Raw genomic sequence first — 70,313 nt, 5'->3', positions numbered from 1 at the left:
AGCATTCGTCCGCATGACATCACAAGAAACTCATAATAAACATGTTGAGTCCTGAACGTAGTCTTAAGAACATCATTATTTTTTATCTTCAGCTGGTCGCAACCAAACTTCAAGTCAATCTCGAAGAAAGCTCGGGTTCCACAGAGTTAGCCGAAGAAATCAATTCAAGACATGGGTCAAAGGTTTTTAATCATCACCCAAATGAATTGCTGGTAAACAATGTAGAATTTTAAGGTTTAGTATTTACTCTTCATGAATGGAAACAGAGGTCTCCACGGTGAAAGTTCAAGGAAAATAGGTGTTATACCTGGACGTAGATCAATGGTACCTCACACATCTCAATCTAGTGGTTTCACAAGCAGATATTGAGGAATGACATCAATAATTTAGTTTGACTGGGTTCACAATTCTCAGTTGTACCAGATTATCGTGTTCCTCTACAACACGTGTTAACAAGCTCTCAGAACTTTTCTTAATAAATGTTTCGCCTTTATAGCGGGGATTAATTTGTGCTTCAGTTTCTGATGTTTGCTAGTAGAGCTAACCATAGGAATGACAAGTCGTTGAAAAATGACTACTTTCAGTTGATGCCTCACCAAAAGAATAGTAATAATGCAGTAGATCCATCTCTTGGATTACGTGGAATTCCATGATATCCTACAAAATAAGATTAATTGGCATTACCAGATTGGTAATGGAAACGGTGCAACCACTACACTCACATTGGCATATCAAACTTACATTGTGGCATAGGAATTGTCGAGACATACCCGACTAAGGTACCATGTGATTGAAGTATTTGAACAAATAAGGATAAAATGATTGACTGGTGGTTAATGTCATTGTCATGACTATGTGTTTACTATTCTCCTACAAGGCTTGTTCCTAAGTTTCCACGATTTTAATTTCTTCGGCTCAGGTAGTCACTATTAATCAGTCTATCAGTTGTGCCACTAATTAACGCATTTATGATATTTTGATATTATTCATTAACCTAAAACTGTGAAACGACGTTCTGGCACAAAGGAATCACTCCTAGATACTAGCATTTGTCCAGTATCAGAAATCATACTGCCTGAATACTGGTTTACAGTTCCAAGGTATCAAACATCAACATCAATAAGTGGCGCTGCCGTAGGCTAATTACAGGTTAGAGCCCCTTCGGGTGGATGGTTTTGGACGATTAGTTAGAAATTGGTCATATGGGGTGGTTTCATAATTCTAGGGAAAAAACTTACTACTTTGACGATTTCTACTAATCGTAGGTATAACAACTCGTACTTCGATGCCTATACTCATCAAAATGATGAGTACAACACCAAAAGAAATTTTGGGAACTAGTATTGGTTGGAGTGTTCTAAAGTCGAAAAAATGAATTAGCTAATAACCTACTTCAGGACAGGTTTAATGAGATTCGATCTTCCTCCTGAAGATCCGGAATCATATATGCTATGTTTGAAAGATTAACATTGTCAGGGACCAAATGTGAATGCTCTTCTGTTAAATGTAACCACTTCTAACACTAACATAATCATTCGAGACATTTTTGAAACTTCGAGGTGAAGCAAAACCTCGATGAAATTATGGGAGGTGGCATAATAAATAAAGACTGCCAAGGATGAAAGCACTTGTGATTTCCTAACAAAGAAGGGTTGGTAACGATGGTTGGATCGTAGTTGTGATTGGTTGGTAAATTTCCAGTAGCACACAATTATCGATATGTCTACCCTGCTTCAGGGTTAACAAAACGTCTCCATTTCGGGTATTTCTTTGGCAAGGAGGTTCTTCACGTAAACTCTAGTGGTGGTCGCCAAAGTGTTCTTCTAGAAGGTTGGTAAGTCATAGAAGAGTGTCAGAGCATAGATAAATTGCAGTAAAAGAAGGTTAATGACATTTATACCGAAAGGAGAAGTCTCCTACATAGCAACTTTTACCAACAATCCTCGTCATCACGAAACCTCTGCCACTAAAGTCCTGGAGGGGCGAAAACAAGGGTAAGTGGGCTTGAAAATAAAGTTTCGTAAAACCTTTTCGAAAAGTGTAACCCGTCGCTGTAAAACAATTACATGGTTTCCTAAAAATAATATAATACTAGTATGTAATACGGTGCCCTGCAGCAAAGGTGAGTGAAAATATGTAGGGTACACCATCAAGATATCTCAACATGAAATCACAAATCGATATCACAAGAAAACAATGCTCATTAATTTATGTAGGCACACAAGTCCATTATAAAGATAATCAGACAATGGAACAGGTTAGGTGTAGGTTTTACATTTTGGTACCACATCACATGAGTTGTGCTAGTCGCATCACATACGAGCCCAAAACATCACACAAAATGACAACCTAGCACTTAACTCTGGATCCAAAGCGAATGTAAACAGTGCTTGTGAACTACACATGAAGCTAGTCCTTGGCCCAAGACAATCCAAATAACTAAGAGACACCGTGCAAATATGTAATAATGAGCAGATAAAGATAAAAATGCAAGGATGTCATGCGACAAGTTTACACTCATAAATAATTTAAAAACATAAAATGTATGAAAAGTCTATTTGTAAAGCTAAACATGGAATGTCCCGTGGGGTATCCTGCCAAACTCCCCTTTCGTCCCGCAAACCTTTTATGTAATCATTGTTTTCCTATCAAAGCTCTGTTATGGAAGATTCATCATAAGAGTAAAGATGGAAAAAACACAAATTTGTATTTGAGAACAATAATTATTTAGTTTAATGTGCAAATGAAAGTCACATGTCAAATGATGGTTGGGAAGGCACAAAAATGAAGGTAAATGGAGAGGAAGTATTTTTGCTTACCACCATTTAATGTGGTGTATGCTCACCACTCTATTTATCACCATTAGATGAGTTTGAATTTTGATATTTGTGAGCAAAAATGCACTCAAATGGAGAAGGTAACTAGAATTCTTCCTTGTATAATATGTTGGAAATTGTTATACCAAAAACAAAGGGGTGTGATATCCACACCCTATTTTACTTTTCACACATTTTTTAATTTTCGACCGTTGGATTGGATGAATTGAACATGATCAACGGACATAAATTATCAAGGAGTGTGTGAGAAGTAAGTGGATAGCACACCCCAAAACAAAAAGGTGGAGATTGGAAGTTTATTTCGAATGGATAGCTGAACTACCCGGAAATTACACCAAAAAGTTTTGGAGTGTCAAGTTTTGTATTTTGATATCCACTGGTAATTTAAATATTATGAATCGCAAAATAAGTAAATGTTGTGTAGCCGTTCTCATTTCTTTTCTATTTTTAATCAATGAAGAATCTCCATTTATCTGATTTGGAAGTGATTCTTACTAATATTTTTGTAAAGAAAATTCTAAAGAGACTTTCTCAAAGTGGGATTCTTCATATATTATTTTTCACCTCACAGTTTAACATCAATTTCTATGTCAACATTATAAAATATTGTGTCCAATTAAACATGAAATGATAGAGAATCCACGAAGAGTCCAACTTTTGAGAATCTCCTTAGCATTCTTCTTATGTAAATTAAATATCCAAAACTCTTGATATTTTCATTGGAATTTGGAACCAAAACTTTCAAAGCATATATATGGAAGCATAATTGCTTAATCCTCCGGAGAGTTGAAGAGAATATCATGAAATCGGAGTAGGATTTTCTCCCCTAGTATTCTCATTTCCTTCCCTCTCCTACTCTCATACTTTGTTTTTTTTGTCTTTTTGTCTCTATAAGAAATTCAATATAAGATGTTGATGTTGCTTAATCATAAATGTTCAAATAAGAAACAAAGGAAGGAAAGAGAAGATTAGGAGAAAAGAGAATCCTTATCCCATAAAATATTGTACGAGTGATGAAACCAAGGGAAACTGATCAAAGCTTGGAAGAGGAGATTAACAACCAGACAAAAATGATTAGCGATTGAAAAGTATATTTAATTAATTTAAACAAAACTTAGACTAATTTGTTGAATTATTTATTATTATTGATGAGTTGTCATGGTATTTGTACTCTTAAAATATTATTCCTGAGTTATTTTCCTTCCATAAAGTCTAATACCAATAATTTGAGGTCACCAATACAATACTTACTGCTCCAATGGTCAAAAAATTAAATTTTAGATTTAACCTTACATTATGAAAGCGTAATCTCACTAAAAGTACGATTAACAAATACTTTTTTTAAGGGAGCTGAAAAGGGGTTCACCTAACTTTAATTTAACTAAAAACCATCATAAACTATTATTTAATTAAAAAAAGCTTAAAATTTAATTATAAAGACATAACTATTCATGTATCAGGCCCTACAAATATAATTCAGGAACTACACTAAATGTCCAAACCAACAATAAATATTTTTTCCAAACTTGCCCCTGAGGGAATCCAACCAAGCCCGTTATCCTATTCAAAACCAATTGTGATCGAAAATTAAATTCCATTTGTTTTTACCATGACAAAGCATTAATGTCTACCTTGATTTTTACACCCTCTCTTTCTCTCTTTTTCTGGGTTTTTTTCTCCAACCCTCTCTTCTTCTCCATGAATCTGCATAAACTTGTCACCAATTTGTTTTTTTTTTTTTTTGTGAAAATTATTAGAAAGATTTGGAGCAATTTTGTTTTTCATGCCCAACAATCTAGAGGTTGCATACAAGGATTATCATGTTGCTGGTGGTTTTTCGATATATGGAATTTGAAGCATGGAATCTTGGTTAGTTTTCTGGGAAAAAAGTTACGTTTGTAAATTTGACAAAGCAACCAAATTTTTCCAGGCTTATCATGTAACTCAAGTTGCTACTGCAGGCTTTAAGATGCTTCAAATTTTATCAAAACTAATCAAAATTTCCATCTGCTATGGTAGACGGAGAAGAGGAGAAAAAGAAAAGGACATAAGGAGGAGAAGGCATGAAATAGAAGAAAACTAAGAAAAAGAAAGTTTGTCCGTTTACTACTTTCTTTGCAGACTTCTAAGGTTTAATTGATTTTTTTTATATAAATATTAAAATAACAAGAACTTTGATTGAATAAAAATCAATTCATTTCCTTTTCAATTTATAGGATCTTTGTATAAAAAATATCTTTCTGGTAGAATTGACTCTGTGCATTTTTTTTTTTACCCTTTCGACCAAAAATAAGAATCAACTGACGGAGGCCAAAACAATTTTAAAAAGGTATCGAATTTGAAATTAGTTGGGGTGGACATTTCAATACCATTAACTAGGGGTGGGCAAACGGGTATAGGAACCGCGGGTCATGGCGGGTAATCAAGGTTCGGGGCACCGATTCCTAATTTTTAAAAAGAGAAACAGGGTGAGACAGGGCGGGGCTTTGAAATTTTAAGGGCAGGCCAGTTCCAGAAGTATAGAAAAACAGGTACCTGGACCGGCCCATTTGTAATTGCAATGGACGGACAAGATTGAAAAGGAACCTACCAACAAATCTGAACCGTGAGTTTTACCTAGGACCTAGGTCTCCTCGAGCTCGACTCTATCACTGGAGTCCTCGAACTTGACTCAATTCTCTCTCGTCGTCTCGCTTCGTCATCTCCTCCGCCGCCCCGAGCTCGACTCTGTCACTGGACCTAGGTCTCCTCAAGCTCGACTATGTCAAGGGAAAGCAAATCTCTTACTCCATATTAATTAATTAATATCTTCATTCAATTAAATTTAAACCTATAATTCACCTTCGTTAATCGGCCTCGTCTGGTATCCAATCACTTGGTGAGTCTCTCTAAAACCAATTTTTTTTATTTGTCAATTCATATTTCTTCTTATTTCAAAATTGTGATTGGGTATGTTCAGATTGAGCCATGGATTTCCGTTGATGAATTTGAGTTGGGTGGTTTTGTTTTTTTTTTTTTTTTTGGTTTTTTAATTTTATTTTCCAATTTAGTCAGATGAATAGCTAAAGGTTTGATCTTGTACTAATTCTGTTCTGTTTCTGTAATTCATTGGATAATTTTAATTTTTTATGATGGATTGTTGAGAAAACTGAGAGGGATTTATGGATTCAGCTGAATCCAACTAGTGGTCAAAGTTGCATGAGTTAAAAGTTGACCATCTGGGATGATGATGATGATAAAGTTCTATTTTTTTTTTTTTATTGAATTTGTATATTTGGTGATGATACATGATAAATCCTATAATACGCCATAAGAAAAAATGAAGGTTGGTTCTGATTTAGTTATTACCTTCTGAACATGTTGAAATTAATCACAAATTTGAGCCACCAAGCTTGTAGGTTTTGGATTTCTGATGCTTTCATTTTTGTTTTGGTGGGATTGGGATTGGGATTGGAGTTCATAAAATTTTGGGTTTAGATTTCCATGCTTTGTTCATCATATGCTTATATCCCATAATTGTTTTGTTCTAGTCCGCCTTTCATTACTGCAACTGTCGATGGGCCAAAGCACATTGAGACAACCCTTACAAGGGCGAAGTTTGAGGAGTTGTGCTCAGATCTGCTTGACAGGTGTGAATTTTTGTTTCAACGTGCTCATATATTATGGATATCTGCATATTTGGTTGTAATTTTTTTTGTTGCTAATTTCAAGATGTCCCCTTTGATGCCTAATGTTGTGGAATGTAATTTGGTTGCTATATTTGGTGGTATAATTTTGATTCTATGAGCTCTGGAAATATTTGATTATAAAGTCACGTTATCATTTTGTTGATATTTTAGGCTTAGAACACCGGTTGAAAACTCCTTGAGGGATGCAAAGCTTGCCTGGAAAGATATAGATGAAGTGATATTTGTTGATTATATGTGTCTCTTATGATTTCTTTTTTCAATTTGGTGACATGCTATGTCCTTTGTTATATGACAATTTTTGTGAAGTTATTGGTTCTTTTTATTTTTTTATGCGACAGTTTATGTGGAGAAGATCATAAGACCTTGGATGGCTATGTATTGTAGTAAGTGGTGCAGCTTCAGGTCTTGTAATTTTCTAAAACATGTTTGTGTTGATGCAGTGTTGCAGTGCAATTTATAAATTACACAAAAAATAAACAAAGAGTTGAACCCGTGGACCCTCCCCTGAATCAGCCCAAAACTCAAAATCCCTCTACCCCGCCCGTCCTGCCTCGTTACTATTTAAAACGGGTAAGGTTCGGTTCCTCCAAAATTGGGCCCGACCGGCCCTTGCCCACCCTTACCATTAACACTGTGTTTAGGAGGGAAAAGATATCGATCGATAATCTTTTAAAAGTCAGAGCCTATTATGTTAGTGGACTGAGGATCCTGAAAATCCTCAAATCGCGTCCATTCATCGTACATCGAGCGGTTACAAATCATTTTAAATACTTTTATTTAAAATTAAATATGAATAGTACCTGACGAAAACTGGCCATACAATTTACGATGAACGGACACGATTTGAGGATCCCCATGATTCTCACAAAGAGGATCTAGAGAGGATCCTCATTCATGTTAGTGCATTCACCTTCTTTACCTAATATGAAAGGGTTAAAGTTTTACCCTTCTATAATTTCCAAATTTCACTATGAAACTTAATGTACTCTCTTTGTAATTGAATACAACATTGTACGTTCTATTTCCAAAAAAAGAATATTCCACATCAAGCAATAGTGTGAGTTATTTTGTTGTAGTTCCAAAAATAGTGTAGGTTATTTTGCTGTAGTTTTAAAAATAGTGTAGGTTATTTTGGTTCAGTTTTCAGAAATAGTGTGTAATTTTGCTATAATTCCAGAAATAGTATGATATTTTGGATCAGTTTCAAAATTAGTGTATGTTATTTTGTTGTAGTTCCATAAATAATGGTTATTTTGTTCTCTTTCATAAATTATATGAAATATTTTGATTCAGTCTTTAGAAATAGTATGTAAGTATTAGTTCCAAACATAGTGTGAGTTATTTTGGCTATGTTTCATAAATAATGTTGGTTATTTTGCTGCAGTTTCAAAAATAGTGTAGGTTATTTTGGTTCAGTTTTAGAAATAGTTTGAGTTATTTTGTTGTGGTTCCATAAATACTGTGAGTTATTTTGGTTATTTTTCGGAAATAGTGCAAGTTATTTAACTGTATTTTAAAAAATAGTGTGAATTATTTTATTGTATTTCCAGAAATAATGTATATTTTGTTCCCTTCTAGAAATAATATGAGTTATTTTGGTTCAATTTTTCGAAAAAAGTGTGTAATTGTGTTGTAGTTCCAGAAATAATGGGTTATTTTAGTTTAGTTTCATAAATAGCATGGGTGTAGTTCTAAAATGGTGTTTATTGTGTTCCATTCCAGAAATAGTGTGAGTTATTTTGGTTCAATTTTCAAAAATAGTGTGTAATTTTGCTGTAGTTTCATAAATAGTGTGATATGCATGAAACAAAAACACAATTTCAGGCACCTACAAATGCAACACATAGGTTTCATTCACAAATCCATATCTTCGTAATTTATTAGATCCAAGAAAAAAAAGTCCTACATGAAAAATAACCAACAAGAAGAAATCAACTTTTGGATCAACCTATATAATATTGTAAAGTTCTAAAACAAATGTACATACCTCACAATAATTTTATATGGAATTAAATGTAAAAGATGATTAGAATGTGATGATCCAATTTGAAATTAATTGAACAAAAGACTAAACTAGAGGGGTTTCATTACCTATTTTGTGTTTTAATTGCGTGAAAACACTAAACTAACCACAAATTAACATACATGTCTTGAGCCAAAAACTATAACGTTACGTTTGAATATGAATATACAACCGACTATCAAAACTAATAGTAAAAAACCAACTAATCTAAAAACAAAAAATTGATCATTGGCATAACATGTAGCTATCTACGTGACAAAGTTTTTAACTTTTTGCTTTTTGGTGGAGAATTCGCAAAAGTTTCAGTCACATCAAATAAAATTTCTCCAAAAAGGCTAATACATTGCACAAAATAATGTGGACATGTGTCCTTAATTCCTGCTATTCTCCAAGGTACCAAGCAACCATGCCCAACAACTTGGCAAAAGTTAATCAATAATAAAATAAAATAAAATCAAACTAGCAACTTTTTATTAATTAAAAAAAAGGACAAAAAAAAAAAAAAGACAAAATGAAAGGGAGATTGCTGGAAGAAGGTTTTTGACAGCTTAATGGGACGACTCTGCAATAGTCTGCAAGATTCAAGCCAAGGCTTCAACAATCGCGGGACAAGACTTTCTGAAATGACGACGTTCATCACTGCAAGTCGTCCTTAAGATTCGGTGTTGTTTATGACAAAGGACGACCAATCATGAATGTTGTAGAAGAGAGGCGATTGGTGTTGGGTTGCTAGCAACGATCTCTCCTCTTCTCTCCTCTCCTTCTTCGAGAGGATATCATCTTCCGTCAGTCATGAAGAAATGGGGGAGACACAGGATAGCTGAGTTATCCATAACGAACAAAGGCTTGACCTAACTATTAAATAAAGTTATTGCATGGTTTTTGGTTAACATTCAAAGTTTTCAAGCTCTTTTCATTAACTTTCCTTTTTTTTTTTTTTTTTTTTTTTTTTTTTTTTTTTTTTTTTTTTTTTTAAGAATAGAGGATTCGAACTTATATATCTTTTTTTTTTTTTTTTTTTGGAACTCTGAATAATATCATTTGTAATAAAAAAAATTATTCTCCTAAAATTATTCTGATATTATTCTACATGATTAGTTCACCAATTAGCCTTGATCACTTTTATTTTCAACAAACTTCAAATATCTAATTTGAGAGATCGAAAATAGTTCTTAGTCTAATACTATTCTTTCTCATATCCTCAATTCTTGTTAGTACTAATTCTCACCATGAGTTTATAATCCAATTTGTGAATAAAGAGGGATGTTATTTGGACACACAAAATTCACATTTTGTTGATACATTCTTTAATACATGTACGTCTCATCATGTAGGATCCATCTCTATGTGAATCAAGTGCAAGTAATTCATTTATGTTTATATTTGGGAAATTAAAATATGTTTGGACAACAAAAATTAACTTGGAATTCAGGCAAAAATTAGAATTTATAAATTGATACAATTCTCTTGTTTGGATTCATAAAAATATAAATTTAAAATTTCTGTATGGAAAAAGAAAAGAATTTAGGACCTCCAGTTTCCAAGTTTAAATTTAATGTAAATAGTTGTCATTTCCAAATTTTCATGAGAGACAATTTAAAAACAAAAACTACAAAAAGCTTAACCATGAGTGACCATTACCACCGCATGCCACCATCACGTACCCTTGTCACCGTCACCGCCGCCACCACCACCACCTACCATCATCACCACCATCACCTACCATCATTGTGACATCCCACATCGCCCAGGGAGTGATCCTTATATGTATATGCCCGACTCCACCGTAGCACGATATTGTTCACTTTGGGCCCCCAGCACACCCTCACAGTTTTGTTTCTGGGAACTCACACGAGAACTTTCCAGTGGGTCACCCATCATGGGAGTGCTCTCGCACGCTACACTGGCTTCAGGTTCCGTTGGAACTCCGAAGTTAAGCGAGTAGCGCGCGGGAACACTCCCATGATGGGTGATCCACTGGGAAGTTCTCGTGTGAGTTCCCAGAAACAAAACCGTGAGGGTGTGCTGGGGGCCCAAAGTGGACAATATCGTGCTACAGTGGAGTCGAGATTATACATAGAAGGATCACTCCCTTGGGCAATATGAGATGTCACAAGCATCACCACCATCACCATCGCAACCATAATCAACGTCGTTGTCACCACCATATACTGTTGTCACTATCATCACCACCCGCCGTCATCAGCACCGCCACCGACCGTAATCACCACTGCCATCACCACTCACCATCATCACCGCAGTTGCCACCAACATTACTAGCACATCTCCTAACTACCGTATCTTATTTATATATGAATGCCTCTATATACATATTAAATTTTCTATTTAGCCACACAATAAAATTCACAAATTAAAAATAAAATTCTATCTCTCAATTTCTATTTAGTAATTGAATTTGTACACTGGCAGATGGCGCTTTACCGCATTGGCGAAAAGTAAGCATGCGTCCACACCAATCCTCATTTCCCTTAACAACCAAATAATTGGAGAAATTAGGTTCTCATCCCTCATTTTGCTACTTCATTGATTAAAACCTTATTCATTTTCAATTTTTGATCAAGGTCCTTGGGTATTAATAACATCATTAATTATTTCAATAATACAAGATTTTTTATTTTTAAATATATTCCTTTCGTGTTAAAAATGTTACAATTAGTATGTCACATCCAGGCCCGGGCCCCCACCACATCCCGGGCTCCACTCCGCCACAGCCCGATATTGTCCGCTTTGGGCCCTAGCCACGCCCTCACGGTTTTGTTTCTGGGAACTAACATGAGAACTTTCCAGTGGGTCACTCATCATGGGATTGCTCTCGCACGAACTCGCTTAACTTCGGAGTTCTGATGGAACCCGAAGCTTCCCAAAAGACCTCGTGCTAGGTAGAGATGAGAATATACATATAAGGCTTACAGGATCTACTCCCTGGGTGATGTGGGATGTTACATAGTATATTTATATTTATGGCTAAATTTTTTTATCATATATTTTTATTTTTAGTTTGTACCCATTTTTAATTTGCAAACCTTTATTAATTTGTACCAATTTTCATTTTCATTTTTAATTTGTACCCATATATTAATTTCTTTTTGTGCCCATATTTTTTAAAGTTTTATTTGTATTTGTGCCCATGTGTTTATTCTCACGTGACATTGTATAATTAATCAATGATAGAAAAATTACATATAGTATATTTATGTTTTATGGCTAAACTTTTTATCATATATTTATATTTTTAGTTTGTACCCATTTTTAATTTGCAACCTTTTTTTAAATTTCTAGTATTTTCTTTTTAGTTTTAATTTGTACCCATGTATTATTTTTTTTTTTTTGCGCCCATATTTTTAAAAAATTCATTTGTACTCATAATTGTTTAATCTTTTATTTGTACCCTAATTTATTTATAATGTACCCATTCTTCTTTATAAATGTACCACTTTTTTATATGTGAAATGTACCAATTTTTTTTTAACAATACGGATACATTCTTTTGCCATTTATTATTTCTTATTGTCACATAGTTTTTATCCATTTATTATTTCTTATTGTCACATAATTTGTAGGATTATAAATCTCATAAAATATCAAACAATTAATGTCAAAACTATACAAATATAAATATTAATAATAATATAATGAGGTGTACAAAGTCAATGAACATTGATCAAACTTTGAATACCATTAAGGTTTTAGTCAAATAGTGTTAGAGACTAGGGACCGCATCCAAAGCATCCCCTAATAATTTAACCACACAAGTTGGAGAAGAGAATTCCATATCGATTATATGAAAAAATAATATACAATTAATATATGGCAGTTTCCACCCCTAATATATTGACGCATTTTGTAATAAAATTGAATACTTAGTAATAAGTGGTTAAGTTAGGAAAATATCAGTGATATTAGTAAGAGAAAATTAGAATCCCTCACTCTTTTTTTTACATAATTTTTATTAAACATTTGTTTCTCTTAAAAATTTGATTAAGACGCTTCAACTAGTGTCCACCTAATCATTTTTCAATTTATTTTATTTACCTGTCATTAGTTTATTTTTTTTATAAATAAAAATGCTATATGTTGATTTCCCATTATCCTTTTAGTTGATAGGCTTTTTAGGATTTATACCTTTTTTTTTAGGGATATTATTAATGGCTATTAACTAAATCACCCATATTATCTATAAACTCTGAATTTTGAAAAAAATTTTGGCCTCAGGGTTTATATCCCTTTTTTGGCTCGTTCACATCATAAATTTATTATTGAAATATAAAAGTTGATAAAAAGGATGAGTTTGGAGTCTTTGGACTAAGATTAGTGCTATTCGGCATGAGATATATAAATGTGAATTTTAAATTGAAATCAATTTGAAATGTATTCAAGTTAATTTGAAACATACCAATAACAACTTGAAACGTACCCATTTCACCTTGAAACGTTCAATAACAACTTGAAACGTATCGATGCTAAATTGAAACGTACCCATATATAAATGTGAAATTTAAATTGAAATCAATTTGAAATGTATTTAGGTCAAATTGAAACGTACCAATAACAACTTTAAACATACCGATGCTAAATTAAAATGTACCCATTTCACCTTGAAACGTTCAATAACAACTTGAAACGTACCGATGCTAAATTGAAACGTACCCATTCTAACTTAAAACGTACCAATATATCGGTTTGAAACGTACCAAATTATCCTTTAAAAGAAGATGTACCACTAAATTCTATTTTCCAAATGTACCATGGTACGTGAAAAAGATGAAAATATGGGTAAAAAGTGTGCTAAAACAAAATGCATACCCTTTCATATGGACACTCAGATCAAGAGGTGAGCATAAAATGAAATATGAAGGAAATGAATATGACCAACAAGGGAGAACGAAAGAGGGTTTGATCAGCCGATCAAGGAAAGCAATGACATGAAAAAATTGCTAATGGTTGAAGAAGAAGATAGCACGTTAGTTACTTGTATGGTGTGGAGTTAGGAGTAAAATGCATGTTAGAAGCATAATTAGATCAGGTTTGATGTGTTAAGATTTTTAAAACTAATCTACTACATTTTAGGAGATTTGGGATATTAATGTGATAATTATTAATTAATTAATTAAAGGTACATCATAATGGCAAATCGTGTAATATGGCATTAAAAAAATGTTATTTATAAAATAAGTGGCACCTTAATTGTAGGAAGAATGTTTAATCAAATTCTTAAAAGGAGCAGATGTTTAATCCAAAAAATTAAAAAAAGAGGCGTTTATATCAAAACTACCCTATTAGTAATAGACCATGTCTGGGCATACAAATTTCATCATAACGCTATCGTTTGCCTAAAAACAAAAACTTGTGCCCTATAAGTTTGTCCTCACTTGCACATTTTTAGGTAAAGAACACATAAAACCTAACAACAATGGACGTGAATTATTGTAATCTTGGGCCAAAGAAAAGTCATTTCCATTTATGTTTTCATCCCCTCAAGAAATGGGAAATTGATAATTGACAGCAATGGCGTGTCGTGGCAGTTGAATTTCCAAAACCCAGAAATCCAGACACACATCTTGACAGGGTCTCTCTCTCTGATATACATCCATCGAAAAACGTGTCCCACGCAACAGAAAGTGACACATAAACGAAAAAAGAAGCCCACGCAAGCAAAAGCGAGCAGCAGCGGCAGGCGAACATCGATACCTAACGGTCCTCTCGTTGAACCCGAACACCGTCTCACTCCAATCCTCTCGTTCTCATTGCAACCAAACAGACACCAATTCCTCAGCCCCCTCCTTGGTCGTCCTCGTGATGCAGTTCAATCGATTCGATTCGTTCTGGGCGTTGGAGCCGATCGTCATTGTGATCCGCCGGACTAGGATTGGTTAATCGCGGGATTGGATTTGGGTATCCCGGGCTTGATTGTAAATGAGCACGCAGAGGCAGCATGTGGCCGTCCGGGACCTCGTTGAGGAAGCCAAGAAGCGGATTGTCTTTCTCGCCATTTGCGTCGTTGGCTTGTCATACCTTATGTCCTGTAAGCTCTTCTTTTTCTTCTTCTTCTGCTGTTCTTTCTTTTGGCCTTTTGGTTTTAAAGTTTATGATTTCATTTCATTTCTAATCAAGTTTTAGATTGATTTTCATTGTGAATTCATTGTCCATGTGATAATTACTGTGTCAATGTGCATTAATGGAATCTAATTTCTTATTCTCCTTTTAATTTTGTGGGAAATGTCTTGAGTAAAAAATACTTTCAATTCGAATAAGAAAGTGATCGCCTTTTCCTTGTGCATTTAATGATTTATCAAAAAAATAGTATTACCTATTTAATGATTTATCCAGTTTCTTCGGTTAAACGAGTGGAGGTTACATTATCGGTCCTGGAAATCTGGTGTTCTGGCTCATTATAATTGTAGACTGCACGCTTCAGCTGCGTTTTGTTTGACTGTTTAAGGGCATGCTTTGAAATTTTGATTATTGGTGTTAGAAGCCAGTTTGACTACTCGAGGTGCGGCTTATTATTGTTTTAATTTCAGTGACGAGCTCCTCTGTCTGGGTGAACTTGCCTGCTGCCGCCTCGTTGATTGTCATAGTTCGTTATTTGTCACTAGATTATGACATGCGAAGAAAAGCTGCAGCATACAACAGCAAGCCACCATCAGCAAATACTACTATTCAAAACAAACCTATTCAGTGGCCTAAAACTAGTCAAAAGTCTGAGTGGAGAAGGAAAGTTAATTCTCCTGTTGTCGAGGAAGCTATTGATCACTTCACCCGGCATCTAGTTTCTGAGTTTGTGACCGATCTCTGGTATTCTCGTCTAACACCGGATAGACAAGGTCCAGAAGAACTTGCTTGCATCATGAATGGTGTTCTTGGGGAAATTTCAGCACGCATGAGGAATATAAATCTAATTGATCTTCTCACAAGGTTCTTTTTATAAACATGCACAACAGGGTGCTATAAAAGACTAACTAAATGATTACTGAAGATCTATTATTTATGATGCTGCAGGGATCTTATTAATCTCATATGCTTTCACTTGGAGCTTTTCCGCATAGCTCAAGCAAAGATTCAAACGCAACAATTGGGATGCCTGACAGTTGAAAAACGAGATATGGAAATAAGACTTATCTTGTCTGCTGAAAACAAATTGCACCCTGCTTTGTTTTCTGCTGAATCTGAGCACAAGGTTTTTTTTCCTTCCTTTCTGATACTTAGCTTAGTTAATCTGTAATTTTACCTGAAGGACTGAGGTATGGTTGTGCATAACGTGCTTTCTCAATTGTGGTGACCATGTTTTCTTTACCATTCATCTGCAGGTCTTGCAGCATTTGATGGATGGCCTGATCTCATTCTCATTCAGGCCTGAAGATCTGCAATGCACTCTCTTCCGTTATATTGTCAGAGAACTACTTGCTTGTGCAGTAATGCGACCTGTCCTAAACTTGGCTAGTCCCAGGTATTCAATGTTTTAGTTTGAGTAATGTTTACTTACGAACTACTGTCGGTATCATTTCTCTTCAATTTTTTGGTGACAGGTTTATTAATGAAAGAATTGAATTGTTGGTCATTAAAATGACCAAGCCTAAAGGTGTTGTTGCGGTACAAGAGGCATCTCAGTCCAAACCAGAGGGGCCCTCAAAGATATCATCTGATCACTTTTCTAGGTTCTTAGATCCTTCTGTTACTGGTGTTGAACTTGTGCAATTAAAAAATGGTCAGTCCAGAACTGCTGTGGAGACACCTGCAAATGTAAATGGATCAAAAGATCCATTGCTCTTGGTTGATACTCAATCTTCCCGTTCGTGGAGCTCAGTGCGAATGAACTCCTACACTGGCAATGAAAGGGGTGTAGAACAGAACCGCTCGGGAGGAGAATGGGGAGATATGTTAGATCTGATGTCACGCAGAAAGACTCAAGCCCTTACTCCTGAAAATTTTGAAAACATGTGGGCTAAAGGGAGGAATTTTAGAAAGAAAGAAGGTGAAATAATTGAGCATTCTTCTGGTGGGAAGTCAGTTACAGTAGATCATTTTATGGAAAAATCTAGGCCCAAAGATAAGGAAAATGTTTCTAAGTTCAATCTTTCTGATAGAGGCATTTCTCAAAGCAATTTCCACCCTAGAGCTCATAACATACCAAGTTACTCTCGAGGTTCTTCATATCAGGATGATGATGAACACAACCACATGTGGTCGGACGATTTTGAATCAGGAAGCAGTACTGCTTATACTTCAGAAGATGAAGAAACAGACAGTGTTACAGGTCTTGATTCTCCTGGAACTAAAGTTTGGGATGGTAGAAGTAATAGAAATATGACAATTTCTCACATTCATCACCCACTTGAAAATTCTGAACGCCATATTAGGAAACGGACTGGTAAAGGGAATCTTCACTTTAACAGATTGTCTAAAACCCAGTCTTTCCAGAAAAGATCTAGACCAAGCAACAAGAAAGTGCCTGTTTGGCAAGAGGTAGAGAAAACAAGGTTCTTGTCTGGAGATGGACAGGACATACTTAAGTCTCCAAATCGAGATGCAAATATTGAGGACTCTAGCGATGATTCTGACGTTGAAAGTTTGGGTAGAATTAACAGTGGGGCAGCCACTTCTTCGTCTGCAACTTTATCTTTTGCAGATAGTCACAGCCTGAATTTTAATTCCCTGAAAAATTCTCTAGCAGTGGATTCTTTTTTCAAGTTGAAATGTGAGGTACTTACCTTAAATCTTAATAGGTTGGCTTTGGTCAGCACGCTCAATGTTGTTTTATGGTATGTTGATAGATAAAGAAAAATGTACACTCATTTTTTATTGCAGGTATTGGGTGCAAATATTGTGAAGAGTGGCTCAAAAACATTTGCCGTTTACTCCATATCTGTTACGGATGTAAATAATAATAGTTGGTCAATCAAAAGAAGGTGCTAAGATTGTTCTCTAATTTTTCTCTTTCATCCTTCAATTGTAAATGTAATTTTTCTAACGTTATAAGAAGATGAGGCATACGTCTCCATTGAACCTTTGCTTTGGTAACTCATAATTATTGTGCTTCTCCCTACAGGTTTAGTCATTTTGAGGAGCTACATCGGCGTCTAAAAGAGTTTCCTGAGTACAACCTACACTTGCCACCAAAGCATTTTCTGTCAACTGGTTTGGATTTAGCCGTCATTCAGGAACGATGTAAATCACTTGACAAATATGTGAAGGTTAACAACTCAATCTTGCTCTTGCTCATTTTTGTTTTTCATAAATTATTTGATTTTGAACATGTTTGTCAACTTTATTATCTAAATGTAAAATTAAAATTTGAATATTCAACCTTACTGTAATTAAGATTCTGTCTGGCCCCTCTATATTCCTAGTGTGATGCCAATGTTCTTTCAATGCTTCGCCACAAACTTCTAGGTCACCTTTAGCTGATTAAAACTCATTCAGCTGTACTTTGAGTGGATTAAGAACATGCACATGTACATGAGTGTTTATTGACTGGAACATTGATTTGTATTGGGTTCCGGAGGTAGGATCAAATTAGAAGCTTTTGGGGAAAAAGATAGTTCCCGGAGGTTTTGGAATTTCAAAGGACATTTAAATTCCAATTTTAAAGTTAAGCTTCCATTTCCAGAATTTTGGAAAATTCTTTAGATCCTAATATTTTTTGGAAGTGTTGGAATTTACGAAGAATCAATGGAAAATTCTTGGTATTGTTATAAGTTGGAACCACTCTGACAAAGACATTAAACAACTCTCAACTCATAATTTTTAACTAGAGAAAGTGACTTAATTCACACAATAAAAAGTGAGAGAAAGAACTGGTAATGTAACCAAAACATTATTTCATCCTAAATATTAAAAAAAAAAAAAAAAAAAAAGCAAACCATTAGAAGAATAAACATTCAAACATGGGCAGGAACAAAGTTGAGACATTGAGACTTAGATGAGATAGGAAGAGTCCCCGTACTTCTCGAATATAAGGATCAGGGATGATTGGGTGTGTTAAAGTTGTTAAAACATGCGCGTGAAATGAGGACATATGGAGTAAACATGTTACACATGAAGAATGTTTTGAAGTTCTCAGACCAAGGGTGTTTGGAATTACAAGTTTTGAGTTTCATTTTGTGATGGCAAATTGGAAATTTAGGACTGATTGTGGTTTGAATCAAAATGTTCAATCCGGATTATGTGGAATAATTCCACTCTATTTAGCAACCTTGTTCCTTTTTTCTCTGGATAAAAATATTCATGCCTTAAGCTTTTATTTGCTCATAAACTCTCATCTGGTGTTCTCAGAAACTTATGCAGCTTCCAAGAGTTTCAGGATCCATTGAAGTTTGGGACTTTCTAAGTGTTGACTCCCAGGTTCAGTAATCTTTTTACTGATTTTGATAACAGGGGAGGCAGTTATGATCTTTGAAAATTTACGAGAAATACTTATCCTTTTTTATCTTTCAAATGCAGACTTATCTATTTACAAATTCCTTTTCTATAATCGAAACACTGTCAGGTAAATCAGTTATATGCATAAGTTTGAATTCGTTTTTTCTTGTTTCCTTTTTCTTTCTCACTCTAGTATTCCTTGTTCGTTTGGGAATTGTCTAGTTGACCTAGATGATAAGCCATCTGAAAAGAGCAAAAAGGTTTCAAATATGGATGGGCTGGTGACTGATCCGTTCTTGACGAGGGAACATACGGGTAATGGAGTTAAGGGTTCTGCTTTACAACTGAAGAATAATGATGGGTTAAGAGTGAACACAAAAGTTTCTCATTCCCAGGTAAAAAGTCCTGGTAAAGAAATTGGAAAGTCACTCATTAATTCTGGCACTGATTCAGATGCTAGAGCAAAAAAAGGTTTATCTTCTGTCACAAACTTGGGTAAGACCATAAAAGGAAGAGAGGAACAAGAATCTGAATCGTTTCTTGATACTGATACAGTCCCTACACTTCCTACAGAGGTAAAACTCTAAGCGCAATTTGTTTTTATAATGTTTTCCTTTCCTGACATATAGTGAGTTTACAATTTGAAACCCATATGTAGCTGTACTTTTAGAATAATTCAACTGAATGAGGTGTCTTTTTTGATGCAGTGGGTACCTCCAAATTTAAGTGTTCCCATATTAGATTTGGTAGATGTCATTTTTCAGCTCCAAGATGGTGGATGGATCAGGTATTTTGTAAATATGATTGCAGAATCATTCCCTCTTGTCTTATTGTGGTGTTAAGTTGAACAAGCACAAGTGGTAATATCATTTATATCTTCTGAACTGATAGGCGAAAAGCTTTTTGGGTGGCCAAACAAATACTACAGCTAGGGATGGGTGATGCCTTCGATGACTGGTTAATAGAGAAAATTCAACTTCTGCGCAAGGGATTGGTGGTTGCTTCGGGGATCAAGCGTGTTGAGCAGGTACTTTTTGACGTCATTTGCTTCCAATGAGTTTTCGAAAGCTCACATCAGAGATCTAGTAAATTTACTCTAATTTCTTCATCCTGTACTTTATAAAAACTCTGATAGATTGAGATTTGGTGTTTTGGAAGGTTTACAATATTTTAGATCTTGCGACTTTATTCAGTTTGCAGTTATTATCATGGTGATGGTTAAAAAAATTGCTTAGGACCTACGTAGTTCAAATGCAAAGCAGTTGGTGACAGCATTTGTTGTGTGGCCAACATTATATAATTTGTCATTTGCTTTAGGAGTAATATGAGATTTGTTGAATATACCATGCAGAGTGATTATGTAGGCTTACATTAAATATTTGGTAGATTGAGATTTGGTTCTTTAGAAGGTTTACAATACTTTTGCATTTGCAACTTTATTCAGTTTTCAGTTATTATCATGGTGACCGTAAAAAAGTTGCTTAGGACCTAAGTAGTTCCGCAGTTGGTGACAGCGTTTGTGCGTAGCCAACATTATAGAATTGTTCATTTTCTTTAGGAGTGAGATGAGATTTGTTGAATATACAATGCTAACTGATTATGTAGGCTCACATCAAACCTTGAGGGTTCTTTCAATAACACTTTTTCTTCTTATATTCAGTTAAAGAAAGAGAGGGGAAATATATTGAAGAAAGGACAAATAAAGAGGAGAGGTGAGAGAGATGAATTAAAAAAAAAGCATGGTACACAAAACTAAAAGTTGAAAATTATTTAAAACCATTTGAGTTTTATTTTACAAACCACACACTTATATGTATTTGCACCTTTCTCCCACACTCACCTCATCTTTCTTTTTCCTTTTCCTTCTTTTTCTTTTTTTTTTTAAAAAAAAAATTTTAAATGCTCCTAAAGGGACCCATAGAGATTTTAGTTCTATCTATGATTCAACAAGAACCCATATGATAACTTAGTGTTTTCAGTTTTTAGTTATTTTTAAGTTAAACAGATAAGAGGGTAAAATATCTGGGAGAAAAGAGGGGGATGAGGTATGACCTTATGAGAGTTGTGAAGAAGAAATGAGGGAAAATACATGAAACTAAAACCAAGGAGTACTTCAAATAGTTTTAGCTTATTATTGTGGAATGTCCCATATCCATTTTTCTCATCCCTCCCTCACATTATCATCTTTTATTATTATTATTATTATTTTGTCCATCTTTAACTGAAAAAATAAAAGCCCAAAACCAGAATAGCATGCGCAATATCATTTAAAAGAAAAAAAATTCTTAAGAACAATTTTTAACAAGACTCAAAAACTTGTTTGGTATAAAATTCAATTTTTTTTTTTAAGTATTCACAATTAAAATAATTAAAAAAAAAAAAGATCTGGCGTGAGAGCAGAGAGAGGAGAGCAAAAGAGGACGGAGAGAGAAGAGAACTGAGAAGAGAGAGGAGAGAGAAAGATGAGAGAGAAGAGGAAGAGAGTGGAGAGAGAGAGAGAGGAGGTAGATAAGATAGAGAGAGAAGGATAGGATGCAGAGAGTGGGTTGAGTTTGGAAACTCTAAAACCTGACTTTTTGTTTTTTTAATATATAGGCTATTTTTCAAGTTGGTTTTGAGTTCAATTCTAAATAAAGCCCTGCCAAACAAGGATTCTTGGCTTGAAACTGAAAAACTGTTTTTGAGTTAAAAAAATTGGGTTCCAATTGAATACCAAACAGGCCCTAAATATTCCCTACTATCAAGAGTATCGAGGGAAAAAATGAAACAACCTGACTGATGCGGGAGCCAAGTCCAAAGAATGATAAGTATCCCCATCCACGTATCAAGCACCACATAATTGAGAGTATACTTTTTGTGCACAATTTTTTCTTTTTTTATGAACGGAGACTATAGGTAATAAAATTTAATCATGTATTTGAAGTCTCGGAGCCTTATGTTCATTGTCTTTGGATCTTTTTACGTCACCTGATATGTCTTCAAGTTTTTGCTTTTAGAATCTTTATTAGTTTAGCTCTTTCGACGTTTCGTATATGTATGAGCCCTAAAAAGGGTACCTTGTGTACTCTATAGTAAAGTGAACAATAGATGACATTAAAAGTTCTTCCGAGTCCACGACACCTTTGGTGCTAGGCCGTAATTTCTAAGTTATTCAAAATCTTTGCAGCTTCAGTTAGTTTTTGTTTTGACAATAATTTTAAAATGGAGGACTTCAATGCTGGTGTTAATTTACTGTTAACATGATTTTAACAGATATTGTGGCCTGATGGAATATTTATAACCAAGCATCCAAAGAGAAAACCGCCACAGACTGCCAACTTATCGCAAAATTCACCTCAGGGTCAGAAACCTACAGAAATTTCATCACCTAGACTTGACGAGGACCAGCAACAGGAGGCAGATCGATGCGCAAAGTTTGTCTATGAACTAATGATTGGTATTATTTTTTGTCCAGAAGAACTCCTAATTATTCTCTGTACTTGCCCTCAGTATATTACATCTTGTGTCTGATATTGGAAATGTCGATGGCATACTCTAATTTTCTGGTTTTAAATGTAGATAATGCACCTGCTGCTATTGTCGGTCTCGTTGGTAGTAAGGAATATGAAAAATGTGCTAAGGATCTCTATTACTTTCTTCAGGTAATTATTGTTTTAAGAAAGTTAACAATGCTCGCATCTTTCGTCTTTCCACCTGTTTTGTCCTGTCTGGATTCTTTTAGACAGTTGTAACATTTCTGTTTCCTTGCACAGTCATCTGTTTGTTTGAAGCAACTCGCTTTTGACCTTCTTGAGCTGCTGCTTCTGACGGCATTTCCGGAGATGGATTACGTATTAAAGCAGTTGCATGAAGAAAAGCATCGATTTGGCGAGTTTAAAGCGCAATAGTGGGTCGTCCTATTTGAAGGTAAGTTTAGATATAGACTTTTCCTCCTGAGGAACGTACCTGCAACTTGATTCTGTTGCCTGCTCCGGGTTTTTCACAACCGATATTCATTCATCGTATTGGCGGCAAGGGCATCAAGTCATTGTCTTGCCTGAATTTTGTACAGTAACTTTTTAGTCAGAACTTGAGGAAACTCAATGTAAATCTTGGGATTAGTGCAAATTTACAGTACACCTCAACTCTTTCTTTGAAAAAAAATAAAAATTCCGATTATTGACCAGCCAAATGGAGTTTGTGTGCATTTAAATCGAGTATTAAGCACCACATAAGCACCCTGGTAGCAGAGCCTGAAAACCTACTTCCATTGTATTTTGCCATTTTACCGATTTGGTATGGTTTGCTCAATGTTGGGATATAAGAAGAATTCATTATTTTTTAAAAATTCAGTCAATGAGTTCATTTATCAAAATTTTCAACCAACATTTTACCGAATGGTTATTAGCTTTAAGCTTATTCTTAGGTACGACCTCCGCGACTTGATTTTGATCTCATTTTGCCCTTTTGCAACTCAAAATGCGCTACTGTACTGTCTGAAACTCATAGTTCGCTTCACTTTGCCATTTGAAACTCAATTTTGATCCTATTTTACCTCCTGAAACTTGAAACTTATATTTACAAAATTCAAAATTTGCTCCACATTGTCTTAGATCTATTAATTTCTTATGTGAGTTTGATTTAAGTGCGCCAAACTAGTCACTTTTTTATTTTTATTATTATTAATTTTTTTTTTTCATCTCTTCAATTTTTTTTTTAAACTTAATATTCTCTAATTGTTGAATGTTAATGCATAATGAAGATTTATAATCAAATTTATTGCACATGTGACAATTTTATTGAGTGTTGATCCCGCATACGTTTCAAAAGGCGACCTATAAGTTTTAGGGAGAAAGGAAAGTTCACAAGTTAAAGTAGAACGAATTTTGAATTTCAGAAAATAAAGTGATGATTTTTTGAGTTACATGAGAAAAATTGCGATAAAAATAAAATTTCATAAAGTATAACTAAAAATAAGCATCTTTTTAACCACAGCGATGGGTTATTGCAGGGGCTGGGAGTTGAAATTCCGAGTGAATTTAATAAACAAAAGCTAGATCATCGACAAAACTCGAAAACATTTAACTAATCCTCATGCAAACATAAATAACAAATTACACTTTGCATTCCCCAAATAATCTCAGTTGGTTTGGGATGTTGATCTACGTAGTAAAAGCAATAACATGTTGATTCTATATTAACCACGAGCATCAGCAACCTAAAAGCATATACGATAAAATCAAGGGAGGAAATAGTTCCCGAAGCCGGTGGAGATTTTTTTGGCAACTGAGAATGATATTCCAAGACAAAGATGCCAAAACGTACAGGGAAAGCCTACGAGGCAAGCAAAAGCTAACAAAGCAAAATAAACAATGTTGAGGAGTACAAGAAGGACGCAGCAACCATGCGAAACGTCGCCCCCTACATTGTTCAGCACATGCACCAAAGAACATGAGGGTCGATCACCCCAAATAACATTACACATCTCCGGATTGTTTGCCAACGCAAGAGAGTCCGCTGCAGCATTGGCTGATCTTGGAACCCAAGACCAGCGACAGTTCTGAAAGACTTCTCCATCTCTTTCACTCTCACCAAGATTGGAAAGGCCTTCCAGCAACCATCCTCCATCGAATCAGAAAGGCATGAGATAGATTCAAGGGGGTCCGACTCGAAGACAACAGATGTAAGCCCCAACGAGAAACCCACCTCGCAACCCCGAAGCAGCGCCAAAAAGATGGCCTGCATATGAAAAAAGATGGGTGCAAAACCTACCATCTGAATCATATTCAATCCCTATCGGCGATTAGAACAGACTATTATCACGTCAATGCCATGCCCCAATCTCAATCGCATTCAGGCTCACCAGAGGGACTGGAACAAATGACCAGCATTTCAGACACAACCCAACCCAAAATGGAAAATGCAGTTAGATTATCCCATCATACAAAATGAACTCCGATCCTAACTCTCTCAGAGCAACATCGCTTATCAAACATATACCTAAAAACCCCAAAACACAACAAATTCAAAGACATCACACATCATCAAAACATTACGTGATTATGAAGCGCAAGTGACATTAGTCTCATCCATACTTGTCCACCACAAAAAGCAACTAATATTTAAAGAGAAGATCACAACTAAAGCAACATCCATCAAAAACAATAACAGCGTTCATATAGAACTTGTCCAGAATCATAATCGCTTTCTAAAGCTATAGTTGAGTACCCCAAGTTGCAATCAAAACGACCGCTGAGAAGACTTAAGCATTCGCGGCTGCTCCCTTCTTACGTGGTGCAGCTTCGGTACCTGTTCAAAACAAAATTCCCAATATGAAAACAAATTCAAGCACAAAACTCAAACCGAGGAAAACAAATGAAGAACAAACAGAGCAAGACCATAAAAATCCCACAAAAAATGATCTGATTAATACCTTCTCTGAAGCCGCTCTTGAATCTGCGAGGCACATTGCGGAGATACCTCATCCTTCCTGTTCCAGTGGTCTTCCTTCGGATTGCCTTTTCACTCCAATTGTCTATTTTTAAACATACAAAAACCATAAAAATTAAACCATAAAACAAATAATCCTAAACAAACACCTTTCTGCTGAAATGACCATCAAAATCCAAAATTCATTTTCTGGGTAATCATAAATCTTAACAAAAATGTGAACTACAACTTCAAATCATCGAACCAGATTCATAGCAAGACCAAAAGATATCGATATATATATATATATATATAGAGAGAGAGAGAGAGAGAGAGAGAGAGAGAGAGGTGAGAATACGTACACTTCCTCTTGCGGGCAGCAGGGAAAGCACAAGCAGAGCACCTACTCTTCTGTAGATGGAAGCTGCGGCGGCCACACCGGACGCAGAGGGTGTGGGTCTTGTTCCTCCTCTTACCGAAACTCCCAGTTCCCTTCCCCTGTTTTCGTATTATGCACACAGAAAAACAAACGCAATCAGTTCGGTGTTACACATGGAGCGAGATCTACCATAACGGACCACACAGAGACGATGAGAGGGAGAGAGATGGAGGTACCATGGCTGGGCAGAGAGAGAAACCCTAGCTGGTAAAGTAGAGGTCTTCAAGCCAAAGAAGTGAGCGGCGGAACGAGGAACCTGCGTATGTGGAAGATAACTAGGGTTTTAGAGTAACTGGTGGAGTGGTCAGCCTGGGCCGGCGTGTCTCTAGCAGCCCATCTGTGTTTGGTTTTGTCTATCTTGGGCTTTGGCTTCCAAAATTTCCAACTTTACCCTCATTCTTTTGTCAAGATGACAAGTTTGATACTAAAATATAAGAATACAGTTGACATATTGTATGCCTCAAAATTCCTTCTCAGAGTAAAATGTCATTGTAGAAAAGAAAAAAAAAAAAGAAGCGAAAGGATGTCATGTATTAGCTAGTTAGGTATTAAAGGAAAACTTTAGTACACAAAGATGAGTTTCAAAAGCAAAATACTTAATTTCTCGGACAGTGGGTTGGAGCCTAACACCTAGGCCGACTCTTAGACGAATTTACGTAAATTTGTTATATTTTGCGTAAATAAGTGTATGTTTATATTTAAAATATATATAATTAAATCATAAATTACAAAATAGAATGATATATATATACATACACATATAAGATCCTTTAACAAGAGGGATCCCTTATTTTTTTTTTTGAAAAAATGGGGATCCCTCTTGTTAAAGGATTCCTGTATATATATTATGAAGTATTAAAATATAATGAAAACATGGGAAACAAGCATATAATTTGTGTTCATTTTAGTATTCAACAACTTTCTTACAGTTTATTAAAAAAAATTAATGCAAAATGAAAGTTATCTATTTTTTGTCTAAGTGAGTCGCAACCTAGGCGAGTGTCTAGGTGTTTTTGGTATGACTAGGCGGGTGTCTAGGCGGTTTAGGCAGGTGCCTCAGCAGGTCTAGGCGACCTTTCTAAATTTTCAAACGCCTAAGTATTAATCGGAACGATGACCAACTACTTAGAATCTAGGCGTCGCTAAGCAAGGATTTTTAGAATAGTGCATATAAAATGTAATTACTTCTTAGAGGTAAACCACATTTTGAATCGTACATGAATTTTTACTTTTTGTAATTTTAATGACTTGCTTTTGAATAGGTGTCAAACATTGATTGCAGCTTTAAAAACAAGAATTGCTCCTTAATTATTATACAATTTGAAATTGAGAACTCTTCCTAGGAAAGACACTAAAGCAATATAACATAAAAGCGGAAAAAGCTGTTATGCACTTCAAAAATACATCATGCACAGCTCCCTATTTATAAAAATAAAAAAAGCGCGCGGACTATTTTGAAGTGTTTGAAAAAAAAAATTAGGGTGATAATAATAATAATTTCCAATCAAAAGTACAAATTAGTTGAGCTTTCAAATAGGTTTGTACCCCTTTGGAGATGTGGGTGCCAAATTGATTTTGTGATAAGTTGTTCACTTTTAACAAATGGCGTAATGTCACTTAATATTACGGTATGGTAGTATTTTTCTTCATATGTAAATAAGAGGTTTTATGTTCAGTTCTTGCTAAAAACGAATTTGAATCACATTATTGCTAGCACATTGTGAGACTTAACATACTTTTACATCACTTAGTATAAATAAATATCGTTTGTTAAAAATAAAATAAAAAAAGGACAAAGAAAAACAAAGGGCCCAATTTAAAGCCCACGGTTGGAGCCCGCGGGAGTGAAGCGAAAGCGCGGGAAACAGAGAGGGTAGAGGGCAGAGAGCGGTGCCAAAGCTAAATCACAAACTCCAAGTCGAAGAAGCAAACCAGGGAGGATGAAAATGGAAGAGGAAACAGAAAAGGAGGCGGAGTCCCCAAAATTCCCAGCATTTCCGTACAAACCCTACGACATACAGATCGATTTCATGAAGGCCCTCTATCACTCTCTCAACAAGGGAGGCCTTTCCATGCTCGAAAGCCCCACCGGCAAGTGATCACTCTTCTGCGGATACTTCTGCGTTCATTTCTCTGATTTTTATGCTTCTCCGTTTCGAAAATTGAACCATTCGAGTTCGATTGAAAACCCCATTTGTTATATGCTTGCATTTTAGGCATCCGTAACTTAATCAAATTTTTTTTTTTCTGGGTGTTTTTGTGAATTTTCGTTTTGGGTTTTGTTATGGGAAGGGATGAATCAAGATTCTTACTATATCAATTAACAATAATATATTTTCTCAGTTATTCCCCCAAATGCAATTTTAAAGTGGTTTTGTTTTAGGGGTTAGAAAGAACTAGCATCTGGTTGATTTTAGTGTTATTCACATGTACTTATACATACATACATATCTATATATGCGTGTGTATCAATGTATGCACAAGTATATTCATAAACTTCAATTGAAATTTTGTCCTCATTTTGTACTGTTTTGTTAAAATATCCCAACATTTTACAATTTTTATTGGGCTTGATTTGAAATCTTTATGTTTCAATAGGGACTGGGAAAACTCTAAGTATCATTTGTAGTGCTTTGCAATGGGTGGTTGATAGGAGGGAACAACAGAAGTCTGAAAATAGTGTTGAATCTGATCTTAATAGTGCTAAAGATGGTCGAGCTGACTCGGATGATGAACCTGACTGGATGAGAAATGTTGTTATTAACAAAGACAAGCAGAGTGAGGAGAAGAAGACTAATAAGAAGGAGAAATTTGGGGTTGGGTTTCGAAGGGCCGATAAGAGGGGGAGCCGTGGAAATTGTAGGGATTTGTTCTCGCAGAGTATTGAGGAGGAGCCTTCCGCAAAGAAAGAGGAAAAGAATTTGCTTATGAGCAATGATGCTGTGGAGTTAAGTGATGAGGAGTTTTTGGTTGGAGATTATGAAAGCGAAGAGGAAGGGGATCTGGGTGGTGGGAAGTCAAAGAGGAAGCTCTCTGGGGTTTCTCTTAGTTCGTCAAGCGAGGAAGATGAAGAAAATGGGTCTGGTGACGATGAATTTGAGGATGAGAAGCTGCAGGTTTATTTTTGTAGCCGGACACATTCACAGCTTTCACAGTTCATAAAGGAGTTAAGGAAGACGATCTTTGCTAATAAGATGAAGGTGGTGTCTTTGGGCTCAAGGAAGAATTGCTGCATCAATGAAGGTATGAAACTCATCACTGAATTAGTAGATTATAGTTTGTGTATTGTTACATTCTTCTGGGGAATGGTTTCAGAGGTATTGAAACTTGGAAGCTCAACTCGCATCAATGAACGCTGTTTGGAACTTCAAAAGAACAAGAATAAGGATGTTTCCAAAATCAAGGTAACAAATACGTCCATTTAAGATCCTATCAGCGATAACTCATGCACTTGATTGAATTTGTTTTACTGGCCTCAGACATTTTTCCAACTTAGAGAATTGGATTTCCCTGGACAAATGATAGCGTTTAATTTTCATGTCGGATACATTGGTGTTTAATGCATTTTAATCAATTTGTTATGGTTTGCCTATCTGATTTCCTTTATCAGATTTGTTTTTCTGGTATGTGGGAGCTTATAGGTCTAGTGATTAAGAGCATTTATCCCTACACGACCTGACTACTTGAGGTCCTGAGTTTGAATCCTCCTCCCAACAATATCTTTTGGTAAAAACCGTAACTGTTTGTCTGGTACAGGCCCTTCAGTTTTTGTTTCACCTTGGATTCTGTGCTTTCTTAATATAGTTTGCATAGGTATTCATGAGGAAAATATACCACACTTTAACTCATGTAGGTTCGTCATCAAGTGGTCTTGGACTCTTGGATGCATACTATGATTAGATACCACGCCCTTGTTCTAGCTCTTTAATCCGGCATCTGGGCTCCTTGGATACTCAATACTAAACCTGAACTTTGTCCCAAGGATAAGCTGGCCTGTTAGGCCAAGTATCAAATGGTGTTCATAAATAGCATTGATAAGAAGTGCATACCATTAAGTTGTTGGTCTAGAGGTCAGGTCCTTGGTTTGCTCCCAAATGGTCTGGGGTTTGACTCTCTCCCACGGCACCCACCTAGCAAATGCTAGAGTTTCTTGCTCTCCAAATGTTGTTGGGTCAGGCAGGGGCCTAGTGATTGGTCGGGTCAAAGACTCGGATACACTAGTGTAAAAAAAAATAGAAAAAAAAAGAAGTGCATGGTCATGTATTATTTTCATAAGAAATGTGTAGTCATATATCATTGATAAGAAATGCATGATATAATCCTGAGGACCTTTTTCACCCTGCGCTGCTTTATGCCAATGCCAGAACAGACACATGATCTAATTGTGCACCATTTTGTTGAACCAATTGCTTAAGAATATAGCTCTTGGTTCAGAATTAATTGGAAGGAGTTAAGCAATAAGGGTCGGTGGATCTACCCGGTCTACTGTTCTGTTTTATATGACATGAAGGCAGATCATTTCTTCCTGATTCAAAGGTCACTAACCATCAAGCACAATATGATCTACAGAATTCTCTTCTCATTCTTCTTAGTGTTTTCTCTTGGCTGATGATAGTATTGATCTGCAGAACTTAGGTGCCAGAGTCCGGATTCGCAGGAACAAGGCTTCTTGTGGATGCCCGATGCTTAGAAAACATAAAGTACAAAAAGAATTCAGGAGCATGATGTCTCAACATGGTGCCTTGGATATTGAAGATCTTGTTGATCTTGGAAAAAGCATGAGGACTTGTCCATATTATGGCTCCCGAAGCATGGTTCCAGTTGCTGATCTAGTGGTTCTACCGTATCAGTCTCTTCTTTCTAAAGCATCTCGCGAGTCTCTTGGTCTCAAGTTAAAGAATAATATTGTTATTATAGATGAGGCTCACAATCTAGCTGACTCCTTGATCAGCATGTATGACTCAAGAATCACTTTGTCGCAGGTATTTAAATTCTGAAATTTTATTCATCAAGTTTGACTGGAAGCTAGTTGATAATCTTTCTATTTCATTTGTGCAAGTGGTTTGGGTGCTCATCAACTGCTTGTCTAAATTGATCATATTATCTAATCCAATGATAGAATACTAGGCAAGGTCAATAGTTTTGTAGTCTTCACTTAGAAGTTAGAACCTAAATTTTCCATCACAATGTAAGCTTTCGGTGTTGACATTATATATTTTCAATGAAAATTGTACTATCTCTTAGCAGTTCTCCTGACGTTTTTAACAGCTGGAGGATGTGCACTGGCACATTGAGAAGTACTTTGCAAGATTTTGCAATGTATTGGGACCTGGTAATCGTAGATATATTCAAACTCTCATGGTGCTCACTCGGGCTTTCCTCCAAGTGTTTCTAAGAGAGGATACGGGCTGCGGAATTTCTTGTCATGATACTGAAAAGGCTTCTGGAGCAAATGGAACGCCTACTTCCTCTATGGCCATTAATGACTTTTTATTTTCCCTCAATATAGACAACATCAACTTGGTCAAATTGCTTCAGTATATAAAGGAAAGCAACATCATGCACAAGGTGAATCCTTCTTCCCATTATATAGTGTTAATTGGAGCTATTCTTCCCCTCTTTCCATGTTCAAGAGGTTACAATGTACTTTTTTTGCCAGGTCAGTGGTTATGGCGATAAAGTAGCTATTCAAAAGAGTTTGGCGCTTAATGGCAGTAAAGAGAGAAGCGCTTTGTCCAGTTTCCAAGCATTAGCAAATTTTTTGCTATCACTGACAAATAAAGATGGAGATGGGAGGATTATAATCTCAAAGACTAGTCCAACATGCCCTGGAGAGGAAGGAGGATATATAAAATATGTTATGCTTACTGGGGATAATATTTTTTCAGAGGTTTGCAAAAAATTCTTAATTCTGGAGTAACTTGTTTTCATAATATAGTATTCATGTCCAAGTTATGAAACATTAACTCTGAACTTCACAGATTGTGGATCAAGCACATGCTGTTGTACTGGCTGGGGGAACTCTCCAACCTATAGAAGAAACAAGGGAGAGACTCTTCCCTTGGTTACCACTGAACCAGTTGCAATTCTTTTCATGCAGCCATATTGTTCCCCCAGAGAGCATTCTGCCAGTTGCAGTTTCCCGTGGTCCTTCTGGTCACACTTTTGACTTTAGCTACAGCTCCAGGAGGTCATCAATCACGGCAAGTAGATTTCAATCTTTTCTTTTAAATAATTATAGAAAGTTGAAAGTTCTCTCTTTTTAGTGCATCTGTAATTTATTGATTTTAGCTACTGTGTCTATTTTTTCTCCGATTTTGTTTTAAATTTTTTAAAACGCAGTTCATTCACAGGGGAAAAATCACTTCTGCTGTCAAGTACAGTAGCACCTTTTTCTGCTTATTACTTTTTTTCTGGGATTCGTACTGGGTATTGGCTGACTATTTATGTTCATGGGCTTGAGTTTACAGATACAGGAGCTAGGGCGTTTGGTTTGCAATTTGGTGACCGCAGTTCCTGAGGGAATCGTTGTCTTCTTCTCTTCATTTGACTATGAAGGAGAAGTTTACAATGCCTGGGAAGCTTCAGGTATCCTTGAAAGGATTAAGAAGAAGAAGCGTCTATTTCGAGAACCTAGGAAGAGCACACATGTAGAATCTGTTCTCAAGGAATACAAGGAAACAATTGAAACATTGTCTTCTGGAGGGGGGGAAGAAAATCCTTCTCAGAGTGGCGCAATACTTCTTGCTGTCGTCGGTGGTAAGATATCAGAAGGCATCAACTTAAGCGATGGGATGGGCCGGTGTATAGTCATGGTTGGACTGCCCTATGCTAGCCCTTTCGATATTGAGTTGATGGAGAGGGTGAAGTACATAGAAGGGTTGGGAAACTCAAATTCCACACAGCTGCCAAATCTTTCACTTAGTAATGAACTTCACGGTGGAGAAGTATGTGCAGGGTTTGACATCCTCAGAAGTTGCAGACGCCGAGGAAAAGATTATTATGAGAATCTTTGCATGAAGGCTGTAAATCAGTCCATCGGTATGTCTTATTACAAGTTCAGTTCTTCCATACTTCAAAAACATAGAAATCTGACCAGTCATTTGTTAGCGATGTATACATATTGAAGTTTTTCTTTGCCTGTAACAGGTAGAGCAATCCGACACATAAATGACTACGCAGCAATTTTACTAGTTGATATGCGATATGCAACTGATTCCTCAAAACGGAATTCTTCCCATCCAACTAACAAGCTTCCAAAGTGGATAAAGGATCGCTTCGTTGCTTCAGCTGATTACGGTGAAGTTCATAGGATGTTACATCAGTTCTTCAAACATAACAAGAAGAAATGGCTTCAGCAGTAAGTTTCTGGTACTGAGAAGTGAAAAAACAAGGGTTTACTCAGTAAATCTTACAAAATTATAGTTTTCACTTAATTGTATGATGCACCAATTATTGTAGAGCCATCATAGAGCAAATATAGGGAGTGAAGAATTATGTCAAATTATACCTCAGTTAGTTACGAGCATTTATCTTTGAACCTGAAATCCCAAGTTCGATTCTCCAACCCCAAATCTCGCTTTTGTATCAAAAAGAAATTATGAACCCGAATAAAATCCTAAAAATATATAATTGCATGCCTTTAGATGAAGCTAGGAAGGTGTGCGCATTAATGAGGGGACCTAACTCGTCATGTTGAAGTCACAAACTTATGCCTTTTTTTTTTCTTTGACGAGAATCGAATTTAAGACCTCTCACTTACAAATGAAGAGGGATACAACAAGACCGTAGTGTTAAGTGGCACATACTTATGCGTTTAGCTTGTTAAAAAAAGGCCAACACCCTTTATCATTTCCAAACTGCAAAAGGGGGAGGTTTTGGCTTTAAAGCACTGCAACTGTGAGAAAGTGACTTGAGTCTGCATAATTCCAAATGCCATCTTATCTTCATATCACCAAAACATGAAACCAACTTGCAAACGGGGACCATACATCACCTCATGCTTATATCTTTGGAACAAGGTTACTCCAAATTATTAGGCTTTCAAGGTATACCTAATCCTGGATTAACTTGCTAATGACAAGTAATTGACTCTTGAATCTTAATCTAGAAGAAATGCTAGGATCAGTTGCGCATGTGCACGTACATTGATCTTAATCATTCGTGTTTGTGGAATCCACAAAGCAAGAACGGCAAGGCCTAGTCTGCGTGCACGTGCCATTGATCGAAGTCTTGATTACCTTTATATATACAACACATTATTGAATTTAACAGCTGAACATAAAACGAAGAATTTCACCAAATAAACAGATTTGATTAATGTATAGGAGTAATGGTAGTGTTTGGCACCAATGCCATATATGTTATGAGTGGGACACACCTATGTGATGATCGACAAGGACCACTTGGTCTATGGGGCCACATCACACATGGGTTAAAAAAAGAAGAAGAAATCTAAATTTGGGTAACAGACTAAGACTATTTAAAATTTGCTTTAACCTTACTAAATAACAACTCTAACTTTAGGCTTTACACTTTAGCCTTTGCATCTTAATGAATGCCACTGCACTTTATACAACAAGGAGTCAAAAATCATGATAATTTTGGACCCCAAAGTCTCCATTCTGGTATTCCCACTTTTTTTGTAACTTGAATCAGTCTTCTAATCACCATGGAGTGACTCGGTGGTTAAAGACGAATTTCAGACTCGTATTTCACACAACACGTTTTGAGTTCGATTTCTGGTGCTGATGCATCACATGATGATGGCTTGGAAGAGGCTGAAATACCTTTGTAAGGTTTTCAAACTCCCGAAATGGTGGACTGATTGTGGCAAAGCTACCAGTTCCAGATGATCCTTTTTTTGAAAACAAAAAATGTCTTCATTAATTAACCTATTTATTTATCCATCACCAACTAAATTGCCAAACTTCAACTTTTTCAATCTCTAAATAAGCAAGACCCTTCTCATCTGTGATCTTACATATTCAGTTAATCACTAATTTTAGGGGAGAGAGAGAGAGAGAGAGAGAGAGAGAGAGAGAGAGAGAGAGAGAGAGAGAGATGAAGGCAAAAGAGATTGGAGTTTTGTCTGTCTTTGTAGACATGAGGGAGTGAGGCAAAGAGATAAACAAGTATTTCTGTACTTGCAGAGCCAGAAATGGTGCTAGGAAACACCATTGCCAAAAGCAAAAAACTGTTTCGAAAAACTCTTGGGAACCTCAAGTCCTTCTTCTGTGGAGGGTACAAGAAACTACCCAAAACCATTTCCTTCAATCCCTTCTATTGTGGGAGAGACCTGAAATATCAGCACCCAACAGATCACTTCTACGCCGATTTTTATGATGAGTGGGAGTCCACTCTCGGTAATGTGACGAAGATAGATAGCGCGCCGGAAGAACCAACAAAGGAAGAAGACCAATGTAGTCCTAAGAAGATCAAACAAGAAGGGGGATTAATGCAGATGAAGCAGACTGGGAGTTCTCATCTACAAAAAGGAGAAGCTCGGGCATCTTCGCAGAACGCAAATGCAGAAAGCTATACTTTAGCAAGAAGGATGAAGGAGTTTGAAATGGTGGATTCAGGTGATGTGGAACAAGTGCTGGATGTAGAAGAGGCGCTTCACTACTACTCCCGCCTCAAAAGTCCGGCCTACCTTGACATTGTGGACAAGTTCTTCTTGGATATGTACGCAGACTTCTCCATTCCACCAGCGCCTATCAGCATCAACAATTCAAAGCGGAGACTGAGCTCGCAGAGACTTGGCTCGATGAGGTTGTAGACGAATGTGTTAGTGAGTTTTTCGTTGTGCAGATAGATCTGTTGTTCTTTCCCACATTTTGTTTTCATTTCCTGTTTGTGTGTGATTATTGTGTGTATTCAGTTTTCGTTTTCACTATTTTCAGCCTTCAAACACTTCTTTGAATCCAATACTGGTTGTTTGATAATCTCTCATCAATGAATGCGGCTTAGTTAATCAGATCCATGAATTAAACGAACTTTTGCCACAATTTAAAACAATTTCTTAGTCTGGAAGCACAAACAACGAGCAAACAAGAAAAACAAATCAAGTATATTACAATTGGAACATGTCTTATCATACCGCTTTTGAACAATTGAGCCGGATCTGACCCATTGGTGTTGTCAAGACTTGGAGGTCCGAGAGCTTCATCATTGCCATTCCTGCCTCCTTGGATAAGGGTTGCTGCGAGTTTATGTCGAGTTGGGATGGTGCTCTCGTTGATGACACAAATCCGTAAAAAGGAGGTTTTTGTGCTGAAGCAGGTACCGAGTGACTGTTGTTGCATCTTGATCTCATGAGGTGAAGGAATTCAACATCCAACGATGGGTCAGGCTTATGAGTACCACTAAAATTGTAGAGACGGTTTTCGAAGAATTGGCAGTGGATCATTCCAATGCTGTGAGCACCTCAAACCAAATAGAGGAAACAAAGTCTTGATATCTTAAGCGGCAGCTATTAGTTTTGAAATGGAAGAAGAGAAACAACCACGGTATGACAAGAAAAATGCCAATTCCTACAACTGAACTAGATAACAGCGAAGAAATGAGCAAATACAACTAAGGCAGATACATAAAACAGTAAAACTGATCAACGAAATAGTCATAACTGGTACAGAAAAGCGAAAGAAGGATGAATACTGAAGAGGCTGACAGTTTCTCTTTCATCAAATCCCCTTGATGCAAGGGATGCAAGCGTCTGCGGCAGATCATCTTCCGGAGAAGGAAGCGCATATGTTGCAAGGTCACGGAAAGAAAGAGTGCTGTCTCTCCTTCCAGTATGCGGGCCACCAGCCTGAAATTCATGAACTCAGTAAACCACATTTAATCCATGTCTGTGTGTATGTGTTCATGAACGCGCGTGCATGTTTGAGAGAGAGAGAGAGTCACCAATGCAACACAATCTCTTGCTGCCAGAACAAGAACATCAGCACAACAAACAACCCCAGGACATGCTTTTTCAAGCTCTGACTTGATCGTGTCGATTACATCGAGAATCTTTCTCAGCAAGCATTCTTCAGTAGAATCCAATAAAACAGAGGCATCACATCCCTTCACAAGATTCAATCAGACACAAAAATCAAAGGAGAGAGAACAAAGATTCACAGGGATCTCCGTGAACACTAATCAATGTTGGATAATTAGGAAAACCCAAATCAGATTTAGCAAGAAGCCGAATACCCATATGAAGATTCAAGAGAAAGAGCAAGAAGACTCACCTGGATGAAGCAGTCATGGCGCAGGAGAGCAGGGGCCACATCAGGCCTGGCTTGGAACAGTTTGTCAACCATTTATCGTACAATTTTCTCGGCTTTTCGAATCAATTTGCAGTAGAAATCGTATTGGTGTGGACGAGAAGTGTCTCGGCTATTGATCATCAGCTTCGTCTGGTTCTTCGCTGACGAGCAAACAGGCTGAGATGGCAACTGGTCTGAGATACCAGAAGATGAATTTACCAAGGGAGGCCATCTAAAGAAGCTTAAACTTCTACTCTCGGTTTCAGCATTTGCAATCTTGAGAGAGACGAAAACGCAGAACCAGAGTATCAGAAATCGAAACCTGAATTTTCCCAGAAAATCCATATCAAAGAGTTGCAGCTTGTAAACGGGGGAGGTTGTTAGTTGCAGGATGCAATGGCCTGCAGGGTTTTAAAACGGAACAAATTGGCGGGTAAAAATAAGGTGAAACGACGAGAATATCCTCAAGATTTTCAGAGTTTGTCAGATTGTTAGTTAAGAACGGCATAATCCCTTCTATGGTTGTTAACTTAAGCCTCATCAGCATTCTCCCTTACACCCGAGGTCCCGAGTTCAAATCCCCCTCCCTCATTATCACTTGTGTAAGAAAAGGCAAAGCCGATGAGGTCATTAGAAGCAAAGTCGGATTTCCGCCATCCCATGAATTACAAAACTAAAAGATGCGCAGAAATCTTGTATGTATAACAATCTGCTGAAGAACTCCAACAAGTAAAAAATGTAATGAAATTACAACAAAATCCAGAACTTTACAGAAGCATGCCCATGTGGCATGGGAATGGGAATCCCAAATTGCCGTAAAAATGGTATGTTTTAAAAGAAAATTGGACAGTAAATCCAAGGAAAACTCCAAGTCCCCTGAGGCCTGGTACAGTTTATCAAAGATTACATGAAGAATTACCCAATCCATTAACGCTATATTGAACACCATTTTGCGATCATACTTTCTTGAACAGCGGCACTTGTTCTAACTATAGTCTGCAGTTCTGCACAAAATCAGTAGCCCGAAGAGGACACTATGACATTGTGTTCCTTTAACCGCTTCTGGAAATGAGCTAACCGATTTTGTAGTTGCAGGATGCCTGCAGCCTTCTGAGATAGAATGGCGTTCAAACGAGAAACGTAGTTGTCCAGCTGATTCCCGGGTTGATCTGCGTCTACCAACAGATTCATCTCCTGCAAATGCATTACACAAGTCAAAACATCATACATGCATAATAAGGTCTTCCAAAACATATCTACAAAAGATGGCATTTTAAAACTCTAGAAACATCGTCCAATTGCAGGCTCTTGCATGCTAAAATATGAACCATGAATTTTATACAATCGCACACATACCTCTTTAACAATAGTCATAGTGTCCTCAACTTGTTTCCGGTGAGCACTTACAAGATCTTCCTCCTCCTGGAAAATGGAACATACCCTTTGCCCGTTAACTCTAGTTTATATAGTGGTTAATCCTATCTGTAGAAATTATAGGAAGCTCATCTCACAAATATTCCTGGTGGTGACTGTTACACCATGTTATCAAATTATTGCCACAAATTTATTTGCCACACCATTTCTAAAATATTCTTTGTCGTCAAGTCTCTTGTTGTTACCTGTAACAGGGCATTCAAATCGTCATCTGAGTTTGAGTTCCTTGAATGAAACTTTGGCAGTTCTGATTTTGTCTGACCATTGGGCTTACGTACTTTGTCCTCCGTAGCTGATACATTGTACTGCTCTAGCTTCCCATTTCTCTTCCATGATGTTTTGGCCTCATAATAAGACTCTTCCGATGCATCAAATTCCTCCTTTTCAATTTGTTCAGTCCATGTATCATTTGTGTCAACTTCATAGGCCGAAGCAGTGGGCAAAGCTGAAGATAGGGGTATATTTGTTGATTCCTTGAAGTTTAGCGTTGAAGGTAACATATCCTTCTTGGGGTTGTTCCCCTTTGAAAGGCTTTTGACCCTAGAATGTGATTTTAATAGCAAGAAACATTAGACGGTGCACAAACGAGCAACATCTACACCAGAATGTTTACTGGTACGAAAATGCATCTCACCTGTCAGCATATCTTAAAGTATTGAGAGTATGTTCACAGGATCCTGAGCTTGGTGATATGCATGATATCATCACAGTACGGGAGTCACCAACAAATGAGTCCCTAAGAACTTCAGTTAATTTACTTCCTCGGAAAGGAATATGACCCTGGTCATTGTCAAGGGCTCTAATGCATTCCTTCAATGCAAGTAAGCTCTTATTAATCTCAGCACCTTCCATTCTGCATTGTATTTTTTTTTAAAACAGCAATGTTAGCTAGAAGTCCACTAATTATCGAGAAAAGAACATCTAAATCTCAAGTGTGACGTATTCATAATAATAATAATAAAATTAAAGATGAAAATCTTATACGTGAGTTGAGTTATGGTACTTTTCATGCACTGATGTGACGTGCCAAAAATACAAATATCTACTATCCCAAAATCATAAAAAAAATAAAAGAAAAGGAGATTACAGATATCATTTCTGACATATTCAATGGTGATTTCTAGTGCTGTATACTACAATGTGACGTGCATAAAAGCGATGTCTTGGCTTTCCTCTGGGATAAAATAAATTGAAGACCTAATGAATTATACCTTGTCTGTTTATCATTATCTGTAGTATCTGCACCACGTTCACTTCCAGCAAGATCTATAAAGGACAGCTTGCCGACCAGACGGGGAGGTTTCTTTTCATTGCCATCAACTGACCTCTTAATAGCAAGCTGAAGTATTGCATGTGAACGAGAGGATTCTTCATTTGCACCAGTTGTACCTGTACTTCTTGTGGCACTTCCTCTCTCAATGAGCTCCTTAATGGTCTCCACATCTGACACTCTGTATTCTTGCAAACCCACAATACAAACCTGTTGTTTACCATCCTCTCTCATGCAAAGCTTTCTGTAAAATTTGAATTGTAAGTTTCAAGTTCAAGAAATCATAAACTCTAAAAAGAAATAACTAGAGGATGGCTAGAATGGCTTACTTTCGATCATTGAGGAGATCAAAAAGTTTTCCCCCATATATTTCGAAGAAGCTCACAAACAACTGAAATCCCTGGCTACGGTATGTATGGTGCATCAACCTCAAGATGTCTCGTGATGCTTTAAGAGGCAATGGCTTCATGGTATATGTTTTTCCACTCCCTTTATGGAAAATTATTACATGTTAAAATTATAATCTTACATGTTAAAGTATAAAAAGGTTGTTTGACAAGTCTAACACAAACATAAAATTGAGAGGGCAACTAACCAGTTTGTCCATATGCAAAACAAGTTGCCTTCGTGCGTTGGAAAATTATTGGAACTATGGGCTCCACAGTCTCATGATATACCTAAAAGCACAGGACAAAAATTGGTATGCTAAGTAGCCTAAAACATATCAAGAGCCACAGTATTTATATTATCTTGTTCATTCAAATTTTGTAACTTTGGTTTTCTATTAGTAATTTAACAGAAATATACACATACTTCATCATTGGAGACTTCCTCATTCAACACTGCATCAAACACAAATTCATGTTTTTCCATGTATTCTGTTAGGTCAACCTGCAGAACATCAGGAATGAAATCAAAGACATAAAAGCACTGGTACAGGAAGAATGATGAGCGAAGTATCAGGTTCAGGAAGTAGAAAGGGAAAATATGAAATGTCCTAAAAGATTACAGGTCATTGGTATGCATAACAAAACATACAAATGAAATATGGATGTCAAAATGTCCACACCACAACCATCAATAACAGCAAGTATGGCTACTTACAATATTTTTCTAATATCTGTTAGAAGCTTCATGTATCTAAAAGGCATAGAGCATCATTCACATTTTCTTGCTTTAGTTTGATCATTTTGCTTAGACAATTACCCGTGGCCAGAAAAGCGACAGGTCTTCATTATTTTTGTTTTTGGCCAGAAAACAGATATTTCTCTGGAAATCTCTACTTTTATTTTCTTTTTATTTTTCTTTTTATTTTTTTTTAGAAGAAACAATAACAATTTACATCTAGTGGCATTTCCAGAAAACAGACATTTCTCTGGAAATCTCTACCGATGCCAACATTCACAACTAGTGGCATTTACCTTGAGCTTAGTCTCATGAACTGTCACGGAGTTTGAAAGTGTATCTATGATATCTTCCTCATTCTTTGCCAACTCCTTTTTATTAAGTGGTCTCTTGCGCACCTGCACATACCATCAGGAACCAAATTTAGAAAAAGACGAAAAAAATGTAGCAGGCCTGACACTACATGAAGTTCAAGCAATTCCTTCCTAACCAAATAAGGCTACTTCACATATATGAGAACTGCAAATCTGGATTGGCAAATGCCTGGTGGCCTTATGGGCATAGCAACATTTAAGGTCAAAAGTGGAAATCACGAGCACTAATTATGATGTTATGACAGAACATACCACAACTTTGATCTTTGCTACAGAACTAGCTTTCTCTTTGTCTGCGGCAAAACTTTTTAGGAGGTTGTTTTCTGGTACCCGAGCCCTTTCTGTTTGTTTGTTATTAGAAATGTAGGGTTCAGAATCATCAAAGCTTCTTCCCCTTGAAGGATAATATAGAGAAGCTCCATCATGCAACCCAGAGGTTGGCATCTGTACGTGAGATACAGAAGAACTTAGCAGGACTATACATCAAAAGTCATTTTTACTAACAATGAAACTAAAATGAAGAAAAACGAATGTCAACAGAACAAAATGAAGTAAACCTCAGCAAATCATTAGTAGTTGGAAATGCAACAAATTCCAATTCATCAAAAGAAAGGAGGATAGTATAAACAAAGAAAATTTTCTTCTTCCACTAACTCACGGTCACATTACTGTAAATCCAAGTTTAACATTTCCGATACAATAGGTGACGTGAATGAAACAGTTAATCGCAAGTTTGTAATAGGACATTTTCAAGAAAATAATTACAATATTAAGATGCAAAAGCAACAATGCAGGGGCACAGACACATTTCCAAATACGGGATCATAAAACCCAGAGCCGACAAGTGCAATTCTTATTGAAATTCAGAAATGGAAAGAAACCCACATCAGGTATGAGCTCAGTATCAAAGGAATGCAGATCCAAGAGTCCAGGACTGAATTCATTGGGCGACTCCTCGTCGCTCTTCCTCCGGGAATTGTAGGGAGGTGTAGATGGAGCCTCCGCATAAAACTCATTGTACCCTCTCTGTGCGTTCCGGTACACTCTAGAAGCCGGTCCTCCTCCACCTCCACCATAGAAACCATAGTCCTGCTTTGGAATCAACCACAAAAGCCAAACAATCAAACAGCTTAGATGCAAAACTGTTCCATCAGATCTAGAAAGATCAAAGCTTGAACTTTTTAATCAAAATCCCATCTGGGTCCGATCAAAACGTACCCGAAAAATCCAAAAAATTCAAGGGGAAAAACAACAAATGCTAATTACAATGCACCCAAATTTCAGATTTGGTACAACATTTTGATTAAATTCTGACGGGTTTGATTGGGAAGCAAAAACAGACCTGAGGAGGAGGACCAGATGAAGAGGTGGAAGAAGACTGAAGGTGTTGAAGACCAGCTGACTGAAGCCACCTCCCATTGGACGAAGTCTCCAAGAAGTTATCAGAGTATTGCCGCTGGTGGTGCACCCCCGCCGCACCAGATCTCTGCCCTTGCCTCCCAACTCCGTTCATCTCTCTCCCTCCGAACCGGATCTAAATCTCAATCGGACCCACCGATCAAAAACCCAGATCAGAACAGCAACCCTCTCTCTCTATCTTCAACCACACACAAAAATCTCGAAGCTTCTCTGCGAATATTTTCCAATTTTTTTAATTTTAAAAAAGAATTTTGAAAAATATCTGGTGTGCTGTATAAGCTGCACTTTAATGGAGGCTCTCAGTGAACCCAAAGATATAGGAGGACGAGAAATGCTTTGAATTTTTGAAGAAACAGTGCGGCACGTGCGACTGGATATTTTAGCACGTGACGAGGAATTTGGCTCAGGTGGGACCCGCTTTCTGCATTTGAATGCCTCGGGCCCGTCCTCACGTGGTGGGGCTTACTTGTTTTGTTGCGCGCTTTACTATCCTCGTTCAAATTCTGTGACTCGCGGCGCCACGTGGCGAGAAACTGGGGGGTTTTGGTTGGTGGTCATCCAACGGCGGAGTTTGAATAATACGGATATCACACCGGCGGTGAATGCTTGTGTGGCGTTGGATTATGGGCCCTTATTGGGCTGTTCGGCCCAATTCCGTCCCTTCCCAGCTTTTTGTTTTCGGGTTTTGGGTTTGGACTCTTCACAGATCTTGTTTTATATAATTGGTTCAAGCCCGGCCCACAATTATCAACAAAATTTTAGTTTACTAGGTATTTTATTGAAACATGAATAAGATTAACACCAAGAATGAAAGTCAATGAATGTGGTGGAGAAAAGTGCTAGTCACTAGAATTAAATGGATATTAAAGTAGTATTTAATTGTGATTTGGAGAGATTTAATGAATTTATAAATATATGAAATTTTTTGGGAGATGTTAGATTTGAGAAGTGGATAGGGTGTTGGTTTTCTACTTATGCGTCCTAGTTTGAAACTTCCCTCTCCCCTTAATTACTATAATAGTTTCGAATCCTCCCTCTCCTTTAATAATAGTAAGGCCATCTCCAACTGAAGGCTATCCAAATGGCTCATTTTAGCCCTATGGCCCTCCAAGATATTAATATTTTAATGAACAGTATAGGGTCATATTTGCCTCCATATCCAACCAAGGGCTGAAAGGTCATATGGCTTGTTTTAGCCCTGTCACAAAAAATCGTCTCTAACCGAGGGTCATAGGGTCAAACATAATTTATTATTTAAATTTAAAAACTACAACAACTTAAATTTAAAAAACTACAACTTATGTTTAAAAACTACAACTTAAATTTAAAAACTACAACAACTTAAATTTATAGGAAAAAAATGAGAATTTTTAAATATTTTTTAACAAATTTTGGCCCAAAAAAATTCAAATCTAATGGCTAGTTGACGTCAGCTAGCCGTTGGATTTGAATTTTTTTTTGCTGTAAATAGGATGGTTATGGGTTATAATTCACACACCTTTGAATTCAATCTATTTCATTTCAATCTCTTTCAATTCAATTTCTTTCAATTCAAGTTTACAATGAATTCCTACTTTGGATCCTCTTCGAATTCCAACTGGGGGTCCTCATCCAATTCCGAATTAGAAGAAAAATGGGGGCAGATGAGACGAGAAGATGAGGAGTTTGATGAAGAAGATGAAGCATGGCGCAACACACAATATGTGGTAGCTATGGCTACGACTATGATGTGTCAGCCAACTGAGGAACAATCTCAATAAGGTGGCTCTGTTGCTGGTTGCTCTTACAAACCATGAAACAGAGCAATGACGCATGCCAATTTGATGAACAACTACTTCAACCCCAACTCGGTGTACACAAAAGATGATTTCAGACATCGCTTCTAGATGAGGCGTTATGTCTTCGAGCATGTACTTTATGATGTCCATCAGGTTAATCCATATTTTCAACAGAAGCTGGACAAAACAGGCCACCCTGGTTTCTCACCTCATCAAAAGGTTATTGTTGCACTACGAATGATGGCTTATGGCTCCCCAGCTGATTTGATGGATGAAACCCATGGTATGACGGAGTCTACATGCCTTGATACTTTTGTTGAATTCTGTAAAACAATTGTTCAGCTTTACAAAAAGGAGTACCTCTGCGAGCCAAACTAAGAAGATTTGGATCGGCTCATTCGCAAAGATGAAGACCGTGGGTTTCCAGGCATGATAGGGTCATTAGACTGTATACATTGGAATTGGAAGAACTATCCCACCAGATGGCAATGAGGCTTTAGCAGAAGGTCGAGAAAGCCAACTATTGTGTTAGAGGCGGTTGCTTCGTATGACACATGGATCTAGCATGCTTTCTTTGGAGTCACTAGATCCCAAAATGACATTACAGTTCTTGGACATTCACCCCTTTTCAATAACTTGACGGAAGTTAAATTACCTCACCTTGACTACTACATCAACAACCGTCAATACAATATAGGTATTACTTGGCAGATGACATCTACCCAAAGTAAGCGACACTTGTCCAAGCAATTCCAAACCCTAAAAATGATGCCGAAAAGTGTTTTACCTTACACCAAGAGGCATACCAAAAAGATGTTGAGAAAGTTTTTGGTTAGTATTGTTAAATGTTGTTTCATATTGTTTAGTGTTGTTTCATGTTACTTAATTTAATTTAATGTTGTATAATGGTTTAGGAAGTTATAGGAAAAAAATATGAAACAAATTTTGTAAAATAGAAGTTATAGAAAAAAATAGAATTTAAAAATAAAAGTTATATGAAAAAAAATTTGTACAAATAAATAAATAAAACTGTAAAAAATAAAAAATAAAAAAATAAAAAAAACGGCTAACGTCAACTAGCCAATGTATTTAAAATTTTGACGTAGCATTCCTGTTGGCTATATAACCGATAGGAATATATTATATTGTTGTCGGTTATATCCGACAAGAATACTCAAATTTCTGGCCCAGCCAGGAGCTGGCTGGCTGACTTATTTGGGTCAGCCGGTTGGCCCTTGGGCCCTTTTTTGTCCAGTGGGGCCCACGAGCCCTTTGGCCTAACCCTCGGTTGGAGACGGTTTTCGGGCGTTTTTCAACCTTCTGGCCTTCTAAACCCTTCAGTTGGAGATGGTCTAAATTTTTCGCCAGTTGGTTTTATGGTATAACCTTAACTTTCTTTATGGTAACAAAGCAGATTGTCCAACGTATGAAGCCCAAAGGCCACACGTACTACACGTCACCCTATTTATGTTGGCCACTTAATACTACGGTCTAGTGATATTTCTATTCACTTGTAAGTGAGAGGTCTTAGGTTCGATTCTCATCAAATGGAATTTGAACCACATTATTGCTAGCCCATGTGAGACTTAGCCTACCCCCCACCTACTTTGTGTCGATAATATCGTTTGTTTAAAAAAAATACACTATGAAATCTCTCCAATTCCCTCAAATTCCTCAACTTTTTAAAATCATTTCAAAACAATTTCTAATTGAATACAACTAGAATGTTATAAACTCCTTTAAAATCATAATTGTATACACCTAAACTTTCAGAGAATCACTTAAAATCCTAATTGAATACTTTGGATTTCTAAAAAAAATTAAAATCAATGTATGCATTTGAAATGGGCAAACTCGAGTTGAGAAAAAAAATTGTTTTAGTTTAGACCAATTCAGTTTGCGAATTTGTCACTTTAAAGCTCAAATTTATTTATTTATTTATTTTATATATTTTTTTTTATAGTGGAGTGATAGTGTTAATAAGTTAGATGTTAGATTATCCACCAACAAAGTTCAAACCCATGCCGTCATGCAAGGGCACATGACCTTTGCATGTGTCTCTTTTGTGACGACCCGCCCCTATTTTTCACTGTAATTTCTTTTCCGTTGGTGTAATTTGACGATTATACCCTTCTTTGGACAAAAGTGGAATCTGACGTGGACGTAGTTTTTCGACTATTGTTTCTTCTCCCTGGTTCCGTACTTAATTAGTACTCGTTGTTAAGAATGCAATAGCGCGAGTTAGACCCAAATTGGATCTGTAACAAAAAAGTTACACTCCGTTAAAGTACGTTAACCACGGGTAATTTTGTACATGTACGTACAAATTATCAGTGTCGGAAACATTGTTAAGGATACAAATTTTGTACATTTAAAATTGTACAAAATTTGAAAATCCTTCTCTTTCCCTAATTGGTGGATTTGGTCTTCTCTTCACCTCACACATCCACCAATCACTTTCCATGAAACCTTCCTCACCACTAATCAAAAGTCATCACCATTACTCTCACTCAACCAATCAGACTTTTCCCAAAAATCTGTTCCCCAATCAGAGCACTCAAACTCTCTCTCTCACTCTCTCACCAAAACCTCACAAAAGTGACCTGAAAACCACACGATCGTACTCCCCTTGAACCCACAAGCACAACCATACCCTTATATCACGTTTTGGCTGAGTTTTGGACATCGAACTCGGAAGATCTGACTCAACTCTGTTTTTCCCCAACAAGCTACGAGCGAGTTACAAATTTTTAGGAAGTCTAAAGGCCTCCACTCAACTCCCTGAGGTTTTTAGTGAAGGTTTGAAGAAGAAACAACCTCGAAACACAAGGTTTCGAGAAGTCGGAGTTTAATCCGAACCTTTCAAACCATTTTCGAGCCACTTGTGTCCACTTTTTAGACTTCCAAAAGGTACAATCGTGTTCTATGCTTCATAAGCTTCATTTCCATTTAAAATTTTTGAAAATGGTTGAGAAATGAACAAGTTATGAAGCTTTGAATTTTACCCAAAAACCGGCAAAGATTTCCAAATTTTCGGCAAGTTCAGATGGCAGCGACTGGAAAGGATCACCAGAGAAGACAATGAAATATTTCATTAACTTTGACAAAATATCCTAACGGCGTCAGGTAATGCCTTACCATTTAACAGAATATTTCATCACTTTAACAGAATATTCCTAACGGTCGTTAGTGCCTCTGTCAGTCTCTGCCCGCCCGTGGTGGCACGTAGGACCGTGACCTAGGCGGCTCATCTAACCTCCGATTGGCTTTCTATCAATTTGTGTAGGGCCGTGACGTCGAGTAGATCGATTTCGTATGTTTAAACCCTATGTTTAAGCAAACTATGGGGGTTTTATTTAAGTTTCCGTTTATGTGTTATTAAACTAAGTTAATTAGTAATTTCACATATAGGGGAAATGTATGCCGAAGATGTACAGGGTCAAGCAAGCCTTAGAGGCTTCGTTCCGACTGTGTGTCTATGAGTGGGCACTTTGTTTTTGTATATATATACAACTCATAGTTTCCACAAATGCTTTTAAATTGATTTATGCATATTATGCCATGATTTTACTTAATTTTAAAATGCTGTTATGTAGTTGAGATTTATATCGTCATGGCATATTCATATGCATTTTACCTACTCATAAATATTGTACTGTTATGAAATGCTACGGGACGCGCAGGTAAGTTCAAGTAAGCTTGTTATGTTGATTGGGATTATTGCATCATTATGGCATGCTTATATTCATATAGTTCGCTCATCATTGCTGCACCCGGTGTTAGTGCTCCCGCCCCGAGCTAGGGCTAGTCCTTCACGTGTATGTTCACCTCCTGCACCACACGCTCGCCTTGGATCCAAGTAGGTGCTAGCCTGTCGTACAAGTCGCATTAGGCGACTTCGACTTATAGGTGATCGCGCATAGCACTAGCTTCATGTGATTGTAGCACTAAAGTGTATATTATTACATCTAGCCTGTCATGCAAGTCACATTAGGTGACTCCGACTTGTGTCCTAGCATAGATAGATGAGCCATAAGTGCAGTCGTACATGTCACATTAGGTGACTCCGACTTGCGTACTAGTACAGATGATCGAACAAATAATTATATTTTTATTGCTGATGAGATACTGTGTTGTGGCATACTTTTGGATTTACTATTAGCATGCATTTGATTTCATACTTATACGTAGTATGATTTTCTGGAAACTATACATGTTTTATAGTGAGGGGTTAGTATGTTCCGAAAATAAATGGATTTTGAAAACCTTTATTTTTGTGCTCACTCACCCTTCTGCTTTTCGCCCCTCCAGGTTTTAGTAGCCGAGTTTATGCTTCAACGAGGACCCATGGCAAATCTCGGTATAAGTGGTTATCTTCAATGGTATAACCCTCACCCTATTTATTGTACTATTATTATGCTTTGACGTCACGTGTGAAATGAGTTCATTCCCGCTCACCATCACACTCTTATATTTAGGCACTTTTAGGTTTAAATTTATTCACATTTTCCACATCACTACACTTTATGGCTTCGTCACCTTCCAGGTGTCGGCCAACATAGCTCGATTTGGAGTTCTAGTGAACATTCCGGATCAGGGTGTGTCATCTTTCTTATTGAACATCCTAACATCATTCATTATGAGAAGCTTCCACCCATAATTTTCATGACTTTCTCTTTTCTCTTTACGTCTTCTTCTCTTCTCCTTTTCCTCTCTTCATATATTCTCTCTCCAAATCTTCCTCCCTTAGAACAAAATTACAATCAGTCGTTAGATATTTTGTTATGGAGATAAATAGAAAATCAGACCATAATTTGATGTGGTGATATTTTCATTTTTTTTTATGATACATTTCCTTTGAATTTTGTGTATTCAAATTGGTTAAATGCACTAAATTTAATTGTTTTAATATATAGACTTCAATACCGAAGTTATGCGAAAAAGAAGTGGAAAATGGTGATTTCGGCTATCCAGAATAATTTTAGTAGGGTAAGAGTCTAACTAACTGCGCGGAGATGTGCATATACAACAAGAAGATGAGACTGCAACGGTTTTGGAAATCAAATGGACATGGGGACACTATTCATTGGATTTTAAGAGAGAACTTAACTCCTAGTTTTATTATTTCCCCTTATTTTTCCTTTTCTTTAATAAGGTTGTAAAGTCCATTAGTTAGAATATTAGTGGGGTTTTAATTAGAATTTAGTAGGATTTATGTTTATGGAAACCTTTAAGGGAAGGGATCCCTATATTTTTATAAAAATGGGGATTGGTCGTGGGGTTCACATCACATCAAAATTTAACGATCTGAACGTCTATTATTCAAGTTGCACGTCATAGATCATCATTGTAAAATATTAGCCAAATCGGAAATGTTTAAGACATCTAATTAAGTTCAAATAAATTAAATATGCAAATAGTTTCAGATTTAATTAAATAGGCAAATAGTTTCGGATTGAACTAAATTTTATTTTGATCATTAAATAAGCAAATAGTTTCGGATTGAATTAAAATTTTGCAAGGATGATCTATGAATCGAGACTTAAAAAATAGATGGTTCAGATCATTGAAATTCGATGTGGAGTGGGCCCCACACCTAATCCCCATTTTTTGAAAAAATAGGAATCCCTTTGCATAAATGGCCTGTTATGTTTATTGTTGTGGGTTACAAAAGGAGATTAAAACTCCTTGTGAAAAGGAGGAAGCCACCAAAAATCATCATATTGGAGGAGAAGGCTGTGGCAAGAAAGAAAAGAGGAAGAACTTTTCTATTTTTTGGCTAGGGCTACGATGTAGCCTAATTATGAATATTTAATTGTCTTGTGGCATTGTTATTATCAAGTTTTTCTTTCTTATTGAGTATCTTTTGCTAATCATAATACGCTTGATTTTTATTTAGATGCTTGAATACCATCTCGGTTTCAATTAAGTTGATTTGATGTAAGTTAGAGTGAATGCCATACTTAACTTGGGTTTAGCTTCTTGCAATTGGTACTATAAACAACTATTTGTAGATGCCATACAATTAGGGTTTGTGTGATTTTTCAACGATTTCTATAGAGCTTAATGAGTTCTTACTTGTTTAAATGCATCTAGATGCCATAGAGGGTTAAAATGTAATGATACTTTTGATGCAACCATATGCCATGGCCATTGAATAGTTTAGGAAAAATCGATCATCAATATTGGGGAGCTACTCAAGCATAACATATTAAGGGAATTAAGTAGAATTGGTTACGGTGAATTTGGATGCCCTAGGTCTTCTTTTCTTATGTTTTCATTTTATTATTTACATGCATTTTATTTCAAGCTTTATTTTATTTCAGTTTAATTCAAAATCTCCTATCTTTTCGTTAAAGCTTCTCAATTGTAATTTGTTTCAATTTAGTTAGTAAGACTTTTCCTACTGAATACAATACTATCAAGGATGTCATTAGAGGCATAGGGAATTTAGTCTCAAGGTTCTGACAATTCATCAGGACTTTCTATGTCATTGTTACCAAACAAATTCCAATGATGGCTACTATGTACACTTATGGTTTTGGTTCCACTTATGAACAAGGAGGAACTTCTGGAACAAAATCTTTGTCTATGCCTACTGTTCAAGGTTTTGGGAATTCATCAATACCTTCTATATCATTGTTACATATCACAAATGAACTTTCAAGGTTTTCAACAATTGCCTATGCCTTATATGTCCAATACTCCATTAGCTTTTGATTCTCAAAATGGTTTTGGTTCCTATAATAACTTCAGATGAATCAATTTTATGTCCCTAAAAATTAAAAAAAAAAAAAAAAAAAGAAAAGAAAAAAAGAAAAGGGTTTTACTCTCAGAATGTATCTGGATATCAATTAGAAGGATATAAATACTATGCATCCTCTATAAATGAATGTACTAGCCTACTGATTATACTTGGATATTTCCTGTAATGAATAAAGCTGCAGTTTTTAGTATCTTTGTTCAATTTCTTGCTTTTGTTACAAATCATTTTTCTGCTCATGTTAAAATTTTGCTAAGTGATGGTGGTGAGCAGTACATTAGTTGTCAATTTCAACAATTTCTTAGGAAAAAAGGATGATTCATAAAAAAATTCATGGTCTTATACCCTAACGCAAAATGGCCTAGCTGAAGAAAGAATAGGTATATAGTGGAGATAGCCATTACTCTTCTTCAAAAAACCTATTTGCCATCAAATTTCTGGATTCATGAATGTGTCAGTACTACTTACCTCATATATAGGATGCCCACTTCTGTTTTACACATGCAATTACCTTTTGAGTTGATATATCATTCCCCACCTAGAATTGATCATTTGAGATTGTCTGGATGTGTTTGTTACCCATCTATGAAACCATATAGATGTAATAAACTTAAATAAAAAATAACTGAGTGCATTTTTCTAGGATATGTTGCACAATATAAGACCATCTCCAATGGTTGGGCTAAAAGCCAAATTTTTTAGCTCGAAAAATTTAGCTTTTAGCTCAGAACAGCTTTTTTGCTCCAACCGTTATGGCCTAAAATTTTAACCCGGGATTATTAAATAATGAATTTAGGGTATTTTTTTTCTTAAATTAAATTTAAAAAATATATATATGTAGACTATCGTAAATTAATTTTATGAACATTTTAATCTAAAAAATTTAAATTCCGATAAATATTGAAAAATCACTAAATTTTCAACAAAGTAAGCCTTTAACTTTCACTAATCTTTCAACATTGGGCTAACTTTCAATTCACCAACCGTTCAACACCAAATTTTCAATTCACAACTGTTGAACACCAAACTTTCAACTTTCATCAACCGTTCAACACCAAACTTTCAACTTTCACCAACCGTTCAACTTTCATCAATCATCCTCTATATAAACATATGTCCAATGTTTGTTGATCACACAACCTTTCAACCTTTAATCATCCTCTATATTCACCAATCTTTCAACTTTCAAAGAATTTTTGTTTCCTAAAAATTCTTAATATCTCATCAATGGATGATGACCAACCAACAAAACTTTGCAGTTTTCTTGGAACTTTGCAATGATTTTATCCCACAAAACTTTTTTATTTTGATTTGTGCCAACTACACCATCTTCGCTAATAGAAACCCATGCCACACATTAAGCAACATCTTTCTCATAGGTCCAATTACGACATCTAATATACTCTCTTGCCATGTTGAACGATTTGGAAATGGAAAGAAATGGTAGAAAGATAAATTGGAAGAATTGTAGGAGAAAATTGAGTTTTGTGTGGGTGATTGAACAAATACATAGGTATTTATAGAGTTTTTGGGTGAATTTTGAGTTAAATAATTTTTTTTTAATTATTTTAGCCGTTAGATTTAAATTTGGACCGTTATTTTTTTTTTTTTTACTGTTAGATTTGATTATATTCGATCTCAGCCGTTGGATTCAATAATATATAAATATAAAAACAAAAAAAAAATTGAATCTAGGTTGTTGGATGCAAGGCGAAATGTGGCTGACATGCCCACGTGGGTGGGTCTCTCGCGGTCGGAAGGCTCGAGCGTTAGGTGCGTTGGGGGTTGGGTTGGGCTGTATTTGGTGCCCAAGCGCTGAAAAGCAAACATTTCGGTGGGTCCCACATCCACTTTTGGGCTAAATTTTGGATGGAATCTTGCCTCACTTCCCCATTTACCTTTTAGCCCAAAGTTTCTCCTTAGGTTGGACTAAGTGTGGGAGGAAATTTAGCCCATAGCCCACCATTGGAGTGAGTCTAAAGGCTATTCACTCATAGACAATAACCTGCTTGTCTCTAGGCAGATAGTATTTGATGAAGGCAAATTTCTAAGTGTGGGCCCAACCATGCGGGCCAAGCTGCGAATAAACACTTCGCCTGGAATTGGGTCCTGAATGCTTGCTAGAGTGTGGGTCCAACCGTGAATGCACAATTGCCTGTGGACCTTGTCTAAGCCTAGAGAAAACGTTACCCGGAGGCTAGGCGAGAGTGCACAATACCAGAATGCTCAGTTCATGACTAAGTAACTGCTTGCTGGGACATTGCTGGAAAGAGACATCATCGCCTGCCTATGTCCTACTCCGTTCAGAAAAATACAGTTTCTTGACTTGGTGCTGGTTATTCTTCGAAAAAGAGTGAGGGAAAGAGATTCTCAAACGAGAAAAAGAATCAAATGATTTTATAACAGCGGTAAGGGCGACTTTTTTCTAAACCTCCTTTCCACAAGCACCCCCAACCCAAATTTTGGGCTTACGTAAAGTTGCTCTGGACTTGAATTCACAATTAGGGCCTTTAGACCATCTCCAAAGATGTCAAATACGTCTTGATATATACATATGATCATTTGATCACCACTCTGAAGAATACTTCTCTAAGACAAATAACCCGCCAAAATTTTCTTCCGGGTTTTAGTGTTGTTGGCTTTTTTTTTTTTTTTTTTTTTTTTTTTTTTCTGCACCCCACGAAAAGCAGTTAAACGCAAAAAATTGGACAGAGTAAATTGTCCTCTCCATTATAACCTAGAAAAGGAGACCCATATGCTGAATAACTGGAAAGAAAGCAAATTTAAATGGGCAGAAAAATCTCCAGGTTCAAGCCATTCACTAGTGTCCCCTGCCATTAGCATTTTCCCATCCCATGCTAGTAGCCTTTTTTTTTTAGTTTTTGCAATACTAGACACAGCATGAACAATCTCCGATTCTCAGAAGCTTGCTTAAATGGAGAAAGACAGTGAAAATCTCGTTTATCTATTCATGTGCGTCACTAAATAAGTAGATGTTGGTGATTGTAAAAACCCTTTGAATCTTCTTTTGTAACAATCACAAGTCAATCTCAGTGTTCCTCATTCTGTTAATCTTACTCAATGCCTCCTCCATTTGCTATTGATATCAATTCTTCTTATTGTAGTAATTAATAAGAATACTACTTGATTCCTTATGCAAAATTCACAGATTGACGTGTGTGCATATATCACTCACTAAAATCACGAAAGAAAATTTTCCGCAAACTTACCAAACTAGTGATTTGATAGGTCTCCAAGAAGAAATCAGTACTTAAGCGAGCGTAACTCTTAGCAATGTTCAACAACTAAATCACATCAGTTTTGTAAGGCATTAATACTTCAAATTAAACTAACGAAACTCGTATGGATGAACAAAATTATTCTCATTAACACCTCAAATTAAGTACAGCATTATTCCTAAACATTTCGATAAAGTTGAAAAACAAGATTATTATTCTCAATCCTATCTGCATTTTCACAAAAATGGCCACAATACAACAAGTTAATCTATATCATATGAAAAAGTGGACACTAGTCACAACAGAGAGACAGATATCCATGTATAACAACATTATTCTATGTTTTAAAACCAAACAAAGGAAGAGTTTAGAGCAACATTACATGATTAAGTCTCCTAATCAAACACCTCCATGGCCGCCGCCAAACGGTTCGATCCTGTCCTCGCCCAAACCCGCCATCAGGCCCGACAACCCGGAACTCACCTCCACCAGCACATGCGGATCATTGTAGTTCCTAACCGCCTGAACAATGCCGATCACCCGCTTATACGGATCCGAACAATTGAATACATCCGACCCGATAAACACTCCGTCGCAACCCAATTGCATCATCAGTGCTGCGTCGGCCGGCGTCACGATGCCACCGGCGGCGAATAGCACCACAGGCAGCCGACCCATTTGCTTGGATTGCGCAACCAGGTCGTACGGCGCTTGGATTGTCTTCGAAAACGCGAAGACTTCGTCGTCGTCCATGTTGTTGAGCAGCCTAATCTGACCCATTACGCATCTCACGTTTTTTACAGTCATGGAGACGTTGCCGGACCCGGATAGATCCCCTTGGATTCTGATGACTGCAGCGCCTTCTCTCACTCTCCGCAACGCGTCGCCGAGAGTTTGAGCTCCGCAGACGAAGGGGATCTCGAAATTGTGCTTGTTTATGAAATGCTCGTCGTCCGCCGTGGCCAGATACTCGCTCTCGTCGATATAGTCGACCCCAACGGATTCGAGGATCTGGGCCTCGACGAAATGCCCGATCCGTGATCGGGCCACGACGGGGATCGAAACGGTGCGTTTGATGTCCTTGATGAGAGAGGGGTCGGACATCCGTGAAATGCCTCGGGTGCGGGGCGGGTCGGAGACGATGACGGAGCAAGCGCCGGCTTCTTCGGCGAGCTTGGCTTGCTCGAGGGTGTTAACCTCGACAATGGCGCCGCCGCGGAGCATCTGGGCAAGGCCGACCTTCATCGAATATGGGTTCTGCTTGTTTTTGGCGTCGGTGATTGCGCTGCTGTTGTAGATTGTGACCGCGCCGTCCTCTGCCGCCATCGAGGTGTTTGTGAAAATGCCTGAACGAAACTAAATGCCGCGAGGAGATCGAAGACCTGGAGATTTGGTTGGATTTGAGAGGTGGGGATTGTGTATATTTAGAGAAAACTGGAGGGAAGATGAGGGGGATTGAGGAAGGAGGTGGTTCTTGAAGCTTCGTGTGGGTGGTGGAAGTTTCTGGTATGTTTGTGATTGACTGCTGACTCGCGTGTTTTGGTCGGTGGCGTAGGAAATGTAGAAACTTCGGTTCCATGTGCCAAGATTGATGGCATCTTTGCATGGTGTCCGTCTCTCCTTGTTCGGTTGTGTGCGATTCCCGTGCATTAACTAAAGTTTTGTTTGTCTCCCAAATAATGAAATCCCTTTTGTTCTTTTTGGCTCTGCCTCGTAACAATTTTTCACACGAATTGATTTACTAGGGATGGTGAGTTTTTATTTGCATTGCATAATTTGAGATTGTACATTTTTTGGGGTCATATTTTGCATAAACATGTTACTCTTACTACATATTTGTATCATTTTCCTATAGAGATGAGACCGACATATACTGGTAAGCCTACCTCTAATTAGAAAAATGATATAAATATGTGGTAAGTGTAGGATTGTTTGTATTGGATCATTATTGTTGCCTTTTTATAGGGGAGCACCATTTGGTTTGGTTCAATCAAGTTCTCTCAAAATCGAAAATCAAATTTGAAAATGGAACTAGTTTGGTTTGATTTAGTTCACTTTCATACTTAGTTTGTGTTTGGGTGTGAAATATTGGATTTGGGTCAAAGGTGGGAATTGGCACTAAGGTTTAATTCTCGGCCTAGTGGTAATCTTTATGTTCAAAATCCAGCCCTTAGTCATTCGGCTGAATCCTAACAGAAGTGGGATTCTAATGCATAAGTGGACTGGGTTTAGAATCCCAGTTCTAGCTAATGTGGTCGAAGACCACGTACGGATTGGTTTTTCCATATAAAGGGATAATATCATAATCCAAAAGTACATCGAGGGAGTATAGTACTAGTGGGACTCTACTTCAGCATACTTGGTCATTACGTAACTCGCTCCTATAAATAAAATGAGTCTGCAACGTGAAAAGAAACTTCAACACAACACACTAAATAGAGTAAAAAAATAGATTGATTTATAAATGGATTTTTTTTTTCAAACGCTCAACGCAAAATCTCGCTAAACAAAACCCTCTCACATTTTGAGAAATTACTAACTCTTACAACTTCGTCATCACCCTTTCAGCTTGGAGTAACAACATTGTGTTGACAACCAATGACATCTTTCGTTTGGATTAACAGCACTGGAGCCATAGAATCAGGCAATCGAGAAGTATCTTCAATTTGGATTAACAACACTACCTCAAGCTTGGTTGATTATCTATCCAAGTCTCGGTCGGTAAGGAGTCTTTTATTCTTTCACTGAACAAGGTCATTTCACTAGCTTTTAACCAAGTGAGGTGTTCTATGATTACTTATTCGCAGGTGCACTTCAGAGTTTGGCATTTTGACGACCGAACAATGTTCACCATCAAGACACTTATCTTGTATGAGTATTTGTGTCCTTACAATTTGATCCAAGTCTGCGCACCTATATATTAACGAATATAGTTGAGGCAGCTGAACCTAGTGCAGAAGATCTTGAACTTCACGGTGCCTAGTAACCTTGCCTTTAGGTTCTAGAATCCAAGGCTGAGACATGTTCCTTCCTCGACCTTGATCACTCGAGAATAAAAGCCAGCAGCGCATTCGACATCACCATCACACTCATGCTACTTGCCGACCGAGCTCAGTCATGAGTTAGCACGTCCGCATTCACTAGAAGGAAGTAGTTAGCTCTTGATTACTCAGCCCGCGTGCCACGTAAGTTTGATAGTTTTTAGGGTCAATAGTTTGATTTGAGCCACACTCATTTGATATTTTTTGTAAAATTTCAAGGGTTTTGGGTGTGAGCTCAAACCAAACTTAATTGTTCTTCAATTGGCTCGGATTCAATTCAAGAACAAGTACTTCTCACAATGAATGAAATTCATCAAACTACACCTTCATAACTAGTTCAATACAAGGACAACAAAATTACCCTTTAAGAACAAGACGCGTATAAGAATAAATATAAGATAAATCTATATGTTTCGTTCGAGATTAGGTTTAATTAGCCAATAAAGCTAAACTAAACTGAATCGAATCGAACCAAATTTGGCTTGATTTTGAGAGGATTTGAAACTTAAATTTTGACAAATATGAGAATTTCTAAATTGACATATGTAATTTTCTTGCTTGCATTTATAAACAATTTTTTTTTTTTTTTTAAATTCTCTGTCAAATATAACTTGGTATTTGGAGGTTACAAATTTGAACTTTAAATTTCATTTAAATACTCTCATTTTCAAATTGACCATTGATAGGAGCATATTTAGGCGACTTACTTAGCTTGTTTTCGTGCATCTATGTTGTTAATTCATAGTTGTTTTAGTAGTTTAAGCCATTTTCGTGTGTTTTTAGGTTCATATGGCTAAGGAAGCAAAAAGATGCATTTTGGAGCATTTTGGAGCAAAATTGGGCTTGGAATGGATAGCATATGATTGGAGCCAAAGTGTTGGACGAATTTGAAGGCCTTGTATTCATTTTGGACATAAAACAAAGGGCCTAGCCCATTCTCTCTTAAACCAACCCCAAGGCCATGCATTTCCTTCCAATTCCAAAGCCCACAATCACTTCAAAAGCCATGCAAAGAACCATCCATTCCATCAAAAACAATCCATCAATTCACATGCAAAACCACCATTAACACACATGCACCCAAACAAAGCCAACCTAGCTAACCCTACATGCATTCTTTATGCAACTCTTCATCATTCCACCATTCATTCTTTATTCCACAAACAAGTCACATGCATTTCCACCTTCCTACTTCATCATTTCACCACATTCTCCCTCTTTAACTCATTTCATTATTCATTCACTTTGCATTCATTCAATTCCACCCCACATGCACCCTTTATTCTTCATCATTGCAACCATGGCACATTTACACCAACAAAACAACTCCCATGCCATGGCCTACTCATATTCCCATTTCCTTTCCAACATCCCACATGCATTTCCACCTTCCCACTTCATCATTTCACCACATTCTCCCTCTTTAACTCACATGCATTCATTATTCATTCACTTTGCATTCCCTTTGCAATTACACCCCACATGTCCATTTAATCATTCAACCACATTCCCATTAACCACAAAACAAATCAAACAACACTACCCATGATTCCATCCATCTTCCACACCTTTCCAACCTAGCCACACCCTTTAATCATCCCCCCTTTAATTTATGATTTTATTTCCTAACCCTACATGCATTATTTATTCACTCTTCATCATAACAACCACTTTCACTCTTAAACAATCATCCACATATTCTCCCATTCCCCCTATAAAAACCCATGCATTCATACACAAAGGGACATCTCATCTCATTTCACAACACAACACCCCTCAAACACTTCCATTTCTTCCCTTCCCTTTCTCCTCCATTTCTTCCATTTCCATAATCCCCCAATCCATTCAACACACCAACAACATCCCTTAGTCCTTGTGCTACAACGAAGAGGAAGAGAAGAGGGCCTAAACGTTCATACAATTCACGTTTGAGTTGTTGGAATGTTTACGCGTTTCTTTGATTTCAATGTTTAAATTCAATTCTCTTTGTTTTGTAATATGAGAAGAGGAAGAGAAGAGTGCCTAAACGTTCATACAATTCAAGTTTGAGTTGTTGGAATGTTTAGGTGTTTCTTTGATTTCAAAGTTATGAGGAACTAAACCCTTTTTGGCTAGGGGTGATTTCAATACCATGATTATTTATGTAATATGAATTGATGAATTCCGGTTATGAACTCTTGATTCGTGAATGCAATTGGCTTAACTATTTGATGATTAACTTATTTGTGTTTGTTGATTGAGGGTCGACACTTAATTAGCATGCATGAATATGTGGCTAAAGTTTAAGAAGGTTTCACATAATCGTTACTAACTTATACTTGAAAGTAGTGAAGGTCGCTTGTCACGATCGCGTTAAGTTTAATTCTTAGCATGAGTAACATGATGTCATAGTTGCAAGTGCTTTGTCAATGCTTATGGTTTTCATTATTCTTAATGATCTTCGATTGTATCTCTATTATGATGACATGTAGGGAACTTTTGAGAATGTTTTGGGTTGTCGAATGATGCCATCCAATCCAATAATATAAGGAAAATCTGAGGGTTAACTAGTGATGTCACGGTTAATTTGGGGCATTGTCGTTCATAATTCAATGAAGGAATAACTGGAAATTGATTCATATGCATAAATATCATGTGTGGAGAAAGAACCTCTAGCTAATTCACCAACCATCTTATTTCATCAATTACATTCTTGTTTCGTTATTTCAATTTTCATCAAATCTCAATCCCCCTTTTGCTTTAATGTGCAATATAGTTAGAAATCAATTTAGTTTGTGTTTTTAAAGCATTTTGATTCTTTTGGTTTGTCTTAGTGTTTTAACGTTTAATTTCACATTCTTTGAGTTTAGTTTGATATTTTATATTGTTTTTACGTTTTAGTTTAAATTCGTCCAAATCCAATTCCCCCCTATTTCGTTGAAGTCTTAGTCTTAATCTTTCTTATTTTTAGTTTTGCTTTCTTCGAGCATTAAATAGTGTTTTATATTGTATTTTTATGTTTTTAAGTCAATTTAGAAGGTTTTAGCAAGCCCTCCTAATCCCCGGTCTAGAACGATCCCTCACTTATCCATTCTACTACAATTGTCAAACGAGGGTTTAATTTGAGTGTCAAGTAATTCTCGCATCAAATTTTGGCGCCGTTGCCGGGGATTAGCAACTTTGCTAATCCCTTATCTTTATTTTTATTTTTTTGTTTTTTTTGTTTTTCGTGCATTCTTATTTCAGATTCTTAGTTTGTTTGTTTTCTTGTTTTTCAGGTACTGTGTATGACTCGTAGCTCTCGGCCTATTATAGAGAACATCTCCAACTTTGACGGTGATTTTGAACGCACTTTGAGGAGAACGAGGAGTCAACAAGAGCCACCACAACCTCCACCACAACCTGGGCTTGAAAAAGACGAAGTAGGTGGAGAAGAAAAGCCCACGGATCAGATTTTTGAAGGAGAACAAGCCATGGCAGCAGATAATAGAACCATCAAGGAGCTTTCGGCCTCGGGTTTGGATAATGCATTGCCTCTTTGTATCCAATACCCCACGGCTGCAGAGGGGAAGACTGAGGTGTTTGAACTCAAATCCAGTTTGTTACACCATATTCCGAAGTTCCATGGCTTGTCTATGGAAGACCCCAACAAACATTTGAAGGAGTTCGAGGTGGTTTGTTCGAGCATGACCCCCGTCACTGTGGATGGGAGTATATTGATGATGAAGGCCTTTCCATTTTCACTTATGGACAAGGCCAAAGATTGGCTCTACGAACTAGCCCCGGGAACTGTGACTTCGTGGGAGAGTATGAAGCGTGCTTTCTTGGAGAAATTCTTCCCTACTTCGAGAGTGATTCTCCTACGGAAGAAAATTAGTGGTATTCAACAGAATCATGGTGAGACATTCCCGGCTTATTATGAGCGCTTCAAGGGCCTTGTAGCTTCATGTCCTCAACATCAAATGAAGGAAGAACTTCTCCTTCAATATTTCTATGAGGGCCTCCTTCCTATCGAACGTCAAATGCTTGATGCATCAGCGGGAGGAGCATTGGTGGACAAAACACCAAGGGATGCCAAGGTTCTCATAGCCAACCGAGCGCTCAACGCTCAACAATATGAAGGAGTAGGCCAAAGGGAAGCCCCACGACAACAAAGTGTAAATGAGGTTAGTGCTATTTCTGAAATTCAATCACAACTTGCTAATCTTACTTCTCTTGTTTCTCAGGTTGTGATTGGTCCAAAAGCACAAGAACACGAAGTTTGTGGCGTGTGCTCAATTCAAGGGCATCCATCCGACAAGTGCCCTCAACTAATCGAGAATGGTGGGTGGGAATCTGCCAATGCAATTGGTTTCCAAGGACAAAATCAAAACAACCCATACTCGAACACTTACAATGCCGGATGGAGGGACCATCCAAACTTCAAATGGAGGGAGCCACAACAAGCTGCCCAACAAGGAGGATTTAGGCCAAACCCCCCTGGTTTTTATTCCAAGCCGTATGCACCCCAACAACCCCAACAACCTTCGGCATCATCTCATTCAGGTACGTCCTTGGAAAGTAATCAAGCTATGCAATTACTAACCTCTATTTCGCAGGGGTTGCAAAATCAAAACAACCGGATAGAAAATAACGAGAAGGAGATGATGGATATGAAGAAACAAATAGGGCAGATTTCTGAGTTCCTTGGACAGATTAGAGAGCAAGGAAAGCTTCCTAGCTCAACCACAGTCAATCCAAAGGGAGGATTCGAATCCGCCAAGGCCATCACCCTAAGGGGTGGAAAAGAAGTTGGGACCGAGCCAAACAATTCCAAATCTGCCCAGAAAGTAGATGAAGAGACGACACAACCTGATGAAGTGTCTAGCTCACCCACGGAAAGAGTGAAAAACCCAATGCCGCAGGCCCCCAATCACCCTAACTCGGCCAAATCAGGTAATTTAAATTCAAATTCATGTACTTCATGTCCTAATCTGCCCAATGTACCTTTTCCTCGCAGGTTCATGCAAGAAAAAAAGGAAGAAAGCGAGAAGGACATTCTTGAAACGTTCCGGAAGGTGCAAGTGAACATACCGCTTCTCGATGCAATCAAACAGGTTCCAAAGTATGCTAAATTCCTTAAGGACCTATGCAATACAAAGAGAAGAAGGGCAAACAAAGAGGTAGTGAAGGTAAGCGAGAATGTGTCCGCTGTTTTGCAACGTAAACTGCCTACCAAGTGCAAAGACCCCGGTAGTTTCACGATTCCTTGTGTGATTGGACATAATCGTTTTGAACATGCCATGCTTGATTTAGGTGCATCCATAAATGTCATGCCTTATTCTATTTATGCATCTATGAATTTGGGTGAATTAAAACAAGATGGTGTAATTATACAACTGGCCGATCGTTCTAACGCGTATCCAAAAGGAGTTTTGGAAGATGTGCTTGTGCAGGTGAACCATTTAATTTTTCCGGCTGATTTCTACGTCCTAGACATGGAGGATTCAGCCCATTCTACATCTTTGCCGATTCTCCTTGGTAGGCCATTCATGAAGACGGCCCGAACGAAGATTGATGTATACAAAGGCACCTTGACAATGGAATTCGATGGGGAAGTGATTGATTTTAATATTTCTGAAACTATGAGATATCCCGTTGATGACCATTCTTGTTTTTCCATTGATGTTATCGATTCTTTGGCGCAGGTATACCTTGAAGAATTGAACGAGGACGCCCTGGAAACAACCATCACTAAGGCCATAGAGTGCAAAAATGAAGGATTTGGGCCAATGCAAGGCCACGGCAAGGAGGAGGAATTCTTTGCCATGGGTTCTAGTGAAGAAATAATTGAGGTTGTGGCAGCCCTTGAGTCATTGCCACAACAATATGGTAAGGTTCCACTCTCACTTTCAAATTCAGTTTCCACTAAGATGCTACCTTCTGTTGATCAGGCACCATCGCTTGAACTTAAGCCGTTGCCGGACCATTTGAAGTATGTGTTTTTGGGAGAAGGCGAAACATTGCCCGTCATCATTTCATCAAGTCTCACGGCAATGGAGGAGGAGAAGCTTGTGAGGGTGCTGCGAGAACACAAAACGGCCATAGGGTGGACTTTGGCCGACATTAAAGGAATAAGCCCTACCACATGCATGCACCGTATACTTCTCGAGGAGGGGACTAAGCCATCCCGAGAGGCTCAACGCCGTCTCAACCCTCCGATGATGGAAGTGGTGAAGAAGGAAATAATCAAGCTTTTGGATTGCGGAGTGATCTACCCTATCTCCGATAGCCGTTGGGTCTCTCCAGTTCAAGTCGTTCCCAAGAAGTCCGGAGTAACTGTTATCAAGAATGATGAGAATGAGCTCGTGCCTACACGCATTCAAACTGGATGGCGAGTATGTATCGATTACCGGAAGCTAAATGCCATGACTAGGAAAGATCACTTTCCTTTGCCATTCATCGACCAGATGCTCGAAAGGTTAGCCGGTCATGCTTTTTACTGTTTTCTTGATGGATACTCTGGATATAACCAAATTGTGATAGCCCCGGATGATCAAGAGAAGACCACATTCACATGTCCCTTTGGAACATTTGCTTATCGTCGCATGCCATTTGGCTTATGCAACGCACCGGCCACTTTCCAAAGGTGTATGGTAAGTATATTTTCCGATTTTGTTGAAAAGATCATTGAGGTTTTCATGGATGATTTCAGTGTGTTTGGGAGTTCATTTGATAATTGCTTGGATAATCTGACCTTAATTTTAAAACGATGTGTTGAAACTAACCTTGTCTTGAATTGGGAGAAATGTCACTTTATGGTGAAACAAGGTATAGTTTTAGGACATATTGTTTCAGAAAAAGGAATTGAAGTAGATAAATCGAAAATAGACCTTATACGTCACTTACCCTCTCCTACTTCGGTTAGAGAGGTACGTTCGTTTCTTGGCCATGCAGGGTTCTATAGGCGTTTTATCAAGGACTTCTCCAAGATGTCCAACCCTCTTTGCCGATTGCTTCAAAAAGATGTGCCATTCAAGTTTGATGAAGAGTGTAATTCGGCATTTAACCAACTCAAGGAGAAGCTAGTCTCGGCCCCCATTATTGTACCTCCAGATTGGAGCCTTCCGTTCGAGCTCATGTGCGATGCATCCGACTATGCATTAGGAGCTGTTCTAGGACAAAGAAGAGACAAGCGGCCGCATGTCATATACTATGCCTCTCGGACTCTCGATGATGCCCAATTGAACTACTCCACGACGGAAAAAGAACTTCTAGCTGTGGTTTTTGCTTTAGATAAATTCCGTTCATATTTAATTGGTACTAAAGTGATCGTTTATTCTGATCATGCAGCTTTGAGGTACTTGCTCACAAAAAAGGAAGCAAAGCCGAGGCTTATCCGTTGGATTCTTCTTCTTCAAGAATTTGATATTGAAATCCGGGATAAGAAAGGGAGCGAGAATGTAGTGGCTGACCATCTAAGCCGAATGATCCACGAGGAGCATGAACATGCCGTACCTATCCCTGAAACTTTTCCCGATGAGCAGCTGCTATCCATTGAGGTAAGTGAACCATGGTATGCAGATTTAGTGAATTACTTGGTGGCTAAAAAATTTCCAAATGAACTAAACAAGCACCAACGTGATAAGCTTAAAAATGATGCACGTTTCTATGTTTGGGATGACCCTTATTTGTGGAAGTATTGCTCAGATCAAATTGTACGTAGATGTGTGCATGATTCTGAATTTCACTCAATTCTAAGCTTTTGTCACACATATGCATGTGGTGGTCATTTTGGCACACAACGCACTGCCCTCAAGGTTCTAGAGTGTGGTTTTTATTGGCCGACTATATTTAGGGATGCTAGAACCTTTTGTATGTCTTGTGATCGTTGCCAACGAATGGGTAACATAGGTACCAAGGACCAAATGCCGCAAACCCCTGTCTTTAATGTTGAAATTTTTGATGTTTGGGGCATTGATTTCATGGGCCCTTTCCCTCCATCTTATGGTTTCACTTATATCTTGCTAGCCGTTGATTATGTTTCTAAATGGGTGGACGCAAAAGCCACCCGTACTAACGATTCTAAGGTGGTTGCAGATTTCGTGAAAACTAACATTTTTGCTAGGTTTGGAATGCCGAGAGTAATCATAAGTGATGGAGGGTCTCACTTTTGCAATCGGACCATTGAGGCGTTGCTAAGAAAGTACCATGTCAACCATAAGGTCTCCACACCTTACCATCCTCAAACAAATGGCCAAGCCGAGGTGTCTAACCGAGAAATCAAACAAATTTTGGAGAAGACCGTTGGACCAACAAGGAGGGATTGGAGCTTACGTTTAGATGATGCACTGTGGGCATATCGTACGGCGTACAAAACACCCATTGGGATGTCACCTTTTCGGCTCATCTATGGTAAGCCATGTCATTTGCCCGTAGAGTTAGAGCACAAGGCACATTGGGCCGTGAAGACTTTCAACATGGACATAGATGCAGCGGGAGTTCATAGGAAGCTCCAATTGAATGAACTTGAGGAGATTCGGAATGAAGCCTATGAGAATGCCCGGATGTACAAAGCCAAGACCAAAGCATTCCATGATAAAATGATTCGAACCAAGACCTTCACAGTTGGGCAGAAAGTGTTGCTTTTCAACTCTCGCCTACGTTTGTTTCCTGGTAAGTTGCGTTCTAAATGGATTGGCCCGTTTGTTGTTACTAACGTTTTACCTTATGGTACAGTCCACATAAAAAGCTTAAGGAATGGCGTAGAATTCAAGGTGAACGGGCATCGGTTGAAGCCATATTACGAGCATGGTGTGGGGCAAGTGGTGGAAGACATTCCTTTCCATTCCGTGGGCTCAAATGAAGATTGAAGAGGGTACTCGTCCGGCTGAAAGACGTAAAAGAAAGCGCTTCGTGGGAGGCAACCCATGCATCCGAATAGAGAAGAACTTGGAAACCCCTTTAAGAGACTTATTTTTATTCCTTTCCTTTTCTTTACTGCCTTTACTTTGCTTTCCTTATCGTATTTGTTTATTTGCTTGCTCTGTTGTGACTTTCTGCTTAAAACATTGAGGACAATGTTTGATTTAAGTGTGGGGGGGTAAACAATTTGTTTTTGCATGAATTTCGTGGGATTTATTCACCTATCACTTAGAATGTTGTTTCTTGCTGTTTTAAGCGTTTTTAGAGTGTTTTAGTGTGTTTTATAGTGTCTTGGCATAAAACTCCGAAAATTTGATAAAAATTTGAAAAAAAATTCTTTTGAAAAACCCAAAAAGATGTGTTTTTAGAGTCATTTGAGTCATTTTGGTGTTTGTTTGTGTCTTAGCGCTACTTGGGAGGCAACCCAATACAGTGAATAAAACAAAGCTTTTTCATTAATTTTCGAGAAATTACAAATGTATCTAACAAATGGAGCTTCACAAAGGTTGTTTTTGTTTTTGTTTGCGTGAAGACCCACCACGAGTCAAAACTCTAGAAGTGGAAGGCATCGGAGCGGAAGGCATCGGAGCAGGAGGCATCGGAGCAAGAGGCATAGGAGCGATAGGCGTAGGATATAGAGCATTCCAGGCCCCAATACTTGGCGAAACGCTGGATGACCCAGGAAAAAGGTGCCCCTGGAAGAAAGACGCAAGCCGTTGACGGTCACTTTGCATCCGACCTTGAGATTCTTGCATCTCATCAAGCTTCCTCTTCATGCCTGACGAATAGTTATTTGCAAGCACATGCAAAGTTCTATTCTCGTACTTAAGTTGTTTGATCTCTTGTTTCAGGTTCTCCACCTCCGCCATCAAAGATTCAACCTGACGGGAGCGAGCAAGGAGGCGTTGGCCCATGTTTGACACAGAACCAGCGCACTGAACGCTGAGAGCCAGGGATTCTTGAACGGCCAACTCATCGGACCGTCCTGAAAGCAGCTGACTATCTCTGGGAGTGAGGAGGTTCCGAGCTACTATCGCAGCTGTTGTGGCGTCCTGCATCACAGAGTCTTCACCTGTAAGAGGACCGTTAGAAGAAAAGAAAGAAGGGCGCCATACGTTACCTTGACACGGCACGCCCGTATCACTGCGGAGACTCAATTCTAAGCTAAGGTTCGATGGGTTTGCCATTTTTCAAAAGTGTTCAAAAGAGAAGGGGTGGACGGAGTAAATTTTCAAAGGGCCGGAGACGATTTTTCAGAATGGGAAATCTTCAGAGTGTGTAAATTGGCGGTGATCGATAGCTCTATAAAAAGCCAAGGCAACGCGTCCACCAATTCAAAAAGCCGGAATTTGAGGCGTAAAGTTCGGCGACGCTCCCTCGGTTTTTTCAGAAAACGCGTTCAACACGTGGAGGCCATCATCGCAGCTACACGTCTTTAGCCGACAAGCGCAAAGTTCGGCGACGCTTTCTCTGCTTTTCAGAAAGCGCCTGCTCAGAAATCGAAGAGGCGTCTTCAAAGATCGAAGAGTCGTCACTATTTCAAAAAGCCGGATTTGCGGGATCAAAACGTTTGTCGACAAGGGTAAAAGAACAGTACCATCACTTGCTATTGAATTCCCTATATATGTCGACCTTCATTTTTTTTTTGGCAAGACAGAACTGAAGAAAATGCCCAACTCTTTCTCACCTCTGAGGGCGCACTCCCAGCAAAGCCTTTCGAAATACTCCATTCTTTCTTCTTCCCCAAAGATGATACCAGATGCCTGGAGTACAGATGACCCAGGAGGAAACAGCACCACAAATACATGTGCTGATTCATTTACCGCTTCTTCAAAAGCAAAGGTATCTCATATCATCAAGGGCAAAAGCAAAGGTATCTCATATCATGCTCTTTCCCTGTCTTTTCCTTTGTCCTTGATATTACTTGCATGGCAAAGTGAAAGAAGCAATCAGCCGGCACTTGGAGTCTATCTGGACTCTATTCCCTGGTTGCTTACCTAGCTTTGCTGAGCTATCCTCTAACCCTCTTCAATACGAATTGGAGAGATTGAACAAAGAAACAGATAAGAGGAGGAAGCTCAGACCTTTGGGGGAGACCAAAAGAATCCTGCTGCCCAGTTCAAGAGTAGCACAAAGGAAAATCAACGATCGGAGGAAACCAAAAGAAACCTCAGCCCAGTTCAAGAGTAAGCCTGTGGAATCACCAAGATCATGCCCATGCATTCAACAACGGAAGGCCGAGAAAGCACTCCAATTCCAGATTTGCATCTCTAAACTCTTTTCTTTGTTAGATACATTCTGCCATGTTAGGTTGTTTAGTTGTTGTTTTGTTTGTTTGTTTGTTAATTTTGTGAGTCTATGCTTGAAACATTGAGGACAATGTTTGATTTAAGTGTGGGGGGGTAACTAAAGTGTTTTGATGCAAATTCGTAGGGTTTTATCCACCATAACTTCAAATATTGTTTTCTTGTTGTTTTTAAGTGTGTTTAAACTGTTTTAGTGTGTTTTGACTTAAAAATTCGAAAATCCCATAAAAATTTGAAAAATTGTTTTGAAAAACCCAAAAAGAATTGTTTTAAAGTTGTTTTTGTGTGAGTATTTGTGTCGTAGGTACCTTCCAACACTTGCCTCAGGATTTGGTTTGTAATTGCATGACTGTTAAAAAGAGTTATAAACATGGAGAAAAGTTTGATTTACTCTTGGTATATGCTTGGTTATGGTTATAATGTATGACTTCACATGCAATCATAAAAGAAAGATTAGTTTTTGTAACATGCCTGAAGGAAGGAACTCAAACAAACGCTACAACCCTGAGAGACTTGAGCCTATAACGTTCTTTGGAGAGTATAATCTGTGATTTCTTGTTTTCTAAAGTCGTTGCATGATCTCATTATTCTTTGCTTGGTTGCTACTTAGAAGGCGTTTCATCATATAGTTCCAAATGCTAGAACTCATGCCCATTTCATTCAAAGCATGTTATTGATTTGCATAACACATATTCAAGATGAAGTTGTGTAGTGACCACCACCATAGCCAAATAGCCTCACTTCCCATATTTCGTATATGTTGTAAGTTTTACCCCCGTTGAGCTTGTTTAGCCCATGTTCTTTGTTAACCCTTATCATCCTCACCTAGCCTAGATTAGGACGATTTGTACCCTTGTTCTTGAAGTATAGTGAGCATGACTTAAATGAATTCCTTTTGAGTTACATTATGCAAGAAAATGAGTGTGGGGGAGTAAAAGTTTGTTTTTAAATTTATATGTACGTTTTGAGATTCAAAAGAAAAAAAAAAAAAAAAAAAAAAAAAGAAAAAATAAAAAAAATAAAAAAAAAAAAAAAAAAAAGTTGAAAAATATTGTTGGTTGAAGTAAGGGCCCAAAGCAATAAATTAGGCCCTAAGAGTTGATTGAATCTCCCCCTTATGTCTAAAAGTTTATTTCTGCATGCCAAGTGAATTCTAAGCCTTAATTTCATTACCTTGCTTGCTATTGTTTAAAGAACTTTTGTTTATCCTTACCTTTCCTTGTGAGCCAATATCCCAAGCCCTATTACAACCCGTGACTTCAATCTTGAGTGTTATGTGTTTCAATTTGTGGAGTTTGAACTTGGTATGAGCATATGGTGTCACTGGTTCTCGCGTCTAAGTAGTAGCATTCCATTCATGAGATCATATCTAAACATGCTTATTAACTCCAGAAATTGCGTTCTTTGTGATACATATATGTGAGTGTTCGTTTTCATGTTTACATCAATCTTCTCACATATGACTAGATTAGGGTGTGTAGTTAGAAAATCTGAGTGAAAATCGAGTGCATATCTTGTAAGGAATTGAGCAAATTCTCTAAAGACATGTTACTACATTCAAAACATGGTTTTAAATGCTTAATTGTGAACTAGTATGTGGTGACTATGATTAAGAATGTACTTAAGTGTGAAGATGACTAAAATCTGTGG

At 37.5% G+C, this 70,313-nt stretch overlaps 7 protein-coding genes across 10 annotated transcripts; 3 read left to right on the top strand and 4 right to left on the bottom strand.

Annotated features, from left to right (window-relative positions):
- Window positions 1-14,331: 14,331 nt before the first annotated feature.
- LOC103944871 lies at window positions 14,332-23,100 on the top strand. Of its 3 annotated transcripts, XM_048587172.1 has the most exons (16): window positions 14,332-14,592; window positions 15,092-15,485; window positions 15,570-15,747; window positions 15,878-16,017; window positions 16,097-17,270; window positions 17,376-17,476; window positions 17,617-17,761; window positions 18,843-18,911; window positions 19,011-19,056; window positions 19,152-19,244; window positions 19,383-19,504; window positions 19,637-19,716; window positions 19,821-19,956; window positions 22,182-22,365; window positions 22,488-22,570; window positions 22,682-23,100. In XM_048587172.1, exons 1-16 carry the CDS (start codon window positions 14,484-14,486, stop codon window positions 22,814-22,816), a joined length of 3,189 nt encoding a protein of 1,062 aa, XP_048443129.1. In that variant the 5' UTR covers window positions 14,332-14,483; the 3' UTR covers window positions 22,817-23,100. The 3 variants fall into 3 exon arrangements, with proteins under 3 accessions (XP_048443129.1, XP_009353624.2, XP_048443130.1); XM_009355349.3 differs by having other exon boundaries at window positions 19,152-19,504; XM_048587173.1 differs by lacking the exons at window positions 22,182-22,365; window positions 22,488-22,570; window positions 22,682-23,100 and adding an exon at window positions 20,590-20,804 and having other exon boundaries at window positions 19,152-19,504.
- A 1,849-nt stretch (window positions 23,101-24,949) lies between these two features.
- Window positions 24,950-26,112, bottom strand: LOC103944872 (60S ribosomal protein L37-3-like). The gene is made up of 4 exons (XM_009355350.2): window positions 25,953-26,112; window positions 25,700-25,835; window positions 25,342-25,443; window positions 24,950-25,217 (listed from the first exon to the last, which is right to left on the bottom strand). Exons 1-4 carry the CDS (start codon window positions 25,953-25,955, stop codon window positions 25,171-25,173), a joined length of 288 nt encoding a protein of 95 aa, XP_009353625.1. The 5' UTR covers window positions 25,956-26,112; the 3' UTR covers window positions 24,950-25,170.
- Window positions 26,113-27,674: 1,562 nt separating this feature from the next.
- LOC103944873 (ATP-dependent DNA helicase DDX11) lies at window positions 27,675-33,343 on the top strand. The gene is made up of 9 exons (XM_009355351.3): window positions 27,675-27,867; window positions 28,375-29,019; window positions 29,092-29,180; window positions 30,405-30,758; window positions 31,045-31,344; window positions 31,436-31,666; window positions 31,758-31,979; window positions 32,247-32,817; window positions 32,926-33,343. The coding sequence occupies exons 1-9, from the start codon at window positions 27,717-27,719 to the stop codon at window positions 33,138-33,140; spliced, it is 2,778 nt and encodes a 925-aa protein (XP_009353626.3). The 5' UTR covers window positions 27,675-27,716; the 3' UTR covers window positions 33,141-33,343.
- Window positions 33,344-34,781: 1,438 nt separating this feature from the next.
- LOC125478712 lies at window positions 34,782-35,674 on the top strand. Its single transcript, XM_048587163.1, has one exon. The coding sequence runs from the start codon at window positions 34,937-34,939 to the stop codon at window positions 35,555-35,557; it is 621 nt and encodes a 206-aa protein (XP_048443120.1). The 5' UTR covers window positions 34,782-34,936; the 3' UTR covers window positions 35,558-35,674.
- A 74-nt stretch (window positions 35,675-35,748) lies between these two features.
- On the bottom strand, window positions 35,749-37,085 carry LOC125478704 (putative Peroxidase 48). The gene is made up of 3 exons (XM_048587137.1): window positions 37,014-37,085; window positions 36,685-36,846; window positions 35,749-36,589 (listed from the first exon to the last, which is right to left on the bottom strand). The coding sequence occupies exons 1-3, from the start codon at window positions 37,083-37,085 to the stop codon at window positions 36,398-36,400; spliced, it is 426 nt and encodes a 141-aa protein (XP_048443094.1). The 3' UTR covers window positions 35,749-36,397.
- Window positions 37,086-37,712: 627 nt separating this feature from the next.
- Window positions 37,713-42,944, bottom strand: LOC103944874 (kinesin-like protein KIN-13B). 2 transcript variants are annotated; one of them, XM_009355352.3, is made up of 12 exons: window positions 42,577-42,944; window positions 42,120-42,326; window positions 41,487-41,678; window positions 41,157-41,258; window positions 40,549-40,626; window positions 40,331-40,412; window positions 40,065-40,224; window positions 39,677-39,979; window positions 39,100-39,318; window positions 38,651-39,005; window positions 38,388-38,453; window positions 37,713-38,225 (listed from the first exon to the last, which is right to left on the bottom strand). In XM_009355352.3, exons 1-12 carry the CDS (start codon window positions 42,745-42,747, stop codon window positions 38,046-38,048), a joined length of 2,115 nt encoding a protein of 704 aa, XP_009353627.2. In that variant the 5' UTR covers window positions 42,748-42,944; the 3' UTR covers window positions 37,713-38,045. The 2 variants fall into 2 exon arrangements, with proteins under 2 accessions (XP_009353627.2, XP_009353628.2); XM_009355353.3 differs by having other exon boundaries at window positions 42,120-42,323; window positions 42,577-42,942.
- An 11,618-nt stretch (window positions 42,945-54,562) lies between these two features.
- LOC103944875 (pyridoxal 5'-phosphate synthase-like subunit PDX1.2) lies at window positions 54,563-55,832 on the bottom strand. The gene has a single exon (XM_009355354.3). It carries the CDS (start codon window positions 55,757-55,759, stop codon window positions 54,833-54,835), a length of 927 nt encoding a protein of 308 aa, XP_009353629.2. The 5' UTR covers window positions 55,760-55,832; the 3' UTR covers window positions 54,563-54,832.
- Between the last annotated feature and the right edge of the window lie 14,481 nt (window positions 55,833-70,313).

Source organism: the organism of the source record quoted next, unplaced genomic scaffold, assembly GCF_019419815.1.
Source record: "Pyrus x bretschneideri cultivar Hongxiangsu unplaced genomic scaffold, Pyrus_bretschneideri_v1 Contig26, whole genome shotgun sequence".
In the NCBI taxonomy this organism is placed as follows: domain Eukaryota; kingdom Viridiplantae; phylum Streptophyta; class Magnoliopsida; order Rosales; family Rosaceae; genus Pyrus; species Pyrus x bretschneideri.
The sequence above is the reverse complement of the archived record's forward strand: the minus strand, read 5'-3'. Positions and strand labels throughout refer to the sequence as shown.

Bases quoted from the DNA above. Each gene is read 5' to 3' on its own strand.
- LOC103944871 (XM_009355349.3), top strand. From the start codon at position 14,484: ATGAGCACGCAGAGGCAGCATGTGGCCGTCCGGGACCTCGTTGAGGAA. The intron at 19,957-22,181 runs GTACTTTTTGAC...TGATTTTAACAG, and splicing joins GGATCAAGCGTGTTGAGCAG to ATATTGTGGCCTGATGGAAT. The intron at 22,571-22,681 runs GTAATTATTGTT...TTCCTTGCACAG, and splicing joins ATCTCTATTACTTTCTTCAG to TCATCTGTTTGTTTGAAGCA.
- LOC103944872 (XM_009355350.2), bottom strand. The intron at 25,444-25,699 runs GTACGTATTCTC...GTTTAAAAATAG, and splicing joins TGCTGCCCGCAAGAGGAAGT to ACAATTGGAGTGAAAAGGCA. The intron at 25,218-25,341 runs GTATTAATCAGA...TGTTTTGAACAG, and splicing joins CAAGAGCGGCTTCAGAGAAG to GTACCGAAGCTGCACCACGT.
- LOC103944873 (XM_009355351.3), top strand. From the start codon at position 27,717: ATGAAAATGGAAGAGGAAACAGAAAAGGAGGCGGAGTCCCCAAAATTC. The intron at 31,345-31,435 runs GTGAATCCTTCT...TTTTTTTGCCAG, and splicing joins AAAGCAACATCATGCACAAG to GTCAGTGGTTATGGCGATAA. The intron at 31,980-32,246 runs GCAAGTAGATTT...TTGAGTTTACAG, and splicing joins CCAGGAGGTCATCAATCACG to ATACAGGAGCTAGGGCGTTT.
- LOC125478712 (XM_048587163.1), top strand. From the start codon at position 34,937: ATGGTGCTAGGAAACACCATTGCCAAAAGCAAAAAACTGTTTCGAAAA.
- LOC125478704 (XM_048587137.1), bottom strand. From the start codon at position 37,085: ATGGTTGACAAACTGTTCCAAGCCAGGCCTGATGTGGCCCCTGCTCTC. The intron at 36,847-37,013 runs GTGAGTCTTCTT...AATCTTGTGAAG, and splicing joins GCCATGACTGCTTCATCCAG to GGATGTGATGCCTCTGTTTT. The intron at 36,590-36,684 runs GTGACTCTCTCT...CATGAATTTCAG, and splicing joins CAAGAGATTGTGTTGCATTG to GCTGGTGGCCCGCATACTGG.
- LOC103944874 (XM_009355352.3), bottom strand. From the start codon at position 42,747: ATGAACGGAGTTGGGAGGCAAGGGCAGAGATCTGGTGCGGCGGGGGTG. The intron at 40,413-40,548 runs GTATGTGTATAT...CTGTGCTTTTAG, and splicing joins AGGAAGTCTCCAATGATGAA to GTATATCATGAGACTGTGGA. The intron at 40,225-40,330 runs GTTAGTTGCCCT...TTTTCCATAAAG, and splicing joins TTTTGCATATGGACAAACTG to GGAGTGGAAAAACATATACC.
- LOC103944875 (XM_009355354.3), bottom strand. From the start codon at position 55,759: ATGGCGGCAGAGGACGGCGCGGTCACAATCTACAACAGCAGCGCAATC.